Source organism: Rhododendron vialii, chromosome 10a, assembly GCF_030253575.1.
Source record: "Rhododendron vialii isolate Sample 1 chromosome 10a, ASM3025357v1".
Taxonomy (NCBI): domain Eukaryota; kingdom Viridiplantae; phylum Streptophyta; class Magnoliopsida; order Ericales; family Ericaceae; genus Rhododendron; species Rhododendron vialii.
The window spans coordinates 37,437,811-37,501,113 of NC_080566.1; the positions used below are offsets into that span (position 1 = coordinate 37,437,811).

At 38.5% G+C, this 63,303-nt stretch overlaps 6 protein-coding genes across 10 annotated transcripts in view; 4 read left to right on the forward strand and 2 right to left on the reverse strand.

The window, feature by feature from the left end:
• The window catches only part of LOC131303553 (ubiquitin domain-containing protein DSK2b-like), a 9,266-nt gene extending 471 nt beyond the window's left edge, over window positions 1-8,795 (reverse strand). The window contains exons 1-8 of one of the 2 annotated variants that reach the window (XM_058330477.1): window positions 8,218-8,795; window positions 3,977-4,723; window positions 3,106-3,287; window positions 2,902-3,015; window positions 2,022-2,080; window positions 1,826-1,854; window positions 121-213; window positions 1-24 (exon numbers count right to left, since the gene is read on the reverse strand). The exon at window positions 1-24 is cut by the window's left edge and continues 471 nt beyond it. In XM_058330477.1, the coding sequence (XP_058186460.1) occupies window positions 1-24; window positions 121-213; window positions 1,826-1,854; window positions 2,022-2,080; window positions 2,902-3,015; window positions 3,106-3,287; window positions 3,977-4,723; window positions 8,218-8,458 (1,489 nt within the window). In that variant the 5' untranslated portion in view covers window positions 8,459-8,795. The remainder of the gene's footprint in view (window positions 25-120; window positions 214-1,825; window positions 1,855-2,021; window positions 2,081-2,901; window positions 3,016-3,105; window positions 3,288-3,976; window positions 4,724-8,217) is intronic. The other variant, XM_058330478.1, reaches the window with a different exon arrangement.
• Window positions 8,796-21,565: 12,770 nt separating this feature from the next.
• LOC131304175 (uncharacterized) lies at window positions 21,566-30,153 on the forward strand. Of its 3 annotated transcripts, none has more exons than XM_058331309.1 (14): window positions 21,566-21,820; window positions 21,951-22,032; window positions 24,068-24,206; window positions 25,302-25,399; window positions 25,510-25,593; window positions 25,739-25,875; window positions 26,105-26,177; window positions 26,292-26,337; window positions 26,451-26,560; window positions 26,800-26,907; window positions 27,002-27,061; window positions 27,229-27,290; window positions 27,613-27,925; window positions 29,210-30,153. In XM_058331309.1, the coding sequence occupies exons 2-14, from the start codon at window positions 21,997-21,999 to the stop codon at window positions 29,957-29,959; spliced, it is 2,016 nt and encodes a 671-aa protein (XP_058187292.1). In that variant the 5' UTR covers window positions 21,566-21,820; window positions 21,951-21,996; the 3' UTR covers window positions 29,960-30,153. The 3 variants fall into 3 exon arrangements, with proteins under 3 accessions (XP_058187292.1, XP_058187291.1, XP_058187293.1); XM_058331308.1 differs by having other exon boundaries at window positions 24,096-24,206; XM_058331310.1 differs by lacking the exons at window positions 26,800-26,907; window positions 27,002-27,061 and having other exon boundaries at window positions 24,096-24,206.
• A 1,500-nt stretch (window positions 30,154-31,653) lies between these two features.
• On the forward strand, window positions 31,654-36,528 carry LOC131303870 (G-type lectin S-receptor-like serine/threonine-protein kinase LECRK3). Of its 2 annotated transcripts, none has more exons than XM_058330932.1 (2): window positions 31,654-31,823; window positions 33,625-36,528. In XM_058330932.1, exon 2 carries the CDS (start codon window positions 33,890-33,892, stop codon window positions 36,095-36,097), a length of 2,208 nt encoding a protein of 735 aa, XP_058186915.1. In that variant the 5' UTR covers window positions 31,654-31,823; window positions 33,625-33,889; the 3' UTR covers window positions 36,098-36,528. The 2 variants fall into 2 exon arrangements, with proteins under 2 accessions (XP_058186915.1, XP_058186914.1); XM_058330931.1 differs by having other exon boundaries at window positions 33,638-36,528.
• A 1,322-nt stretch (window positions 36,529-37,850) lies between these two features.
• LOC131303764 (G-type lectin S-receptor-like serine/threonine-protein kinase LECRK3) lies at window positions 37,851-41,886 on the forward strand. The gene is made up of 2 exons (XM_058330755.1): window positions 37,851-38,013; window positions 39,178-41,886. The coding sequence occupies exons 1-2, from the start codon at window positions 37,998-38,000 to the stop codon at window positions 41,631-41,633; spliced, it is 2,472 nt and encodes an 823-aa protein (XP_058186738.1). The 5' UTR covers window positions 37,851-37,997; the 3' UTR covers window positions 41,634-41,886.
• Window positions 41,887-44,768: 2,882 nt separating this feature from the next.
• On the forward strand, window positions 44,769-46,483 carry LOC131303658 (phosphoserine aminotransferase 2, chloroplastic-like). Its single transcript, XM_058330621.1, has one exon. The coding sequence runs from the start codon at window positions 44,940-44,942 to the stop codon at window positions 46,239-46,241; it is 1,302 nt and encodes a 433-aa protein (XP_058186604.1). The 5' UTR covers window positions 44,769-44,939; the 3' UTR covers window positions 46,242-46,483.
• A 1,751-nt stretch (window positions 46,484-48,234) lies between these two features.
• LOC131303667 (protein GRIP) lies at window positions 48,235-60,087 on the reverse strand. The gene is made up of 22 exons (XM_058330642.1): window positions 59,863-60,087; window positions 58,611-59,136; window positions 58,277-58,392; window positions 57,485-57,654; window positions 56,458-56,551; window positions 55,653-55,739; window positions 55,467-55,547; window positions 55,114-55,239; window positions 53,747-53,855; window positions 53,587-53,666; window positions 53,288-53,416; window positions 53,057-53,157; window positions 52,547-52,680; window positions 52,329-52,426; window positions 52,132-52,251; window positions 51,965-51,992; window positions 51,813-51,871; window positions 51,093-51,164; window positions 50,960-51,007; window positions 49,966-50,071; window positions 49,757-49,815; window positions 48,235-48,769 (listed from the first exon to the last, which is right to left on the reverse strand). Exons 2-22 carry the CDS (start codon window positions 59,065-59,067, stop codon window positions 48,659-48,661), a joined length of 2,385 nt encoding a protein of 794 aa, XP_058186625.1. The 5' UTR covers window positions 59,068-59,136; window positions 59,863-60,087; the 3' UTR covers window positions 48,235-48,658.
• Between the last annotated feature and the right edge of the window lie 3,216 nt (window positions 60,088-63,303).

Sequence of the window (63,303 nt, forward strand, 5' to 3'; positions counted from 1 at the left end):
TGGCATACAGTTCTTCTGGGGGCTCTACAAAGTGGGGAAACAAAAACAGAAAACGGTTATAAGTGAGTAAACGGCAACACATGAACCAGAAGGCACAATGAAAATGGAAATAATAGTCACCATCCGATCTGGTAGCAACGGTGGGGCTTCCAGTCCCAAGTCCCCCAAACATGTTCATCAACATCTCCAACCCCATAGGATCAAGTGATCCTGCTATTGGAAGAACAGTGACACCCATTGTGAGATGAAGTAACAAAACAAAAACAAAAAGTTTTCAAGCTCTATACAAAAGAGGCTTGTTAGCCCAAATAGGCAGCCATACAAATTTTTGGGTCTCCAACACCAACTTCAAAGGACTAGGCGAAACCCTCCTCTCAACCTCACTCGCTACACATAGCCACCCTTTTAAGGCTGGTAAAATGGAACGATCTAAGTGTTTACAGCTATACTCTCTTCCCGGCCTGCCTTGCTTGTCAGACCAAGATGAGTTTCAGTGCGAAATGGGTATGGTACTATGGTAGTGGATTTTTGAAATTCATGCGATAATGGAGCAGATTTCAGCCAAGGGGAAGGCAATGTAGGGCTGCAATGGGGCTGTGAGTGGATTTCATTGGTGTTGCCGCTAGATTGCCTGGCAGCAATGGGTTGCAGTGTGGGCCGTGGGTGGTTTCAGTGGTCTGTAGTGGTTTTGAGGTGGGGTCCAATGTTGCTGGGAGGGCCCAGGTGGGTTTCAGTGGACTTTACCCAGTGATGCCGTTTACCGGATGGCTAGGAGAAGGTGGGGTGGCTCAGAAAACCCAAACGTTCCTCCCTTTACCAACCATATGCTAATTGCCATTTTAATAGCAAGTTTACAGCTGAAACAAATTTGTTGGGTTGTACCAAATAGGAAGAAGAAACTTAAAGATCTTCAGAAGATTCCTCGTGGGATACAGGATTAGTTGACAATCCTGGAAAAGTTTTCCAGAAAGTCTCGGGACTCTAATAGAAACATTAGAGTATGCCCAATTGATCAGCGGAATCAGAATTTTGATTACGCTCTATGTCATTACATGGATCCGTCAAAATGTATGAAATACCCTTGTCGGACACTCGGATAAGAATGTAGATCCGTGTCGGACATGTTTAGTTGGAAAATAATTTAGCAAACATATTACCAATTCAAATTTATCACGAGCAATGCTTAGAACTCCTTCAATATGCATGGAAAGGTCTAAAAATTCTATTCCACACCACTTAAACCAGAACATAAAGATTACATATTGAGGATTTCACACACTCCCGGGCATGTACCCCCATCCTTGAAGTGAAAACTAGACAAACTTGGCACTTAGAAACGTATCCGCACCCAACATCCATACAAGAGTCCAAAACAGTAAACTTAATATCTTGTACAAGATGCTATTCTCTTTTAAAAAACCTGTCAGCTACTTTCGATGGATCGCAAAAGTAGAGAATGCGGCCGGAATTCATATATGAAAAAGTGGATAGCCGAAATAAAGTGGTTACTTTTTTTGTGTTGGCTGAGAATATTAAATAGGGATGCAGTACTGCCATTGACAAATTTCCCCAATTGTTGCAAAGGATTTTAAACTTCAGTTAAACGTGGCAACTGGCAAGAGTCAAGTCAAGGTGCCATTCTAAATGATGAGCTCCAAAATACCTGATCAAATTGAAGATATACAACGAACCAAATACATGATGTCTATCTATTAGATTTAGAGGCATCTCAGTCGCGACAAATGAATAGACGGTCATTTGAGACAGTTGAGCATAGTATTAAAAGATACACTATAGAAAATTTTCAAGTTCCAGAGATAAGTACCTGTCCCACCAACAGTTTGACCTGATTCCCTGCACGAGTGCAATTCATTCAAACAAATCAACAAAAGGACGGCAGTTGAGATGGTTATTTGAAAGGTATATTGAGCCGGAAAAACACATAGGTTTAAATGACAGTAACATGGACATATTAATTGAGCTTCTATTACAGAGAAATTTAGAAGTGAAGTACTACTCACCGGGTTGAAGGCTGCTGACCAAGAAGAGGCATCAGGGTTTGCCGCAAAGTCAAGAGTTGCTAAAACAAGGAAAAGCAGAAGTTAAGGAGCAGAGGCAATTAAGAAACAAATAAATAAGAAGAGTAAAAAAGAAGACAGAAGGCTGAAATGCACCTACATATATACCCCTAAGTGAATCATCTCCTATGTAGTGCGTGCGCAGAATGCAGATGCATTCTCATGCACCTTTCTAGAAGAGAGGAAGGGCGGCTGCAACCTTTCATTTGTGCATGTGGATGCATAATTTTCTTCCTTTTCTTGGGGCGAAAAGGGAATTGGAAGCAGGAACTTCCGTTCTACAATTACGGAAGCTCCCTCTGTCACTCTAATTGACTTAATTCAACATGTTTGCATGCCAAGCTGTTCTTGTCTTTGTTTCTTTGTCCAGTAAAGGTACATAAATATAAAAGAATCAAGGGCATGCGTCTATATAAAACCTATGAAGCCGCTAAAATGACACTATCCATGAAGAGCTGATAACAAAAAAGCCCTCAACTGTACAAAGTCCATCAGACGTGTCTCTCTCCCATAGAAAAGCATCAAATAAAGACACTAGAAGGGGCATACACAAAGGGGTCTAACCATCTACACAAGAAGTATAGGAAAGGTCACTAATCTAGGAGCTAAACCTGAAAGAAAGAGCTATACCAAATACCGTATGTATCCACGGGAACATGCAAATCCAAAAATATCAACATAAGAATCCATAAGGCCCAACAAGTTCAACGGTGATATAAACGTTGGGGATGCCATTGTTAATCTATGATTATAAGTTAAATGTTTCCATAGATCCCCCTTTATTAAAAGCTCCAGTACCCCGGCAGATTTTCAAGCAATGTACCTGCATTGTTTCAGGCGAAGTCAACTGACGTATGAAGTCTGGATTTTGCATCATCTCTCTAAGTTGGGAATTGGAATCTACCATATTACGCATCTGGGGATTCAGCCCAAGAACCTAACAGTTGAAATTACTTTAGATACTAAGACAATGCACAGTAAGATCACAGATAATGAAATATATTACACCATAGAGAGCAGTACTAACCTGTTCCATGTACTGAGGGTTCGAGAGTAGACTTTGCATCATCTGTGATACAGCTGGGTTTTGCATAAACTGATTGAATGAAGCAGGATCCTGCGCGGAACCAAACATGCGCTCAAAATCCGGCAGCCTAGCATCCCCAGCAGGATTTGATCTTGGAGTGGAGTTAGCTTGGGCGCCTCCAGCTGTCAGATTCACAATAAGTTACAAAATATTCGTAACAATTCAGTACAACTTTCCTAAGTGAACTTCAGACCCTAAGTATCAGCAGAACTAAGGTGACCCCGTCAAAAATTTATCAGGGATGAAAAACGTTGGAGAGAGAAGTATCTAACCGTAAAGAAAGACGAATATTAGCATTCAGTATAACTTTCCTAAGGGAGCTTCAGAACCTAAGTATCAGCAGAACCAAGGTGACCCCTTTAAAAATTTATCAGGGATCAAAAATGTGGGAGAGAAGTATCTTACCAGAAAGAAAGACGAACATTAACATAAAACATGCCATAGTTAGGGTGCATAGAGAGCACAATGACTCTAACTTCAGTATTCTATACCCCTGAGGACTTCAAGATATTGACCCCTTACTACCATGACAAGCTTTATGAGCAAAATACACCAACGACCTAGACCGATAGAACCCTGAGGAAGAACAGATTGTGCTGACTGCAGGGGTTAAGGCAACTCCTTTGGAATAAAGTGCAAAATAATTAACAAAATCACTTCCCATCTTTTGATTCTGATGTCTCTCTTTATAAAGCCTCAGTAGTACAAAAGAACCAATCAGAATAGCAAAATAAGGATAAGTAGATGCTCAATTTCCGGCTGCTCAGAACCAAGACATCCACAATCCACACACACACACACACAGACTTACCCCCACCAGAGGCCCATGGGTTGGGAAGTGGATTAGTGTTTGGAGCAGGAGAATTGGTTGTAGCTTCAGAACCAGTACTTGTAGGCCCACCACCTTGCGTGCCCAGAAGAGCTGCAAATGGGTTCGAGCCTGCATCATTTCTAGCATCTCCGGCCATAGTTGTTGCATTAAGAAATGGCTCTTGGACATTTTCATACATGCGTCTTAGCATATTAAATCCCTCAGGAGACGCTTCAATATTGCTCATTGCTCTGTCAGTATTGCGCATCATCTCACGCATAAGTTCAGGGTTTCTTGCTGCCTCCAACGTCTGACGGAGAGTGCTAGGGTCATTGAGGATGTGAGCAAGCTCTGGGTTACGATCAATGAGTTCATTCATCTGAGGATTATTCATTATCATATTCCGCATAATTTCTGGGTTATTCATTAGATTCTGAACAGCAGGCATGTTCATTAATTCTCTGACCAGATTAGGGTTCTGAGTCAACTGTTGCTGCATTTGTTCAAATTCTGGAAATCCAGCTCCAAATAATCCACTGTTGCCGCCTAATCCATTAAAACCAAGTCCAGGAAAAAGGGAAGTGTCCAAACCAGAACCTCCAAATGCCCCACCATTGTCAGAGCTAACAGAGGTCACGCCACTAGGAGTAGAATTTGCAACTCCAGTGTTGGTTGCACCTGTAGCGTTAGCTGATGCAGTTGGTGCAAAACCTCGAACCAAGTGTACTGTGTGATCAGCTTCCAATCCTGTCAAGAATATACACACAAAGATAGTTCAAGCTTAAGTAGTGTATTTCTACAATTCCTAATGGTTCTGCTTACATGATTACATCCATGAGTTTGACCTAGAAGAAGAAAAGATGCATCTACATGTAAATGGACATCGTTGTTAGAATTGTGGCATTCTACGATGCCATACGAGTTTCAACCACTTCGATTCAAATGGTTGTTCAATTGGAAATTAAGGGAATCTTGTGACTCACTGTGATTTATGCAATTCACTGCAGTACAGCATGATGCCCAATGATTCCTTGTTTTTACTTCTGTTTGCATAACGCACAAAGATTGACCATTCATTACTTCATCACGACGACTCACGATGCAATTCACGATAAGACATCTATGTATACGGTAAAACCCGATCAGGGCAATATTGAAATGGAAAAGGACAACCAGTTTGCGGACTAACAAGATGAAAATGTACGGCATATGGTGTTCAAGAGTGTTAATGAGCAGTGTAGAAGGATCTTAAGGAACTACTGGACCATATAACATCAAAGAGTTCCACGTCCAAAAAGCAGCATTAGCCATCTTGTTTAAGATTTTCATTCTTCGCAAAGGCAACAAATTGCACGCTAACTACTGCGAAGAAGAAGGGAGCAACTTACATGTAGGGGTAGACATAAAAATAAGAAGGGCTACAATAAGACAAAAGCATGAAGAAAAACACAACCAGTTTGTCAATTGAGATACTGAAACAGTGAAACTAAACACTTGCTTTTTTGTAAGATAAATTCTGAACAGATTGACTATTCAACGGTGCAAAAGGTCTTCAAATCATATGAGCAAAGGACTCCATATGAACCTCGTCCGTCGATAACTATTTATCTAGAGATTGAGATTGTTCTTTCTCATAATAACAAGTGGTGATATATAACATAAAAATCAGTGCCGCATCCTTACTTCCAAGAGTTTACTCAACAGTCAAAGGAGATCATCAAGTGAAAACGCTTTGCAGAAGTTCTTCAAATTTTACTCATAAATAGAAGTTAGAACATATCGTAAATGGAGCACCAATGGGGTCCAAAATGCGTCAAGGTGAAACCCGCATACACAACAGTTCGGCAAACATCATTTCCCCTTAGGAAAGAGGATAATTATTTTACCGCTTAGCAACAATGGCTCTTTCCACTACCCGGATGGTGAAGCTCTTTCCATAATGTATGAACAGAAAAGTGGATATATTTTTACTTAGTAAGCCACAAAACCACGTGCTTTAGCATTAAATTTGCCGACTTCAACTTTTGTAACATGGATATACCACGCTTTTCTCCCAATTAGTCCCGAAAACATGTCATTCCTGTCCCATACATAAGGGGTAAGTTTGCTTCAAAAATTCTTTATTTCCGTTCATATGTACTCGGGTGGGATGCCATATTTTGCACTACTAAGGAAAGAAAGAAAGTGATACATCCACAGGTTGCAAATACAATCTGACACCAAGAACAGTATATTCAGCCAATTCCATATTTAATACCCATAATGACATATACAGATCTTATGCCTGCACCATGTTTATGTTTTTCATTTTTGGCAAGTAGCACAAACCCATATACAGAACTATCCCCATCTACATACAGAAATTTAGTTGTAATGAGAATCAATTAAGGCATACCGTAGCTTCTCTCCCAAATAATCCCAACAACATGCCGTTCCCGGCCCATATGTATGGGATAAGTTTGTTTCACAAGTTCTTTATCTTTGTTTCCAGGTACACGGGGCAGCATTCCCATATGTTTTTTCCCCACAAATTTAGCATTACTAGGATGAAAAGAAGAGATGTATCCACACATTCCAAATACAATCCGACACCAAGATCAGTATATTCAGCCAATTCCATATCTGATACCCAAAGGCCAAATCCATACTCACGTATAGAGATATTATATCTACAGAATGTTTATTTGAAGCATTCTCTGCAAGTACACATGCACACGCCCATAGTTAAAACTATCTCCATCCAAATACAGAAATTTGATTATAATAACAATCGATTAAGGCATCATTTATTTTAAGATTGGGGTCGGTCGTTCTTATAGTAAGCAATTGGTTATTGACATAAAAATAAGTGCTTTATCCTTATCTCCAAGGGTTTACTCCAAAGTCCAAGGCAATAATCAAGTGAAAACGCTATGTGCAGAATCTTCAAAAACAAAAATTGTAGACCGAAGATATTGTAAAAGGAGCACCAACATCAGGTGTAAAACCACGTATACAACAGTTTTGCAAACATCAATTCCCCTGCTGAAAGGGACTTAACATTTTTCCCCGTTCCAGAGGGTGGCAAAGTTCTTTGCTTAATTGTACAAAAAAAGGAGAACTTGGATGTATTTTTCAATTTTACTTAATAAGCCATAAAACCGTGAGCTTTAGCATTAAATTTGAGTGTCAATGCCCCTTTTCTTTTTCGCCACATTGGTATCTGAAGCTTGTCCTAAATACTCCCGAGAACTCCCCATTCTCCTCCAGCACGTACCAGGTAATTTTCACAAATCCTTTATCTTTGTTTACGGCTATGCAGGTAGCATTCCCCGATGCTTTTTCCCCCACAAAATTTCCATTAATATAAAAAACAATTTGGTAATTGATATTGGGGAGTCATTTTCGCACTCCCCAAATTGTTAACCGCACTCCCAAGGGAAGTGCGAAAATCAACCCTATATTGATTTTCGCGGTTAACAATTTGGGGAGTGCGAAAATCATTTCCCTTGATACTTCCACATGTGGCAAATACCTACTACGCATGCCAAGTTGAGTATATCCGTATCTGCATTACCCAAATACATCATCACTTATACTCCCTCTTTCCCGTTTCGTTTGCTTGCTACGAGAAAGCTACGAGAACCGGGTCATTTTGACCTCCAAAAATAAACTGCTTCTGGATACAACTTTTCGCACCGTATGCGGTGCGAAAAAAAGTTCGAAAAATCATTCTCCGAAGCACTTTTTCCCGAGGTCACATCGGCACTGTAATTTTACGTGCGAAGCAAACAAAATGGGACAGACAGAGTATTACGTTAATGTGTTTTGTTTTAGCCAAGTACACATGCCAACACAAATAAACAAAACATTTTCTTTGTTTTTTATTAAATCAAGTGTCCGGGCTAGCTTACGACTGCTCAAGCATTCCAAAGAAAGAAGATTGAATATCAAGTGAAAGTTATGCCTACGGCAGTCTTGCCCTTAGTGCAAACGGATAGATAGCAAACTCTCCTTCTTCACTCTTCCTTCTGGTTCATAGAGAATCAAAGTGCATTACAAAATATGATCTCAGTAAACAGGAAGGACAGATCGCTTTGCTTGTTGGGCCGAGCTGGAGTTGAACCAGCGTAAACATGTAAACATATCGCGCACCTCGAACTAATCCTTGGTGCCCAACCCCAACAAAAAAACGAAAACAAAACTACCTACATCTATATCCAGAAATCCGATTACCATGAGAAACGAAATTAAAACCGTACCGTAGCTGTCCAGGGTTTGATCGTCCTTCAAAATCCTGCCTTTGTAAATCAACCTCTGTTGCTCAGCAGGAATATCGCAGTTCTGAGCCAGAACAGACTTAAACGATCCCACGCTGGATTCTAGCCCGATCTGCACGGAGAACTTTGACCCGTTCGAGCACCGCACGTGTACCGTCACGTCACCGCCGCCGTCCACGGCGGTTTTCGCCTCCCCCGCCGCACCACCGCCGTAGCCGCCCATCCTCAAAAACCTCCCTTTTTCTCGGAACGGCTCGCGTCCTTCTCGATCAGTTAAAGTTCTAGGAAAGCTCAAAAAAAAAAGTGATCGAATTTGGGGAAAATGAGGAGAAGAAAAAAAAACCCCTAGAATTATGAGAGAGAATTGGGGGTTTTCTCTGGTGCAATTATAGTGGGGACGAAGGGGCCTAGGACGAGGAGGAGGAGAAGTTAATTGAGATGTTTAATAATTTTTTTAATTTGTGAATGTGATCTGTTTTCTTGTTGGACAAATAAATTGGAAAATAAGCGAAAAAGTGAAAGGGACGGCAGAATCGGAGGTGCCTTAGCGTGGAGGATTTTGGACTCGGCTCATTTCTAAAAGTTTGGAATTGAATAGTAGTTTCGACCAATTTTTTTTTGAAGGATTTGGACTCGTCTCGGACTCATAACGATGATTGGGATGGCCGTTCGAAGCTCTTCTAGAATGCAAAACGCAAAATTGATCGAGCATGAGAACAAGTAAAATTGATTGAGGGTCGGTGAGCAGAAAAAAAGATCATATATTTAATGATTGATTTGAATTGATCGTGTATCGGTAAATGCAGATAGACGAGTTGACCGGTCTTGATCATTATTGTAGATTGGAAATGCGTTCTCAATTCTTTTAAATTGGACATAATGCGACGATAGGCGAGTCTTGATATATCGTACAACAAATGAACATCATAATTTTTGTTGGAGCATTGCGAGCTAACATATAGTAATTGTTCATGAATTTAAAGCGGTTGTTTAATTAATCCTTGTAAACAATATGGCTAAGTAGATAACTATATTACAATTTTTAATATTAGCGATTTCTCAAGTTATCGTCAAATCATATGACTCGCAATATCGTGTCATTAAATCTTTGTGTTTATAAATATCGGTCGGTCAACTTGATTTATGACATGATTCATTTGCTTCGGCCATTCCCAAAATCAACGGTTTAGATTATATTATGGAGCCTTACGGTATTGTGCGTTAACCGCACAACAACAGACCCCTGTTCCCCGGCCAAAGGAAACCGGAAAGTACGACTATGTGTTGGGTTAATTACTTCGAGGTCCCTCAACAATCATCCAAGTATCACTTGATCCTCATAATTTGAGAAATACAGATTGAACCTCTTAACTTTCTGTTAGCTTGTTCCACTTTCACCCATTTTATTAGGTTGTCTCATATAGGCTATCGAAAAGAGGTTGCGCTTACAAAAAAATTTAAGAAAAATTGCTCATTCGTCTTTGGTATTTAGAAGGGGAATAATAATACAATAACAGTGACCGAGTAATTTGTTGTTAACATAGCCAGGTGAATTGCTTCAATTGAAACATTATGGCAAGGAACACGAAGACATCAAATTGTTGATTCTTTTTTATCTAATTTACACTCCAAAAATGGGTATCGAAATGCTTAGTTGAATGCATGGGGCGGGATAATTCAATATAGGTTATATGATGTGGGTATAAATTATTGGATAAAATTAAATTAAATATTTAACGTAATCTCGTGCGACATGCTTCATTTTACCAGTGCAATCTTTTTCATTAAAACCACGCACGCAACCTTTTCATTAATGCTTGTAAAATCGTTCTATACAGCAATAACTTATTTATTTAATGTGCAATTGTTCTTATTTAATTCATTTTTTGTATTGTCGAGAATGTGTAAGATTTCTCGAAAAGGCTATAGTACCATATTTGGTTGAGATTTCACAAAACAATTTGAATGTTTCGCAATAAGTAGAAAAGAATGAAAATATTGGACAATAATAGATGGGAAATTTGTATAAAAGGTCCTCCTAGTTTCATCAGTTAGGGCTTGTATAGAAGAATGAATCATACTTCGATTGTATTTTGTTGCCTGACTTTTTTTTCTCTAGCAAAGGGAACATGAAGTCTTAATGTAGTAGACCCAGTTGAGAGACTTGAAATTTTGCTTCTTAAAAACTTTTTCTTTTAAAATTTTTTTTTAAAGTAAACATAGTTTGTTAGTGTTATTAGGTGTATCAATTTTTTAATTATATATTAATTATGATTTACGTTATTATTAGGTGTATCAACTTTTTAATTGTATATTAATTATGATTAATGTTGTTGAAGCATAAGCTAAATTTAGTAATTTGTCACAACAAAGTTAAGTCCAAACAAGTCCAATTGACAAAATCCAAAGATGGAATATATTATTGAAGAAGATATCAATATCTAGTTTTTAGAAACACAAAAATATCTATCTCTAGAAACTCTAGAATATCTTTGCGAAATATCTAAAGTTTTTTGTGAGAATTAGTCAAATGTGTAATTTTAGAATTACCTTCAAGGATCTTGTATAAAAATATCTTTGTACTAGAGTCTGATAAAGTTTGAGTTCAACTGTAATATAAATAGTCTCATTCTCCACTATTGTCTTGTCTTTAGTGTTCTTCTATTCCAAAAATCTTGTCCAACTAAACAATAGAAACATCTACTCTTCCAAACGGATCTTAAGATACATGATACGTATCTCGATATGATGTATACAACTAAAAAAATGATACAAGATACGTATTATGATTTGAAAACATTGTGCAAAACAAAAATCAACGATATAAACTTCAAATCAGTAAAATACACAGCAACTTCAAGATGATCGGTTAAGATATCCCCAATTTCAATGAACAAGTAAAAGTTGCCAAGTGCGACATAACAAAATCGGACAGCAAAGCTCGGAAAACAAAGGCTTGGAGATCAGGTCGTCATTTGCGCTCCAAAACATCGGTTGCTATCGCGGCGACTAAACCGCAGAGGTTCTTACATGCTTCCAAGTCCTCTTCCTGGTCGAGGTGGCAGATGGCAATGGATTTGAGTTGGTTGAAAGAGATAAAGGGTGATTTGGTGGGGGATTGTATAGGACTTGATGAGGAGGAGGAGGGAAAAGAGGCGGCGGGTGGGGGATTGGGGGAAGCGTGAGAGGCGGAGGGTGAGGGAGTTGAGGTATTGGGAGTAAAGGGTGGAGTAGAGGGTTGTGGCGGAGGAGCGGAGGACGGGGTCGGGGGAGGAGAGGTTGAAGAGGAATGCAACGAAGAGAGTGGCTCCGCGCGCACATGTGACCAAGTTGAGCCAGTTTTTAATGTCCAAAATTTCATTTCAATGCAGATAAGTCTTGGAGTAACAAAAGTTTGTTGATTTTGGTAGTTTAAATAATTTTTGAATTCTAGAAATTACGTACAACCTCACAAAGGTTTTGGAATGCGAATAAAAATTTTAGCCTAAATTTGGTTCACGGTTATAACCTCGGACTATATGTAAATTTATGACCGTGCGTCACCATTTAAAAGAAAAATTAGACCAGCTAGTAGTGCACTAGGGCTCCATTAAGAGGAATCAAAAAATTATAAAAAACATGGGCCAATATTGAAAAAAGCTCATATAAGATGACATTTTAGACAAAAAAAATAGTTGTTTGGTATTTTTCATCTTTAGTGATTTTTTATAACTTTTCATCATGATTTTATATTTTTTAAACTTCTCTAGTCAAGGTGGATAATTTTTGAGACTGGTCTCCCTGATTCGTTGAGATGCGCGTAAGTTAGCCTGAACACTTAGTTTAAGGGGAAAAAAAAAGTTCTCCGAAAATTACGGTGGATTTGCAATACTAACTTCTCTACTTTAAATTGAAGGAGAAAAAGAAAGCAGAGAGTATGTAGAAAATTTTGAAATTGATTAGGTAAGCATTACGTTAAGCCGCAATCTTAACACTCTTCCATCTTTTCGGAATTTGTTCTACTATTAGAGTATTCACAGTGGCGTAATCAAAAGTGATAGATTTTTTAAATTAATAATATTGGTGCAAAATTGTTCTTTTTTCGAAAACTTGTTTTGTATAAGAAAATATATTTTTTCAAAACCTTTTCTTATATAAAAACTATTTTTTTCAAAAATCGTAGTTACACTAAAGTTGTTTTTCAAAAAAATTTTTAAATTCAAAAAAATTTCAAAATTTATTTTCTATTTCTAATAAATAGTTTTTATTAGTCTCAAAATTATTTTTACAAAAAATTATTTCTATGTTCACAATTATTAGTTTTTTTTGTAATTTAAAAAGGTGATGTCGCAACTTTTGATTATTCAATTTTGATTATACCATTGTGGACGTTTACATTGCTAACCTTAGAATCTCTTAAATGTATAATCAAAAGATGATGTGGCAACTTTTGGTTATTCATTTTTCATTATAACATTGTGGATATCCTTACATGAACGCGTTGAATTTTGTAGTTTTGTTTATGGTGATCAACTTTGCTTCTTGAAGTTTTACAAAAGGAGGCATTAATGTATTAACTAAACCAATCTAGTATAACTATGAGTGTTAAATTTCATTTTTTCTTTCTTCACTACTGGTAGAAAAAGTGAATTATTGTGCTGGAAAATAGCAGGTTGTGTGAAAATGTGCGCACAGCAAATGCATAAAAAGTTGAAAGCCATACACACCTCACACTTTTCTTTCCTGCTAGTGTCGACGCAGCGTGCGTTGCACGTAACCACGTGCTCGTTGTTTTGGATGTTCCGGTGATGATAGATAGATATTGTTTGAGTGGATCTGAATTTGAATTTGAATTTGGAAGCTATGAATCTTTGGTTGGATGTCTCTTATTCACCCATATCAACTACTACCCAAACCAAGCATTAGCAAGATGAAACTGGCGATTAAATACACTAACATTTTTTAGAAAATTGTGTGGCGAATAAGTTCTCAAGGATCTTTTTGGATGGATGCCTTTTTTTTTTTGAAGATATATAGAGTTGATTGTCGTTCAGAGATAAGCCAAATCATAATACCGACTTGAATAGATACTTTATTCTTTCGGACAAAGCTATGGTACACAGGGTATACCGTATGTCTAAATTATAACAATTTGTGATTTCTATTATGACGATTTTTGGTTTTTTAATGCATATTTTTTATACTAGTTACGACTTCTACTTTAAAATTTACTTGTTGAACAGGTCATTATCAGGTTACCCATAGTTAAAAAATATTGTTATTATGTAACCATAATTATTCGTACCAGAAACCATAATACTTGTACCTTAGCCAAATATATGTGTACAATATCACAAATTAAATAATGCTACCCATAAATGTTATGACAATACCATAAATTGGCATTATCTTACCACAATCAGTCGTGCCAAAAATTCTTTGACACGTATGATATTCCGTAACAAAATCAAAATATGTCGTACCAGAATCAACAATTATTATACCCAACAAAATACATGTGTAAAATACCACAAATTCAGTAAAATAACCAAATTTGTTACGACAACATCTGAAATTGTCATTTTCTTATCACAATGTGTCGTATCAAAAGAAAACATATTTAAATACTACAAATTATATAACAAACCATAATTTTTATGACAACACCATAATTTGGCATTTTAATGCCCATAACTGTCATAGCAAAGGAAATTGATTAAAATATTCCGTAATAAGACCAAAATGCCACAAATTCAGTAATATAACCAAATTTGTTATGACAACACTATAAATTGATGTTTTCATACCCACAACGTGTCATAAAAAAATTCAATCGAAATGTTCAATTAACGATAGTTATAATTAACAAAATACTATACCACAAATTCAGTAATATAACCAAATTTGTTATGACAACACCATAAATTAACGTTTTCATACCTACAACATGTCGTATAAAAACATTCAATCAGAATATTTAGTTAACGATAGTTATAATCGGCAAAATACCATACCACATAACTAAACGTCGTTAGTGTAACGCCCCGATTTTCCAAGGAATTTTGGACGTATTAACCCAAAAATACACTAAATTTTACAAACTATTAGGCCCCTGTTTATCCTTATACAAAAATTACAATTTCAAAATAATACAAAAATCTATGTACATTTATTTAACAAAAGTAACTCCAGAGCGACTCTAGTTTTGACACGAAATTCCAAGCAATGTTGGCCCAGACTCCGTTTCAGGGGTCCCACCTGTATCAACTGCTCCACTGTGGAATCCTGCACACTCTGGCAAATTGAACGCCGAAGCAAACGATTTGCCAGGATACAAACGTATCCTGAGTGATAATTCACTAAGTAGAAATCCTAAAACCCAATACCACAATATGCAGATCAACAATATAATAATTCATAATACACCGAAGGTACAAAATAATAACACATCGTTTTTTTCTTTACTATCCATCATCTTACATGTAATCTAAGGATTCTCTCCGCGAGATCCTTTCCTCCCACATCCACTAACTACAATCGTCTCATGGGTCCACCCTTCCTCTTGCTTATCCTGCACCAGGGTCCTAGGTGAGCGCATCTAAGTTATGTACCGAGTATGTTCTCACTTAAGACCATAACAGGAGGATCGAGTCATCCCATGACGTATCGTACATTAGGGTCGGACATCCACTACCCCACGCTAACTATAACCGTCTCATGGGACCCATTCTCTTTCTCCAAGAGAAACTTTCCATGACGTATCATACATTAACGTCTCACTAACTATAACCGTCTCATGGGACCCATTCTCTTCCTCGAAGAGAAACTTCCCATGACGTATCATACGTTAGCGTCACAACACCGGGCCCCTCAGGCAACCCATTTCAACACAGGGCCCCATAGGTTACCCTTGCCATCGCCATGGCTCAAATCACAATCCACACAATCACACTTCCAACACTTTATCAATTTCCATTTACTTAATATCGTCTACATGAGTCACTACTCGTAACCACCCAGGGAACCTATTTGTCCAATCTACAGCCACAACAAAATATCACACGGTTCAACATTTCAACTAAAAGTACTAACAACACATAACCATGCGATAAAATTAATCCTGTCATAGAATTAATCATGCGAGTAACAAAATAATATTCAGTCAAACAATTAATTACTACACTTAAAATTAAGTCTGTTTCTCTCATTTAGAAATTTTATAAAACATTTCTACTATTTATACATTTTTCTTTAACTATCGTATTATTCATAGATTTTACAAACAAATTTTTATTGGAAAATACTTATTGCTAAATTTAGTATTTATTAACTATATTAAATATTAATATGAGATTTTTATAACAATAAAATTATGCGAGGCTATTCTAGTTAATATTTATTAAAGTTAAAGATTAACTAATATATAATCTAAAATATTTCTTGTTTACAATCTAAATAAATTTTTACTAGTAAAATATTCTTGTTAATATTTCATAAACATTTATCTACCCCAATAATTTATTAAACACGTAAACGTCCACTCAAATACAAATTTACAATGCAACATCAATAATAATTTCACAATCAAACATTTGTTAAACGATCATAAATTTTCACAAGATATAACACTAATCATTCCAGCACAACCAGATTAAATTTTAATATAAACAGGACTAAAAATAAATTAACAATTTAACAGCAGATCATCATCTTCAATAAACTTTAAATCTAAGTAACTCCATTAAAATGCAGATAAAGGTTTTGAGTTTCCGGAAAACTATCTCAAACGCGATTCTAAGTTCGGATAAGTGTTATACGGTGTCCGTAGATCGCTGTGGTGGTTTTGAAATCTCGAGGCAGCGTCCGGCGGCACTCTGATAGGGCCCGCAGCAGCGGTATGCCCACGAAACTCACGGCATGCACACACCTACGGTCACAACTCTCTCTCTCTCTCTCTCTCTGTTCTAGACTCAACAATAGAATTGGGAGTGAAATAATCTACTGGTGTTCAATTTTCGGATTATGTGGGTATGTATAATGAGAGAGAATAAGATAGTAAGAAGGTGAGAGGATAAGTGTAAAAGTGGTGGAATGAGGAAGGAGAGTGATACTGATAACGATAAAAAGATAGGGGACAAGTGCCACATTTAGGGGGGTTTCAATTCTAATGTATGTGGACGCATGTATGTACGGGGTGAGAATGTATCTGGACGCTTTTATGTATAGGATGAGAGATAGAGAAGTGGAGAGTTAGTTTGAATAGAGTTCTACTTAGGGTTTAGATAGGAAAGATAAGAGATGAATATGAATCACTGATTTCTTGTATATCTAAAGTTTAAATACATATTTTATACAATAATGCAAATAATATCAATTGCACACATAATAATATATTTTAATTATTCAATCTAATTAATTATTGAATTAGGAATTTAAAAATATAAATTTGTATTAAAAAAAATTGGGTCAAAAATCCGGGTCGTTACAGTTAGTGAGTATATTTTTAGAATGATCGATCATAACTGTTAGAATATCAAGTCATACGATATTCAGCATTGTCACTGAAATTAGATATCGACAACTGCGTAATCGAAAAAATTTAATGTATCCAGATACAAGAATGAAGTTGATCATTTATCATTAGACCCTTAATCAGACAAAAAAAATCCTTTTACTATTGAATTCGGGTGCCGATGAAATGACTTTCTAAACCCTATCGAGCCAAAAAATTACGTGGATTATTTAATCAACAAATATAACAAAATCAATGGTTTTGATCGTCATTATTGTGTCGCAGTTGCAAGTCAACCGTACATTCAGTTACAACAGAGAAATTGGTTTTATATCAAGTATATGATTATGTTGTATAATTTGCAGTATTTTACAAATGAGGGAGAGAGAGAGGGAGAGAGAGTCAAGGAAGGGAGAATAACCTATTACCTGCTAAGTCATTTTTTTATTTTATTAATTGATTTAATAAAATGAGTGGTTCGGATTATTCACTTTTAAATTCAAGAGTTTAAAATCAAAGTGCGTATGGTACACCACCTAATAAGGGGTATGTACCATGGACTACCCTATTCTTTCTCTACTTTTCTAATAATAAATCACCATTAATCTGCTTTTACAGTATTTCACACACACACAAAGGCTAAAAGAAAAATAAAAGTATGAACCATTAGTAGACCGCCGACCGTATTCATCGTGGCAAACTTATGTCATTAATTTAAGTTAATTAGAAATCTGCTCAAATACTAATTAGAATAAAATCACATCATAATACAGTTATCTGCATACGTGTAAATTGGTGAAGACAAAAAAGTCCGCTTGAATTGTGAGGCGCCCGAGTCTGGAGCCACCCGAGGCCCCGTTTCAGAACTCAAAAAAAGCATTTATTTTTTAAGAAGGTAATTTCAAGCTCAAAAATGAGGGGCTTATTGAAATCTAAAAATATACACTATGGATCTTGTTTGATCTTTTATACGATGCAAAAAAAATTAAAAAATTATTTTTTATTTACATTATTTTTGAGTTTGAAAATGTAAAATAAGCTGCTTATTTTTTAAGAAGATTTCTGGAACGGAGCCAGGCCATTAAGGCCATGTGGCCTAGGCCTCCACTTTGGGTAGGCCTTGGCTCGGATTTTAGTCCACAAAACTTTTGCATCTACCTTGTTAGTTAAGTATTAATTAATTAATTAATGTAATAATTCCAAAATATATCTTGACTGTGGAAGCAGAAGCTTTTAATTGAATTCACCTACTAGTAAATTTCGGAGCCTCACTCGACATCACAACCAAAATTAAGTACTTAATTGGTCGATTGATAGAAGAGAACATTTTCATCATGTATGAATTACAAATTGCAAACCATGGGATACTAGATCAATTGTGTGAGAGTTTCCGAGATAACCGAACCTAACAACTTAATAGAAATAAGCCCATCAAAAAGAAGAAACAAAGAAATAAAGAAAGAGTCCCTTAGAAGGAAAAATTATCGGTTCTTGCTATCAATGCACATCGTTGCATGCATAAACTACTTAAATGTACATCATGGCTCCTTCTTCTTTGTTTTGTCGAAAGGAATATAAGCGTTGGTTAAAATTAGAGGTGTCAAATGGGCGGGTTTGGGCCAAATTGGGTAAGTCATAAGTGGGTTGGGTCTTTAATGGGTCATTGACCCATTTAGACCCAATTAGTTAGGAGTCCAATTACCCATACCCAACCCAACCCAACCCATTTAGTTAGGAGCCGTCGGATGCATGATTCGACGGCAAGCAGGCCTTAAGTCCGTCGTGATTTGGAAAGGATCTGCCACCACAATTATATGAGACACATGCATTTAGACCTCCTATAATAAAATGAGGTTATTAAATCTCGTTGTGCACTCGATGCTGTTATTCAATCATCTCTAACCTTGATTTTTTATAAAGTGTTCTTTTGTGTAGAAGAACATTTAAGTCAATGAACATTTAAACTCCCATTATAAAGCATGATTACACCATACAACTTGTGCAGCACTTAATAGAACATGAAGTAACTACTAAGTACTCTGGCCCAAACTGTTCGGCTAAATAAGCCAATTGGTTTTTTTTGTTTTTATTCAAATTTTTTTCATATTTGTTTTTTGTTAATTTTTTTAGGATTATTACATTGTCATGACAAGAGAAATTTAAAAAAGTAAAAAATTACGATCGAAATTTAATTTTTTTGAATAAAGACAAAAATAAGTCAATAAGTCAATTTTTTTGTCTTTATTTAAAAAAAAAGGATTTTGATCATAATTTTTTACTTTTTAGATTCCTCTTATCATGACGATGTAATAATCCCAAAAAAATTAAAGAAAAATTAACAAATACGAAAAAAATTGAATAAGAACAAAAAAAAAGAAAAAGAAAAAGAAAGTAGGGGAAACTGCCACACATCCCACGATTCCCTCGAAGTTAGATAGAAATTAAAAACACGTCCGTACTTTTCCTTCCACTTGCTGATCTCCGCACCTCATTTCCCTCTTTGTAGATTACAGTTGTTTGATGCTTAATCAGGGTGAGGTCATCCGATTTTTTGGTGAATTGTAATTGAACCAAATGAGTCGAGCTCAAAACTCTAAATTCTCGGCTCGTTTTTTATAAGCTCGGCTCGAATCGAACTCTGCTCGTTAACAAACAAATGAAGTTTGAGTTCGAATTTTTGGTTTGTTAGTGTACGAGTTCACTATAAAACTTGGCTTGACTCGGCTTGTACTGTAACTGAAATTCGTAACATGAAACCATTCAAATCGAGTCACCAGTTCCCGATTTGACCAAGAAAAAGGTTCACTTCACGTAACATGTTTAATTTTGTTTTTTTCATTTTTGTGGTAGTTCTATTTTTTTGTTGGGTAATGTGCATGACCCATTGGGCATTTAAATTGACCCAATTAAGACCCAATAATAAATGGGTTAGATGAGTTTAGACCTATTCTAACCCAATTAATAAATGGGTTGGGTTGGATCTTTTTTTTAATCGGTGGGTTTGGGTTCAATTTGCTACCCCTAGTTAAAACTTCTCGCCTTTCGGAAGCAAGACAGGAGGTTGTTGCAATTGCAAATTATGTAGCTCCATGGATGAAAAACATGGGAGCTCAACAAACATATATAGGGGTTTGGTCTTGAATTTATGTCCTAAAGATCTAATGGGATTTTTCAGGTGATGGTTAAAAAAAAATTCATGTCAATTTTTTTGTTTTCGCTCTCACGAGTTCGTGTCTTGTAGTTTGACATGCATTTGAAAATTTGTTTCACGCTTTCGCTCTTGATTCCATTTTCGTTTACGCTCAGGCACGCGCATCATCTGATTTGGCGTGAGTCGTGAGACTCGGTTAGAGTTTTGAGTAGGGAAAGAAACGGGTTGATTTGGCCCAAGTTTTTGCCAAACTGGATCCAATTTGCAACCGAATCCGAACCCAAAACCTATGGGCCAAAGTTTTCGCCAAATTTGATCCAATTTGCAACTGAATCCGAACCCAAAACCTTTGGGCCCAAGTTTTCGTGAAATTAGATCCAATTTGCAACCAAATCCAAACCCAAAACCTATGGGCTTCCTTTCACCTGGATCGTAAACTTACCAGACGGGATTGATTAGAGTTTTCCTCGAGCCAAACTAGTTATTATATCTTTAAATGGATAATGAATTTTATAATAGCTAATATGGATCTTATTATTGTCAAAAAAAAAATAAAAATCTTATTAGATAGATCTCGATTAGTTTGCACGACATCTCAAAATAGATTATTAAATTGGGACGGAGGGAGTATATATATATGTACTAGGGTTTGCCTGTGCTTGAAGACACGACGCAACGTATTTTGAACACAACTAAAATGAATTATAAAACTATTGAAATGATAGAGAGATAGGATATTAATTGGATTCGTGACCAAAACTAATCTAGAGGGGAGTTCGTTCTCAAAAAAAATCACAGGGGTAGCGTCGCCTTTAGGAGTGGAGAGCTAGAAGTAGGGGTGAGAGAGAGAGAGAGAGAGAGAGAGAGAGAGAGAGAGAGAGGAGGAGGAGGAGGAGGAGGAGGAGGAAGAGAAAAGAGTGAGAAATGAATTTTGAATGTGAGATCTAATTAATTGCTATTGTTTGAGAGAGAGAGAGAGAGAGAGAGAGAGAGAAGTAGGTTTATTGAGAAAACAAATGTTTATGATTTATAGAGAGATAAGATTCAAAAATCATTTTCCCTTATTATATATATATATATATACACACACACAAAACTTCCAATAAGGGCGTACTTAACTTATTAAGTTAAGGAAGTCCCTTTCCCGACCAATTTGCGATGATCCGAGCTGCTCAATATGTTCAGAACGTGATTTTAAAGGTATTTATGGAAATCAGCAAAAAAAAAAAAGACCGAAAAGGGTTTAATTCGAGCAGTTTTTATTTGTATTTTATCGAACGGTTCAAATAAAAACTGCTCAAATCAAGCTCTTCCCAATCATTTTTTTTGCTAATTTCTCATGAGTACCCTTAAAATTACGTTATGAATATATTGAGCGACTCGGATTATCGAAATTTGATCGAAAAAATGAGAAAAAAGGACGTCCGTATTTTATTTAAAATGAGTACGTCCTCATATGAAGGGAACTCATATATACTCAGGTTTGGGTTCGATAAGTGTACTTTATATAACTAAACTCGAGCCAAAACTCAGCCTTTGAAAGTAGAAACTCTTGGTTACATAATCTTTCAAAATAACTTTTACTCCCGTACTTAATTTTTTTTTTTTACGCTTGTGTTTTTAGTTCTCATGCTCATGAATTTTAATTGTTTGGTGGAATTTTAAAAGACGGCTCGGGGATACATACATCCCTAGAACTTTTGGGTCGTGAGCCCTGAACCCGTGGAAACCAAGTCGAACGAAACGAACGAACGTATCTCAAATAGAAACAAATACTCAGAAACGCAGCGCGGGTAGCCCCCAAACGACTTCGATCATTCTTCGAGAAATGGCGACCCTCTCAACCCTGCTGCGGCCACGCCTATAACTCTACTGTGCACATGGCGACCTCTTTCAGAAGAAATCCCCTCTCTTCTCGCATCAAAGCCTTGCTCACCCCACAGGTCTCTCTCTCTCTCTCTCTCTCTCTCTCTCTCTCTCTCTCTCTCTCTCTCTCTCTCTCTCTCTGAGGCATTTGCTCGAACACGTTTGATGCGAATTCCTGTTTTCTTGAATTTCAATGTTGTTTGACAGAGATTGGACCGTACATTGGCCGAAAGTTGGGCTCAAACTCAGTTTCATGCTAGCATGGGGTCTGCTTCAGCGCTGGAGCGAGGTAACACATATATTTAGTTGAATTTCTGAGAATTTATGACAATTTTATGTCCTAGTTGCTTCTACTTAGATAAATAATGTAAGGGCTGTTTGCGAGCAGCTCTATGCGCGGCTCATTATGGGATCTTCTAGCTCGTTGATAAACGAGTCGAGCTCGAGCTTGAGTTTTAAGCTTGTTTAGTAAACGAGTTGAGCTCAAGTTAGTTGTAGTTCGGCTTGATTATAAAAGGTTGGCGTTTTTGTAGAGGCTCAGCTCGTTAATAAAGGCTCGTGTAGTAAATCATTCGAACTCGAACACCTCGATAATGAAACACGCCGGGCTCGAGCTCGATTATTTGGGCTAGACTCAGTCACCCCTCCCAGAAGCCAAACCAGAGCTCAAGCAGATCTCAACCTAGACTAGTTTTGATCAAACCGAGCTCAAACACGTCAAAGCTCGGCTCGGCTTGTTTGTAGCCCAATGGGTTTTGTGCTGTTAAGGTTTAGAAATTGTGCTCCAATGGGTTGCTATTTGGCTTGCTATTTTTAACAATATGTCAAATTCAGCTAAAAATGTGCCATTTCTAAGATACATGCTTGAATTTATGTCCTAGTTGCTTTTGTTGGATGTATTACGTGGCAACCCACTATTTGGGTTTTTTCTGTTGGTACAATTTAGTGAGAAGGTTTAAACATGGTGCTCCATTGGTTTGCTCTCTGGCATGCTTTGTCAAGCAATTGCTGAACTTGATGTCAAATTCAGCTAAAAATGTGCTATTTTTAACTTGTATATACTCGAATTTCCGAGAACTTGTGTCCTAGTTGCTTCTGTTAGATGTATAATGTAAAGGCTTGCTCAAGTGGCAATCCTCTATTTGGCTTTTTGCTGTTGCTAAAATTTAGTTAGAAGGTTTAAAACAGGAAAAATTTAGTTAGAAGGTTTAAAACAGGAAAAATTTAGTTAGAAGGTTTAAAAAGGTGATCCGTTGGTTTTCCTTTTGGCCTGCTAGTTCTAGCAATTGCTGAGCTTTATGTCAAACTCAGCCATAAATGTGTCATTTCTAACATAAATACTTGAATTTTTGTGAGTTTATGTGCTAGTTGCTTTGGTAGATGTATTATGTAAGTTCTTGTTCCAGTGGCAACCAACTATTTGGATTTTTTTCTGTTGCTAAAATCTAGTAAGCAGATTTAAAAATGGTGGTCCAATGGTTTGCTATTTTGCCTGCTGTTTCTAGCCATTGCTGAACATGACGTTATTCAGTTCAAATCTGCTAGTGGTGGTTTGCTGCTTCACCATCAAAAGGTGGTTATGGCAATAAATAGCTAGTCCACTGGTAGCAACAATGCAATAATTCATCAAAATTTTTTTTTGCTCGGCAAAAGAAAATCATTATCTTTGAAAAGGAATACAAGGATTAGATGGACCAAGGGCGCAATGGCATACACCACCCGAGACCCGAAACACCAAGGAAGGCAAGATGCCAACCAAAAACGACAAGGACCAAAATATAAGAAAAAACACCCTAACCGCAAAACCCAAACACGACTGAACCTCGAAGCCCGACCAAAGAAACACCTACACTTGAAGAAACAACCAGACCAAACAGATGCAAGGCAAGGCACAAAAACACAGCCAAAAACCCATGTAGAATTAGCTAGCTAAATAGCAAGTCCACCAGTGGAGATGCTTTAATGGATATATGTTGAAAATTGAAATATTTTCTTCTTCTCTATTGGGTACAACTTTTACAACCCTATTCTCCATATCCAATGCTTTTCTTTTAATTAGCCAAGTGAAAGATAAATAGCAAATGTGCTTTGAGAAAAGAAATTTCCATCCGCTACCTTTTTCTTTTTTCAGTGTACACGATCTCTTGTCCTCTGTTCATATTACATGTAGTATAGATATGTGCAGAGAAATCCCGTTTCCTTTATTTCTTTCTTTTTTCAGCTTACAAAATAGTTTTTTTTCCTTTCCATACATATGTAGGACTGGTATGGGGTTTCCATTCAGATTATAAGTGAAATAATATATGTTCGTTACCATGTGAAAGTTGATTTCTGAAAGCGACGATGGTGTAGGGAAAGTTGATATGTCAAATTGGAGAAAGCTGGATTCAAGGATCTTGGGTTTGACCCAATCTATGATATCTTCATCCTCGTTGATTGTTCTGAAGATTCTACAGGGCGCAGGTGATGTTTTGTTCCCTTTTTTTTTTTGGGCACATTTTCATAATTTTGCCCACATCTTCAGCACACATGCTGTTTTAGATGCATTTACATTGAAAATGTTCATTAAGATTAGCTACTCTACATCGTCATATGATACATTTGTATTGAGCAACCAAGCATGGTTCTTCCCCACTCCCTCTTTCTTTTTCCTTTCAAATACGTACTGTTTAGTCTGTTTGAGACTTTGAGTACAAGTTGCGGGATTTAATGTCTAACTAATTATGGACATACCCTCATTTTCTCTATCTCCAAAATAACCAATTAGCAGACGCTCCCTCATTTCAGATCAATGGTAAGCTACTAAGCTTATCTAGTGCACATGGGTGTGAACTTTTGTTGACCAAGTACGGTTTTCACATTTTTCTTTTCCATTGTACAGGAAAAATGTCTGTTTGATTTGGTCTTGTAGCATTGGCATGAGACTTAAGGCATCTCTATGGGGAAGTCATCCATTCATCCATTTCTTTTGCCACTTGGTTGAAGAGCTTTGACATATAAACATTTTTTGCAGTCTTAAGTAACCTTTTCATTGTTTACTCCTTTTGAGATTCTGAATTATATTTGATTTGGAGAGAGTAGAACAAATTCCTTCAAGGAGAGTTCAGTTTTAAAGTTTGCAAGCCTATATTGGAAGTTGGCCTTGTTGCCTGAACTTCTTTTTCTAGACTAGTTTGTTGTGTTTTCCTTGTGCAGAGGAGATTTCGGCATGTAGTACTGAGATTCAAACCTTCGTAAGGTGTAGTAATTTGAAATGACAAGGAATGGAGATAATAGTGAGGCTCTCGAGTCTATACCACTCTTTGCACATTGGAGGGGCTTTCCCCTTTACAATCAAATGTTGCACCATGGGGAATGCTGCCCCTCAATAACACCATTAGAATAATAGCAGATCCATTTTGCTCAGGAGTAGAGGGAAACATAAGGAGTTATTTCTATCTTGAATTTCCTCTACAGTGCTTTTACACGTGCGCTTGCTGTCATTATGGGTCCCTTGTTTGCAGTGCTTTCACCCCTTTTTCTGTAAATTTTTGTTCTTAAAGAGTCTTCAATATGCAGGGTTTGATGCCTACTTAGTAGGTGGATGTGTGAGAGATTTACTATTAAATAAAGTGCCAAAGGATTTTGATGTGGTCACCACAGCTACGCTTAAACAGGTATTTTAGGTTGTATTTTATAATATTGGAAACGCCAGAGACTAGTAAGTATGTTTGGATCGTAAAGTTCAAACAGTAAATATTGACTTGTATTTTCTTTTTGGTTTCAGATAAAAAAGGAGTTTAATCGGTGTTTAATTGTCGGACAGCGTTTTCCTATATGTCATGTGCATGTCAGAGGTTCTGTTGTTGAGGTCGGTGGTGCATTTAGTATTTTAAAAGCTACTGCAAAACTATTTCTTTGAGTTGATTATTAGTCCAGTCTTTCTTTAGTATCATATCTTGCATTGGTACTTTCCATCATATGATCCTTGTTGTCAATCTGTTATTTTGAACCAGGTATCCAGTTTTGAAACAGCAGCAAAAAATGGTAAAGAAAAACAAAAAACTATTTTTTCTCAAATGCCCCCAGGCTGTGACAAAAAGGATTTTGTTCGCTGGAGGGACAGCATGCGTCGGGACTTCACGATTAACAGGTTGCTCCTTATTTTCTGTGCATATAATGTCCTATGCTATGGGGAAAAGTTATGGTGAATTGGGTTATGAAGTTCTGGGTTTCGAATTATGAGGAATTTATTTTCCCCCCATGCCGCTGATGTATCAATTTCATTTGAATGAATACTCATTTATGTTATCTGAACCCTTTTGAGCTTCTTTGGTTCCACATGACTAATGAAGATTATTTTTCTGAAATTGTTGAAGCAGTTTATTCTTTGACCCCTTTGTGAATAAGATTTATGATTATACCGGTGGAATGATGGATTTAAGGACATTAAAGGTGATTCTCATTACCTTTTGGTGGAAGAACCCTGCATTTATGCAATTGCATTTAGTCTATAATTTTGAAGCTTAACGAGTTTATATTTTTTTATCCCTGTTGATTTGCATTCAGCTGCAAACGTTAATCCCTGCTCAGCTGTCCTTTAAAGAGGATTGTGGTTAGTTTATCCATCTTCAATCTACAAATTCATTTAGAAACATGACTTGTGGAGCCAGTGGGGGAATGTGGTATAAAAACTACAATGATGTTTACATATTGTCCTTCATCCAGCGAGAATCCTGCGGGGCTTGAGAATTGCAGCTCGTCTTGGTTTGTCTTTGTCGAAGGAAACTGAGATTGCTATACATAAACTCTCGTCCTCCATTGCAAAATTATCCAAGGTATTTGAAACGTTTGAATACTATGCTACACTGCATTTTGGTATTCCTCTATTTTTGTGACCTTTGTTCAACAGATTATTCTATCGGTAATCTATCAAAGTACCTTTCTTTTGTCTCCGGATTCTCTTTTGTGTTAATATTTTTACTAACCTATGTAAGGGATTGTTCAGTAGCTTTCTCTTGGGATCACTCTCATCATCCACCTTTTGGTGATTAAACTCACATCCTTGTTTATTCAGACTAGAATAATGTTAGAGCTGAATTATATGCTGTCTTACGGAGCTGCTGAGCCTTCTCTCTGTCTACTGCAGAGGTTCAACCTGCTTGACATTTTGCTACCATTTCATGTAAATTTTTTTCATTTGCTCCTCAACTGTCTATCCCTACGCATTTTAATTAGAAAGAAAAGCTTATATATTGAAAGATCTTCTTTAATTACAGGCAGCATACCTTGCTCAACAGGACAGTAATCACTCCTGTCAAAGTGCTGTGATGTTGATGGTAACCTTTAGTTCTAGTGTGTTCCATGGCTAATTGGGCTGTAAATTCATCCAACATGTCATTACATATTTTTTCGCTGCTTATAATCTTCCATTGATTAAAGCTTCTTTGTCAATCCCCCATGTTTAGTTTAAGTGATGATCTCTATTATCTCCTTTCTTGCACAGAAATTGTTCTTCAATTTGGATAAGTTGGTTACTTGTGATCGACCTTCAGATTGCAGATTGTGGTGAGTTGATATTTCTGTTCAATGAAAGAGTTATTTTCTCATGTCATCATTGTTGCTGCCTTATCATTGTAGTAGTGATAATTTATACACATAAAAGTCAACTTTTCATTTGTAGAAGCTGTCTAGAATAATGGACTTCCTTGTGGTAACTTTCTTATAGAGCATCGTAAATGGTGCTTCTACCATGCATATTAATTAATTGCCTTTGTGTCTTTTTTCTGTTTTGTTAATTGCCAAATTTTTGGAACTTGCACACTTTTTCTCTCCCAAAATTTCTCCTGTTTGAGGAGCTTATAGCTGAACTTTTATGTGCGTGAGACAGGGTTGGACTTTTGGCATTTCACCTTGCATTAGTAAATCATCCCCAAGATGCTCTTGCAGTTTGGACTTTTGCTTCTGTTTTGTATCATGGGACATGGAAGGAAGGTGTTAAATTTGCAATAGAGCATGCTCAAGCACTGACTAGTTTTATACCTGAGATCTCAGAGGTCCATCACAACAGGACAGAAGATGAACTTGCACAAAGAGTTACTCAATTAGCATCGTTAGTGCAAGACTCTATAGGTGCTTTGACTGAGACTGACATCCTTGTTGATAAGATGTCCAGATTCCCAGACTTCCCGTGCTCTGATGTGGTATGTAAACTCTTCTCACTTCTGAAAATCTTTGTTGTCAGAAAGTAAAAACATGTGGAAGTCATATTGATTCGCTGAGGTGGTCTGACTGACCATTGTAGTCTGAGTGGCATCTTTGTGCCCTTTCTAGGTTTCTTGCATAATTAGATTACATAAACATCCCCTCCTTGGGCTTTTCATTCTCCTTTTCACCTGTTAAGATTATAGTCTTGGAGTCTGTCTTAGTGGACGAATCTGTTTACTACACAACTTGATTTGTACTAGTTTTTTCCAACCATAAATAAATTAGTTGCGGACGCATATGTTTCTATGTGCAGGCAAACACGACTCGTGTATCAGTGCCATGAGCAAAACTCATGGAACTAATCCTATGGCTGAAAATAGAATGCTTTTGGAGGGAGGGATGCATTTCAGTGCAAGCAAAATACTAAGTACTAGTATTATTAAAGATGACTGATTCTTAGATTATGGAGCTATTTTATCTGAAGCCAAAGTTGTTACCATTTCCTATCATGCACGCTGTATATATAGTTTAGTTATTTCAAATATTTAAGTGTATGCGAATAGTACTACATTTACCACGTGACACATGAGGTGAATATAGTTTGTTTAATACGTGTACACTTGGCAAGTTGACCCTTGAGTTTTCTTCTAAACAACTAGTTTGGATTCTGTCTTTGATCAACATATTTTAAGAGCGCACTAGGAGAATTTGATGAAGGAAGTTAGTGAACTTACTCAACGAAATTTGTAACCAAAAAGATGAATCAACAATGTACATGTTATTTGCAATGGTGTTGTAATGGAGACCTGTCAAGCATGTATTCTGTCAAAAGTGACGCATTTGAAAGTTCACTTCTTAGCTGAGTTCTACATCTGTCCTAAATCCTAATGGTTGGAATATGATAATATTTTGCCACCTATGCTGATGCATTGATCAACGTTTTTTTCGTTTTGCGTATATATCTGAGCTAAACTTTAGCCTGGAGTACTAGATATCAAACCAAAGTACCGTTTATGAATTATGATAAACTTGGACATCATGAGCAAACTGTTTCTATGAAGTTGTTATGTATGAGTTGTTTTTGGAGAAACATGACGTGCCAACAAGGTTGGATCTCTAGGTCCTAACTCCTACCTATCTGGTTCCTCTTTTATAGCCATATCCTCCGCATCTAGTTATGATGGGCTTCCATGGTTTGTTGGGCTTTAGTCCTAGTATTCACCCTGACCCTTCATTTATATGGTTTAGATAATGCCCTCGGTCATTTGTTTCTTCTCCAGGTATTTGTACCCCATAAAACAGCGAAAGACACCGCCCGACTTTTTAGCATGCTGGTGCATGATGTTGAACACTACGATAGTGGAAGGAGTAGTTTTAATATTGATTATGAGCTGCTTAGAAAGGGGGATGAGCAGGAAACAAGATTCGTTCTTGGAAGAATTGTTATGGACACCATGAGCAGTGGTGTTGTCCAAGAGAGTAAGTTTGTGGAGGCGGAAGAAAAACACAAGGACTGGGCTTTAACTGGCGGGACTGTCCAAACAAGGCTCAATGTGGGTAAGGAGGACAGAAAACATAGCTTATCACTGCGTAATGCATACTTACAGCAAGATAGCGTAGTCAAAAGGCACAAGTTAATCAATGAGAAGTGCAATCTTTCAGAGAATGAAATAGTTAAGATGAAAAATTCAGCGGCCACCGAAGAGTGGAAGAAAAAAAATAAGCAGATGATCGAGGAAAGTGAATTCCCACGGGTGGCTAAGAAGCACGAGAAAATAGTTAAGAAGGAAAGCAGATGCACATCACCGAAGGAAATGACTCAGAAGAAGCAAAATATGGGCAATTTACTATCGGAGGAGATTGACCAGAATCAATTACCCCCGGACAGCATTAAGCAGCAGGAAGTTGTTTCAAAAAAGAAGAAATTTCATTTTCTTCCGGAAGAGGGTTTTACAGAGAACGGAAAACATAAACAGGATGTAGCCAAGAAAAAACCCAAGAGCCTAGTTCTGTCTCGTCTCTTTATATGAGTTTATTTTGTCTGTTGTAAATTACGTGCCATTTTTGTACTGATAGGCAAAACGTAGCTTATTTATTAATACTTCCTTTTCTGAGCTATACTAGTTGAGTGAAATGTGGACTTTTTCCGCAGGTAATGAGACCAAGCCAGATGGTAGAATCGCATGATTTTGCAGGTTTCATTTGTTGTAGCATTCTTTCTTTCCTTTTTAACTGTTGAATTCTTTGAGAATTTATGAGTGATGCAAGTGTTCAGTGTATTGAATTGAAGCCAATAGGTTGCTCTTGCTCAATACTTTCTTGGTTTGCAAGGAATAATTTGTGAGGTGCACCTGGTTCAGAGTTGCAGTCTCAAGGTTTTTGGGTCTTTGAGTTTGGAAGTGGGTTTATGTTCTGAAGATCAAAAAAAAAAAGAAAAAGAAAAAAAGAAAAATGGAACTGGGTGCTACTAAAAGAAATTTGATTTTGAATGTTAATACCAATAGTACCTAGGAAACTAAAAGCAAAAAGTTACGAACTCGTGACTTGCACATAACAGGGCGTCTGATGGGCGCCCTACAAAGCCAATCTGTGGTCATGAATGTGTCAGCGGTATTGGATCCACTGAAACAACGGTCTAATTGGTGAAAAAAAATTGGGGGTCCTAAGCAGTGACCTGATAGCCCTATGACCAGGGCGGCACAAAGCCAAGCTGTGGTCATGAATGTGTCAACGGTATTGCATCCACTGAAACAACGGTCTAATTGGTGAAAAAAAATTGGGAGTCCTAAGCAGTGACCTGATAGCCCAATGACCAAGGCGGCCCAAAAATTGGGGACCCTAAGCGTTGGTCCTGATAGGCTTATGACCAGGGCCATGTCTGAGTTGGGTTGGAGATTGATGCCCATGCAAAGGGTGGTGCAAATCCTTTGAGCTTTTGAACCCCTCCCTTCAAAAACGAAAAACACCTGGTTTGTGTGCAGTTGGAAAAGAGTGTAGTCTTTGAATGTGGGTTTTCTTATCATAGGTCGCTAGTCAAAGATAGGACTTATTTGCCTAAAGAGCTCGTCAATAAGATCATCCATATGAAAAAATCGAATTGATCTAATATCGGTAGCCATGCGATCAAAATCACTGTAGGTAAAATAACTATCTTTCGATCTCGTGGCTACTGATATTCAATTTATTAGATTTTTTGCAGAAGAATTTTCCTGGCGATTCCGTTGAAATGAATGACTCAAACAAGACTTATGGGGTGGCACCCATGACCCATTTGAAGCTACATACACTGCTGCAGTTGGATTTCCATAGACTTGGTCCTAGAACTTTATTTTTTCCCCAATACGCCTATGCCTCTAAATGGTACATGTTATGTTTTTCAATGGTTAAGGGTGCATAGGTATATACTATTTTGTCTATTTTGGATAGAATGTTACCCCAATGTTACATGTGTCGTAAAATGTTCCGCCAATATTACACCTATCAGTGGTAAATGTTATGCTTACGGGTGCATATCTTATGCAAGTGTGGACAGTAGGGCTTACGATCTTCAAAGTCTTCTTTCCAAACTCGTCGGACTTCAAGGGCTTACTTCGAAGTCTTCTGCCCCAACACTTACGGAATGTAGCAAGCGAAGAAACTCCAAGAATGCCTGCTAGCTCCCCTCTATATATCTAACAAAACTTGTTTCGTGCCCTCTCCCACTTTCATCCCTCCATCACGAAATACTCGAGAGCATTTGAGCATTGTGAGGATTGAGAGCGGAAGCACATAGCATTTTGAAAGATTATGTGACTAAGAATCTGGGTATTAATCCGATGCAAGCAAATAAACATTTCAGAAAACGGTGAAAAGAGATTTTCAGCTTGTTTTTCACTTGAATGGCTACATGCAAAGGTGAGTTCCTACATGTTATGTTTGGATGACCGACATCTTGAATAGGAACAGGAAACTGATTACTAGGGAATCAAATTCCTAGAAAAAGAATTCTGGAGTAATTTCACTCTCGTGTTTGAATTAATTCAGTAACTTACACGGAAAACAATTAGTTTGAAAATTTATCGAAGTCAACATTTTTTTTTAGATCGAGCCATGAATCTATCTAAGATTTCCATAGGGTAAGGGAGAGATCAGATTTTGGGAATGTGATTCCTGGTTGGATGTGTCATCAAAAATCACATTCATATTCTTGTTTCTTCAAAGCGTGGAAATCATGGAAGTATGGCATCAAATTCCTATTGCTGCCGGTTACAGACGTCGGAATCATGAAAGTATGACATCACAATCCCATTCTTCCTCAAGATTTCTGCCATCCAAACTGAGCCTTGATTGTATTTCCTTTATGTGTTTCTTCTTTTAATTTTAGTGTGTTGATCATCACAATACAAATATGTATTATAGTATTTCATAACACGTTGGATAAGTTCTATCAGATAAGGCAAGGTGATAATAACATTTTTCGGATATTATCTTTTTGAAATCTAGTTCTTGCATCTGAGTAATCAAAACAAGTTCCGTTCATACTTATAAACCCGATTTTGATTTGATTATCTTGTATGAAATACTACAACTAAACACAATCAAGCAGAATCCGATTTTAATTGAACCAACCAACGGGTGATAATTGGGATCGTGCTCTAAAAGTTGCGCATTGCTTGCCGTTATTTCTACCAGTACAATGTTTAAAACAGTATCCATCCCAAAGTATTAGGATTATAATAAGCCACAATGCTGAATGTTGATCGTTACGAAGTATTAGGATTGCGCAGCGCTGGTCTTCTCCTTGTACGATACTAGGAAAGATATAGGCTCTATTCATGGCCCAGTACGTGCTTAAATCGAACACGAGGAGAGGGAGGGATAAAGGAAGAGGCAGGAAGAGGGAAAATAGCTGTCTCTTGATTTAACTCTTCTCCTTGTACGATACTAGGAAAGATATAGGCTCTATTCATGGCCCAGTACGTGCTTAAATCGAACACGAGGAGAGGGAAGGGATAAAGGAAGAGGCAGGAAGAGGGAAAATAGCTGTCTCTTGATTTAACTGAGTCATATTTGGTTCATGCACTTCACAAAACTACACACATCGACTTACACAATCTCACATCAAATCAAAAGCATGGCCAACTTTTTTTTTTTTTTTTTTTGTAACGTTTTGGTACAGATTGTTTTAGTTGTTTTCTCTCAATTTTTAAAGATTCGGATCAAAATATTACATCACATTGTTTGTCTCGACGAGAGGAATCAAAAAAGTATAAAAATGGATGAACATAGGAAAAAATTCTAACCAAAGGCCCCTAACTTAATTCGCTCGTACCCATTTGAGTAGGGCTGCTAAACCAATCAAGCTACTCAAATATGAGTTCGTGTTCGTTTGTTAAAAGCTTGTTTAAGATCAGCTTGTTACATAATCAAACCAACATTGAACATATTTTTGAAGCTCGTAATGATTTCAAGGCTCATTCGACTTATTATGTATAAAAAAACTCAAGCGACTTGAGATTGACTCATCTCATAAACAAGCTAAGCATGAACAAAATTTGAAGCTCGTTAAGTTATCAAACCAAGCTTGATCAGCTACCTACTTGGCTCGTTTAGCACCCCTACATCTGAGTTTCGGATTTTTTTTGATCGTCTCTGAGCTTTTGATTGTAAATAGTAGTAATTTCCAAGTATGATGTATTGTAATTTCAACTTGTAGACCTTCTTTGCAGTTGGAGCAGCAACTTCAATACCATCTTCTGTCATCTACTATCTTCTCCTGATATTCCTCTCCCTTCTGCCTTTTCTACCCGCATCCGGTGCTTCCAACATAAACTTTGAGCTCGTCACTTACCGCCCCTACTGGTGAAAACTCCCCATGGATTTCGCCTTCCGGGGATTTCGCCTTTGGATTCCGCCAAGTTTACAATGCAAGCATCTTCTTGCTTGCTGTCTGGTATGACAAATTGCCCGACAGAACCGTCATGTGGCATGCAAATACATCAACTCTGGTTCAAACCGGATCAAAGATTGATCTCTCAGTAGATGGGCTCACTCTAGCTGGTCCTCAAGGTCAAACACTATGGAAGGCACAACCCAGCACCACTGCCGCAATTTCCCATGCTAGCATGCTTGATACCGGCAATTTTGTGCTTTTTTCAACTGGTGCTAGTAATGCTGTTTACGCGTGGCAGAGTTTCAACTACCCCACAGACACCATCCTGCCAACTCAAATACTGCCAAGGGGTGGCATGTTGTATTCTAGACTGACTGATACCAACTACTCAAGAGGAAGGTTTGAGCTTCGTTTCACCACTGATGGGAACCTTGAGCTCAATCCTATCGCCTGGCCAAGTGAATACCGTTATACGTCTTATTACAGTAGTGGAACAGCTTCCACTACTGGTAATACTTCTGAATCTGGGCTTCTACTGGTTTTCCGTCAATCAGATATTTATTTAGAGAAAGAGAATGGAGATACTGTGCAACTATGGAACGACATTCTTGCTCCGAATTACCTCTCCAACTATCACCGCGCAACACTGGGTAATGATGGCGTTTTCCAGCAATATACTTTTCCCAGGAGTTCTGATGGCGACCGGTTTTGGTCCATTGTTAGAAGGATCCCTAATAACATATGTGAGCTATCAAACGAAGTTGGCAGTGGTGCATGTGGGTTCAATAGCTACTGCTTGGGTGATTCTGGCAATCCTAATTGCCATTGCCCGGAGGGGTATTCTCTAATGGATCCGGAAAACAAATATGGTGGTTGCAAACCGAATCTCCCTCTAGGTTGTGGAGTAGACGATGGTGGTGGGTCTAGAAACCAAGAAGACTTGTATGAACTAAGGAGAATGGTCAACGTGGATTGGCCACGGGGAGAATACGAAACTTTGGAACCGTACACTCAAACTCAGTGCGAACAGTCTTGTTTGCACGATTGTTCGTGTGCTGTTGCCATATGTTCCGGGGGCAACACATGTAAGAAGAAGAGGTTACCGCTGAGTAATGGGAGGTTGAGCGAAGGAGTAGCTACCATCAAAGTGAGGAAAAGTGCTGCTATCACTCCTCCATTCACTTCTGGCTCTGATGATGATCCCAAGCCCAACTCAAAGAGAGAGAATAAAATTCTCATGTGGACACTTTTTTCTGGCGGCTCTGGGCTATTCAACATGGCATTGCTAGCTGCAGTAATTTCTCTAGTGGTACTCTTGAGGCATAGGAAAAAATATAATAAGCTGGTGGTACATGATTCTGATTTCCCAAATACAAATTTGCGGATTTTCACTTTCAATCAACTCAAAGAAGCGACAGACGGGTTCAAGGAAGGCTTGGGAAGCGGCTCTTTCGGCACAGTTTACAAAGGTGTGTTGACAAACGGTTCGAAGAACCAAGTTGCAGTGAAGGTGTTGGAGAAGCTGATTAAGGATGGAGAGAGGGAATTCAACGCTGAAGTGAGTGCGATTGGAAAAACCCACCATAGGAACTTAGTCCAATTGCTTGGATACTGTAACGAGGGGCCTAACCGACTTCTTGTTTATGAGTTCATGAGCAATGGCAGTTTAGCCGATTTTCTTTTTGGCCAAACTCCAAGACCCGATTGGTATCGAAGGACTCAACTAGCCTTGGGGATTGCAAGAGGCTTAGTGTACTTGCATGAGGAATGCAGCACCCCAATCATCCACTGTGACATAAAGCCTCAAAACATTCTCCTCGATGAACATTTAACTGCCCGAATCTCTGACTTTGGATTGGCAAAGTCATTAGCGCTTGATCAGACTCGAACTCGTACTGGAATAAGAGGAACAAGAGGATACGTGGCTCCTGAATGGTTCAAAAGTGCACCAGTGACGGTTAAAGTGGACATCTACAGTTTTGGTGTCATGTTGCTAGAGATCATTTGCTGTAGAAAGAGCGTGGAAATCGATTTTGAGGATGAAAGAGTGATACTAACTGAATGGGCTTATGACTGCTACAAGGAAAGGAGACTAGATGCATTGGTGGACAATGAAGAGGCGGCGATGAGAGATATTGCAATGCTGCGCAGATGGGTCAAGACAGCTCTCTGTTGTGTACAAAAGAGTCCTTCAAAGAGGCCTACAATGAAGATGGTCATACAAATGCTGGAAGGATATGTCGAAGTTCCTATTCCCACTTGCGCTTCTTCTTCCTTTTGCTCAGGCTTAGATTAACTCATGAGACTTGAAGCCCCAAGCAATTCAACTAAGCATGCAAGTCCTTTCTTAGGTTCTCTCTTCTTCTTCTTCTTTCCGGTAATAATGCAGGGTGTCACGAGCCAGTTTGCGCTCACATCGGACACTCTTTTGTTTGTATGTGTTTCTCTCTCTCTCTTTCTCTCTCTCTCTCTCTCTCTCTCTCGTTGTTTTAATGTCTCGGTTGATGTTATGTGATGTGCACGTTGTGTCAATTTGTTCCATGTAAGTTTGTAACTTAATGACACACTTTAGGTAATGAATAAAAGATTAAAGAAGTGTTTGGCTGGTAAAGTGGAAATGATGGAATCAAAAAGATGAGTGCAGTACTGTGAATTCATGAGTGATGCAAATGTCCAGTGTATTGAAGCCAATATGCAGGTTGTTCTTGCTCAATACTTTCTTGGTTTGCAGGGAATAGACTGTGAGGTACTGCACCCTCCTGAACTACGATTTGGTTGATTCATTGTGGTCAGTTTCAGTCGCTTGTGGTTCCGATCACATTGTGCACTCCATTGATGTGGTCGGAACCGCATATAAGCAATCTTAATTGACCACATTACCACAATACAGAATTCCTCCGACCATGTGTTGAGTTTACAGTCTTTTGAGAAGCCAGTTTGCAAGCTGGTTAAATGAGCTGCTCAGATTAGATTTATCATGGTTTTGTTTTGAGCCCTTAGATTGAAGCAAGACAGGATGCATTTCCTTCTCTCTCTCTCTCTCTCTCTCTCTCTCTCTGTTGTGGAAAACCGAAAGCAGTAAATATGACCACATCACTCTTTGGCTTGTTTTTGTACTTGCATTTCAAATATTTGTGGTTAGCCCTGCAAACAACAGAATTGCTCGAGACTCAGCTTGACTTGTTTAATAATCAAGTCGAGCTTGAGCTCGAGTTTTGGGGTCGTTAAATAAACTAGTTGGGCTTAACACTCCAAAACTCGGCTTGACCGGAAAAAATAGGCCCGACTCTTTTATAGAGGTTCATTTAATAAATGAATTAGGCTCGGCTCGTTAAGGGCTCGACCCTTTTACAGCCAAGTCGAGTTTGAGCTCAAGTTTTTAACCCGTTTAGTAAATTAGCCGAACTCGATTGAACACAACAAAGCACGGCTCTACTTGTTTGCAGCCCTATTTGCGGTTTGAAACCAGAACTTTGGGTGCTTCTGCAAGTTAACTCACCAAAATCGGACGAAGGAACTCAATTTTTAGCAAAATAATGATTACTCCAAATCAAAATGATTCATTTGTTAAATACTAATCTCCCGAACATTTATTTGGTTTGTAGATAAATTACGCGAATCAAATCCGGGCCAGTGGGGCCCATAACTCGGCCCGAAATTGGATCTCAATTGGAATATACTCATAACTCGGCCATTTGATTTGTCTTTCCGCCCCCCTTATTTCACCTCTTTTCTTTTCCTGAAACTTACGCGGTGGGTCAAATAAGACTTACGCGGTGGCACCCATGACCCATTTGTCTGACTTGGACCTAAAACTTTATTAAGGACTTACCCTTCAAAGTCTTCTTTTGAAGTTTTCTTCCCAAGCGCTGAATGTAGCAAAAGAAATTTCAAGAATACCAGGCTACCAGCTATAGCTCACCTCTATATCTAACAAAACTTGTTTTCGTGCGTCTCCCACTTTTCATCCCTCACCATCACGAAATACCTGAGAGGGTAAGCGCAGTGCGAGAATTGAGAGCAGAAGCATATAGCATTTTTTGATTGAGAGCGGAAGCATGTAGCATTTTTTTGAAGGATTACGTGACTAAGAATCTGCATTCATGCGATGGGTGATGGGTATTAGTCCGATGGACGCGCACAAACATTTCAGAAAACGGTGAAAAGAGATTGATTTCAGCTTGTTTTCCACTTGAATGGCTACATACAAAGGTAAGTTCCTACACGTTACATTGAGATATGATTGTATTTCGTTGGGCAAAGTCTATTTTCACCCCCATGTGGTTGGAGTTATATGCGGATATACCCTCTATGGTTTAAAAGAGAGCACATAATCCTGTGTTTTGTTAAAACATGCAGATGCACCCCATTCTGTCCATGCCCTCATCTTCTTTCTTCATTTCTTATACTTCGTCATTCTTCAACTTTTTTGAATCTAACCGATCCATCCCATGTACCAAAATTCGAATATGAAGAGGTGATATTGTAGAGTTCGACGAATACTACATCGATACCAAAATTTAAGTAGATCGGAAAATGGAAACCTCAAGATCGAATAGAATTCATTATGAATTAGATTTTTAAATTACAATTTACCTTTCAGTTTAACAAATTTCAATTTACCTTTCGTTTTAACAAAAACAAGATCACGGATAGAGTTTTTGATTTCTGATCGACATGATTTTTTTTACTGGATGCTCTATTATTTGATTAATATATTATAAATGGCTCAGATTAAATTTTAGTAAGATTTAAGAGGCGTGTAAGAAACACATCCGTTAACATGGACGGAATAGGGTGCATCTGCATGTTTGAACAAACCACATGGTGGTTATGTGCTTACTTTTGAACCACAGGGATGTATCCGCACATGGCCCAAACCACAAGAGGTCAAAGTGGACTTTGCCCCATTTCCTATGTTTGTCACATCCTTCTAGTTAGGGTTACCATCTGATTAGGGCGGCTAAACGAACCAAGCTACTCAAATATGAGCTCGTGTTTGTTCGTTAAAAGCTTATTTAAGATCAGCTTGTTACATAATCAAACCCCAAGCTTGAACATACTTTTGAAACTCGTTAAGATTTCCAGGCTCGTTCGGTTTATTATTATGCATAAAAAAACTCAAGCTACTTGAGATTGGCTCGTGTTTGGCTTGATTAAAGTTCGTTCGTCTCATAAATAAGCTAAGCTTGAACATAATTTTGAAGCTCGTTAAGTTATCAAACCAAACTTGATCAGCTACCTACTTGGCTTGTTTAGCACCCCTACATCTGAGTTTCGGATTTTTTTTTGATCATCTCTGAGCTTTTGATTGTAAATAGTAGTAATTTCCAAGTATGATGTATTGTAATTTCAACTTGTAGACCTTCTTTGCAGTTGGAGCAGCAACTTCAATAGCATCTTCTGTCATCTACCATCTTCTCCTGATATTCCTCTCCCTTTTGCCTTTTCTGCCCGTATCCGGTGCTTCCAACGTAAATTTGAGCTCGTCACTTACTGCCACTACTGGTGAAAACTCCCCATGGATTTCGCCTTCCGGGGATTTCGCCTTTGGATTCCGCCAAGTTTACGATGCAAGCATCTTCTTGCTTGCTGTTTGGTATGACAAATTGCCCGACAGAACCATCGTGTGGCATGCAAATACATCAACTCCAGTTCAAACCGGATCAAAGATTGATCTCTCAGTAGATGGGCTCACTCTAGCTGGTCCTCAAGGCCAAACACTATGGAAGGCCGAACCCAGCACCACCGCTGCTATTTCCTACGCTAGCATGCTTGATACCGGCAATTTTGTGCTTTTTTCAACTGGTGCTAGCAATGCTGTTTACGCATGGGAGAGTTTCAACTACCCCACAGACACCATCCTGCCAACTCAAATACTGCCAAGGGGAGGCATGTTGTATTCTAGACTGACTGAAACCAACTACTCAAGAGGAAGGTTTGAGCTTCGTTTCACCACCGATGGGAACCTTGAGCTCAATCCTATCGCCTGGCCAAGTGAATTCCGTTATACCTCTTATTGGAGCAGTAGTGGAACAGTTTCCACTACCGGTAATACTTCTGAATCTGGGTTTCAACTGGTTTTCAATCAATCAGATATTTATATCGAGAAAGGGAATGGAGATACTGTGCAACTGTTTAACAGCGTTCCTGCTCCGAATTACCCCTCCAACTACCATCGCGCAACACTGGGTTATGATGGTGTTTTCCGTCAATATACTTTTCCCAGGAGTTCTGATGGCGACCGGTTTTGGTCCATTGTTAGAGGGATCCCTAGAAACATATGTGAGCTATTAAATGAAGTTGGCAGTGGTGCATGTGGGTTCAATAGCTACTGCATGACAAATGATGGCACTCCGAATTGCCAATGCCCGGAGGGGTATTCTCTAACGGATCCGAATAACAAACCTGGTGGCTGCAAACCGAATTTCCCTCTAGGTTGTGGAGTAGACGGGTCTAGAAACCAAGAAGACTTGTATGAACTAAAGAGAATGGGCGACGTGGATTGGCCACTGGGAGAATACGAAACTTTGCAACCGTACAATCAAACTCAGTGTGAAGAGTCTTGTTTGCACGATTGTTCATGTGCGGTTGCCATATTTTCCGCGGGCAACACATGCAAGAAGAAGAGGCTACCGCTGACTAATGGGAGGTTAAACTATGGAGTAGCTATCATCAAAGTGAGGAAAGGTTCTGCTGCTCTCCCTCCTCCATTCACTTCTGGCTCTGATGATGATATCAAGCCCAAATCAAAGAGAGAAAATCAAATTCTCACGTGGACACTTTTTTCTGGCGGCTCTGGGCTATTCAACATTCTATTGCTAGCTGCAGTAATTTCTCTAGTGGTACTCTTGAGGCATAGGAAAAAATATAATAAGCTGGTGGTACATGATTCTGATTTCCCGGATACAAATTTGCGGATTTTCACTTTCAAACAACTCAAAGAAGCGACAGACGGGTTCAAGGAAGGCTTGGGAAGCGGCTCTTTCGGCACAGTTTACAAAGGTGTATTGACAAACGGTTCAAAGAACCAAGTTGCAGTCAAGGTGTTGGAGAAGCTGATTAAGGACGGAGAGAGGGAATTCAATGCTGAAGTGAGTGCGATTGGAAAAACCCATCATAGGAACTTAGTCAAATTGCTTGGATACTGTAACGAGGGGCCTAACCGACTTCTTGTTTATGAGTTCATGAGCAATGGTAGTTTAGCCGATTTTCTTTTCGGCCAAACTCCAAGACCTGATTGGTATCGAAGGACTCAACTAGCCTTGGGGATTGCAAGAGGCTTAGTGTACTTGCATGAGGAATGCAGCACCCCAATCATCCACTGTGACATAAAGCCTCAAAACATTCTCCTCGATGAACATTTAACTGCCCGAATCTCTGACTTTGGATTGGCAAAATCATTAGCGCTTGATCAGACTCGAACTCGTACTGGAATAAGAGGAACAAGAGGATACGTGGCTCCTGAATGGTTCAAAAGTGCACCTGTGACAGTTAAAGTGGACGTCTACAGTTTTGGTGTCATGTTGCTGGAGATCATTTGCTGTAGAAAGAGCGTGGAAATCGATTTCGAGGATGAAAGAGTGATACTAACCGAATGGGCTTATGACTGCTACAAGGAAAGGAGACTAGATGCATTGGTGGACAATGAAGAGGCGGTGATGAGAGATATTGCGATGCTGCGCAGATGGGTCAAGACAGCTCTCTGTTGTGTACAAGAGAGTCCTTCAAAGAGGCCTACAATGAAGATGGTCATACAAATGCTGGAAGGATATGTCGAAGTTCCTATTCCCACTTGCGCTTCTTCTTCCTTTTGCTCAGGCTTAGATTAACTCATGAGACTTGAAGCCCCAAGCAATTCAACTAAGCATGCAAGTCCTTTCCTAAGTTCTCTCTTCTTCTTCTTCTTTCCGGTAATAATGCAAGGTGTCCCGGGCCAGCTTGCGCTCACATCGGACACTCTTTTGTTTGTATGTGTTTCTCTCTCTCTCTCTCTCTCTCTCGCGTTGTTTGCTGTCTCGGTTGATATTATGTGATGTGCACGTTGTGTCAATTTGTTCCATGCAAGTTTGTAACTTTTTGACACACTTTAGGTAATGAATAGAAGATTAAAGAAGTGTTTGGCTGGTAAAGTGGAAATGATGGAATCAAAAAGATGAGTGCAGTACTGTGAATTCATGAGTGATGCAAATGTCCAGTGTATTGAAGCCAATATGCAGGTTGTTCTTGCTCAATACTTTCTTGGTTTGCAGGGAATAGACTGTGAGGTACTGCACACTCCTGAACTACGATTTGGTTCAGAGTGTGATTCATTGTGGTCGGTTTCAGTCGCTTGTGGTTCCGATCACATTGTGCACTCTATTGATGTGGTCGGAACCGCATATAAGCAATCTTAATTGACCACAATACAGAATTCCTCCGACCATGTGTTGAGTTTACAGTCCTTTGAGAAGCCAGTTTGCAAGCTGGTTAAATGAGCTGCTCAGATTAGATTTATCATTGTTTTGTTTTGAGCTCTTAGATTGAAGCAAGACAGGATGCATTTCCTTCTCTCTCTCTGTTGCGGAAAACCGAAAGCAGTAAATATGACCACATCACTCTTTGGCTTGTTTTTGTACTTGCATTTCAAATATTTGTGGTTAGCCCTGCAAACAACAAAATTGCTCGAGACTCAGCTTGACTTGTTTAATAATCAAGTCGAGCTTGAGCTCGAGTTTTGGGGTCGTTAAATAAACGAGTTGGGCTTAACACTCCAAAACTCGGCTTGACCGGAAAAAATAGGCCCGACTCTTTTATAGAGGTTCGTTTAATAAATGAATTAGGCTCGGCTCGTTAAGGACTCGATCCTTTTGCAGCCAAGCCGAGTTTGAGCTCAAGTTTTTAACCCGTTTAGTAAATTAGCCGAACTCGATTGAACACAACAAAGCACGGCTCTACTTGTTTGCAGCCCTATTTGCGGTTTGAAACCAGAACTTTGGGTGCTTCTGCAAGTTAACTCACCAAAATCGGACGAAGGAACTCAATTTTTAGCAAAATAATGATTACTCCAAATCGAAATGATTCATTTGTTAAAGCAAATCTCTTTGCGCGCCCCCCGACACACCCCCGACCAAACTACCCCCGGCAATAATTCACTCAACCCACGCCATTTTCTTATTTTTTATTTATTTACTTAATAACTTTTATATCTTTTTTTATTAATATTATTTAAGTGTTCCAATTTTCAATCCGGTTGAATCGATGCAAAGATCTTATTTTTTTTTTTATCATTTTGTCTTCAATGATCATAATGAATTTTTGACTCGAAGGCCTTTCAACAAGTACCTTAAGACTTATTATTTAGTTTCAGGTCTCTCTTAGGGTGCTCATTGAAAGGCCTTAGAGCCAAAAATTCATTACGACCATTTATGATGAAATGATAAGAAAAATAAGATCTTCACACTGGTTCGAACGAATTAAAAATCGGAAGACTTATTTTTTTTACTCTTTATATGTATTTTTAAATTATTTAATATTATATGCGTGAATAAATTTTTTTATGTTATTGCAATTTTACTCTTATTTTTTTACTCTTATTCAAATTTTATAATTCTTTTATGTTATTGAATTCATTAATTTTGTTTTTATTTATTTATTTTATCTATTTTATTTCTAACCACTTGTTTAGATTTCTTTTATCTTTTTATCTTCAACTATAATCACTCATTTAAATTTTCTTTTTATCTTCAATTACAACCACACATTCAGTAAAACAAAAAACTACTAAAAGTAAAACAAAAAAATAGTAAAAGTTAAAAGTTAAAAAAAAACAAAAACAGTAATTAAATCTTTTAAAAGAAAAAAAACTAGTAAAAGTTAAAAAAAAACTAAAATGGTAATTAAAGTATTTTAAAAGTAAAAAAAATTAGTAAAAGTAAAAAAAAACAGTAATTATTTACTTTTAAAAAACAAAAAAAAAACTAATCAAAGTAAAAAGAAAAAAAAAACCGAAAAAGGAGGAAAGGAGGGGCAAAGGGGGGAAAGGTAGTGGGGCCGGGGGGAGGGGGTGTGTGAGGGGTGCGAGAAGAGGCTCTCCCCGAACATTTATTTGGTTTGTAGATAAATTACGTGAATCAAATCCGGGCCAGTGGGGCCCATAACTCGGCCCGAAATTGGATCTCAATTGGAATATACTCATAACTCGGCCTTTTGATTTGTCTTTCCGCCGCCCTTATTTCACCTCTTTTCTTTTCCTGAAACTTTTATGAACGTAGTTTAATGTAGGGAACTGATTTTCGCGCTTCAAGATTTACTGCAGGCGTTTCACCTTTTTTTTTTTTATAATGTGATATTGCTGGCAACATCAGTGTATATTTTGTTTTTACACTGTAATGTTGCTAGGGAACTGATTTTCGCGCTCCAAGATTTACTGCAGGCGCTCCACCTTTTTGTTTTTATACTGTGATGTTGCTGGCAACATCAGTGTATATTTTGTTTTTACACTGACAACATCACAGTGTAAAAACAAAAAGGTGGAGCGCCTGCAGTAAATCTTGGAGCGCGAATATCAATTTCCTTAATGTATACACAGATCTATTTAGTCTGTAGGTTTTCCATCTACTATGTAGACCCACGTGGATCGAACTATTTCAAATATTCTGTATCTGGTTATCGCACACTCGAACTTGGGATGCTGTCAAGCACTCTAGTGCCAAGCGGGTATCGGGTGACGTCCGGCTGTTCATCTCGACATGGACGACTCAGATGAAATCTAAGCGCATATATAAATTTAAATCGTTCATTACTCGATTAAGATCCAAACCGTCGATTGTTGAGATGAACGGCCGGAGTGACCACTCGAGTAGTTGGTAGCATCCCGCATTCCTACATTGCTCTCATTTTTCCCACTTTTGGTCATCACCAACCACCAAACGACATCGTTCCCCCAATCCCTTTAAACCACTATTTCCCTCTTTTCCCTTTCCACCTATAAATTCCCTACATATGCTCTCCGCCACTACAGTCTCCAAAATTGCAGATCTCTTCACTTCCAAACCCAGAACTTTCAACCCATTCTAGACAGAGAAAGTGAGAGAGAGAGAGAGAGAGAGAGAGAGAGAGAGAGATCCCCCTTTTCCACACCCAGAAAACCCACCACCATGGCCATGTCAACAACTTCCCCTAATTCCCTCCACCTAAAAAACCCTAATCGCCACCTCATCAACCCCCCAACCAAAACTTCATTCCCAATCAAAACCCAAATCAATTCATTCCCAATCAACAACTCTTCGGGACCCAAAAAACCCATCTCAATCACCTGCGCCGCATCGCCCCAAGTCCAAGATCGCGCCTCCGCCGCCGCCGCGGGCTCCGAGCGGGTCTTCAACTTCGCCGCCGGCCCGGCAATCTTGCCGGAAAACGTGCTCAGGAGGGCTGAATCGGAGCTCTACAACTGGCGCGGATCGGGCATGAGCGTCATGGAAATGAGCCACAGAGGTAAAGAATTCCGTTCCATTATTGAAAAAGCTGAATCAGATCTACGTACCCTGTTAAACATTTCTTCAGACTACGCCGTCTTGTTCTTGCAAGGCGGCGCCACCACCCAATTCGCCGCCGTGCCATTAAATCTGTGCACCCCAAGCGACACCGTTGATTTCGTTGTTACTGGGTCTTGGGGTGATAAGGCTTTTAAGGAAGCCGTTAAGTATTGTAAGCCCAATGTGATTTGGTCTGGGAAATCCGAGAAGTACACAAAGGTTCCATCTTTTGATGGTTTGGAACAGAACCCAGATGCTAAATACTTGCATATATGCGCGAACGAGACGATTCACGGGGTGGAATTTAAGGACTACCCGACGCCGAGAAATAGGGCTGGTCTGCTGGTGGCTGATATGTCATCCAATTTCTGTTCGAAGCCGGTAGATGTGACCAAGTTCGGATTGATCTACGCGGGTGCCCAGAAGAATGTTGGTCCTTCTGGGGTGACAATTGTGATAGTTAGGAAAGACTTGATTGGGAATGCTCAGGAGATCACTCCTGTGATGCTGGATTACAAGATCCATGCTGATAACAATTCTTTGTATAATACTCCACCTTGTTTTGGGATTTACGTGTGTGGATTGGTGTTTGAGGATTTGCTGGCTCAGGGGGGTTTGGTTGAGGTTGAGAAGAAGAATATTAAGAAGGGTCAGATGCTTTACAATGCGATTGATGAGAGTAAGGGGTTTTATAGGTGCCCGGTTGAGAAATCCGTTAGGTCATTGATGAATGTTCCGTTTACGCTGGAGAAGTCTGAATTGGAGGAAGAATTTGTCAAGGAGGCGGCAAAGGAGAAGATGCTGCAGCTCAAGGGGCACAGGTCGGTTGGGGGGATTCGAGCTTCGATTTACAATGCTATGCCTTTGGCTGGGGTTGAGAAGCTAGTTGCCTTCATGAAGGACTTCCAAGCAAGGCATGGTTGATCTTCTGCTAGAACCTGTAGCATTTTGTTTTCGTTTGTTTCCATTTCATGTTTGTTGTTCTAGTTTGGTTACCTTTTTTGATTGTTTTTGTGCTTATATTGGAATACTAAGGTTAAGATCTCCTGTGAGAAGAATTTAGTATGATGTTGGGGTAGCAAATGGGTCTAGCTCATTGTGATTCTCTTGTATGAGCTAATATCAGCTTTATATCCAATAACAGCATGATGCAAGCCTTTTTGTTTTGTTTGGTTGAGTTTTTATTCATTGTTTTTATGCTATATTGATACCCTCTGTGATTGTTTTTGGGCTTGTATGGCAGTACTAATGATGTTAGCTCCAGTGGGAAGAATATATGCATTAATTTTTACTGGATGTTTCTGGTTAATATCAAAGCAGATGGGTCCTAGCTCATTGTTATTTTCTTGTTTGAAGTTTATTTTGTCGAATAATAGGTTTTGAAGAGAGACTTTATTGAAGTTTTTGGCATTTGCAAAAGTTGGTGTACTAGCCCCAGCAAGTGGGAAGTCAAATTATTCAATGCTCTCGCAACACAGCCACATAGTGCTCCAGGACGCTCCAGCACCATATATTCTTGTGGGATTCACGACTAAGTGATTGGATTCCACATAAATGTATGGTGCTGGAATGATCCGGAGTACCCGTGGCTGTGCTCCGAGACTACTAAATAAATAGTCAAGATGGGAAACAATTGTTGAAATGGATGGTTGGGATACTACACTACAGGATCCCGGATCCGTCAATAACTAGGTTTAGGGCTAGCACATTTGGTCATTACTGTACACACTCCATTTATAGATCAATAGGTTAAATTTGTTGAAGTAAGCTGAATTATTAGCTCTCAGGCATAGACTAGTATCGGAGCCTTTCATTGTTAGTTTATTTTTATTCTTCCTGTGGGAATTATTTCGTAAGTTTAACCTCACATGATGATGTAGTGTTTAATTGTCGTGACTCCGTTGAGTATAACTTTCCTACTGCTTGATATGAAAATAATAATAACAATATTTAAAGGAAAAGAAGGAGAAGAACTCTTTGCTACCAAAACTTCCCCATCATCAACCAACCCACCAACTCTCTTGTCGAGTTATGAGCATGACAAAAGCAATTAAACGTGTTATATGAGGTTGGCTTATTCACCGACGCAAAGTTACGCGATCTCGGCCGTTCATTTTCACTTTAGACGGTCCGGATTTAAATGAAACTTTAACTCTCCTCCAGAAAAGTTTCATTAATATCCGTCCAAAACACTTGTGGACGGTCGCGATTCACCTCCGTAAATAATTGTTCACGAAACCCTCCGTTAAAAAAAAATTTCTCTAGAAAAACTCTTTTGGATCTGAAACTTGGTGTGCAAGTTGTCTCTTTATTGTATCCTTCTCTCAATCTTCTGTTCTGATTTAGTAGTAGTACTACTTTTTTGTTTGTTTAAGACTACGACCTTCTGCCCCTTTGACTATTGAGATTAAATAAATTTGTTAGATGTATAATTTGCTTGTTTAAATGGCATGGAAAATAGTTTTCAGTGATGAAAAGGGTACGTAAAGGAGGGTGGTTTCCCCGTTAGCTCGTCTAGACATCTGAGTTATAAAAAAAAGATAGTGGTTTCAGCTTTGGCCTTATAGGTCAAAGTTTTTCATTACTAGGTGAAACCACCAAACAAGAAAACCCAGATAGGTTAAAGGGGGTGTGTTAAGAATAGGGTAGTAATTTTCATACTTTCCCTTATAAATATCGCACACCTATCTTTCTCTTTATTTAAGTAAAATGACTCTTTTATTTGCTTAATTTTTTTATACAAAAAGATATTATTATAAGTTCGCATCACACTACGTGCACTTTCACGTGTAATGTACAACCATTTTAAGCATGCGTTGGTGCTCTTAACAAACGCTTTTATGAAAATACGAATAATCATCCAAGCCATAAAGCTTCTTCCCAGTCTAACAATATCAATATGCACATTGGCAAAAAATTACAAGAAACTTCAAAAAGATATTTATTAATTCTATAATCTATTGCAGATACTTTATCCTTTTCCTCTATTTCCCATAAATAAAGCATGGGTAAAAAAACTCAAAAAAAAAAGAAAAGAAAAGAAAAAGAAGAGCAAAAACCTCTGGGGCCATTACAGTACACCCAAAAGCAAATAAACAAAAAAAATCCTGAGGTGTTTGTCTCAATTGCAGTTGTGTTTTTCCTCCTATCGCATCAGTTCTTTACAATATCTCAACGATGGTAACAGAGTGTGAATATTGATACAAAAAGAATATAAGAATCACAGCAACTCCCACCTCTGCTTCCGAGTCTGTCAGAGAAGAGCCCAACATAGTCGCCGTTACTAAAGTGCAGATTGTACTACCCAGAAGGGAAGAATTTCCTTCACCATTTTTCTGCGGTCAAGAAAATGAAAATCTAGGGAAAAGAGAGAGGCCGGAACTTGAAGTGTCACTTGCTGGGCTTGGGGGGACCTCCCTTGAACTGCGATATGCTTGTTGACATTTCTGGATCTGCATTCCCAAATACAGTGCAGGTGCTTTAGTGGCTAGTTGAAACCTTAATGAGGTTGTTAAAAGTACTTGTTACCTCTAATTCAACATAGAACAATATCTGAAAAGCGTGATTCTCCCTCTATTGGCGACAGTGTTCTAAATGGCGGCCGCCTAGGCCGCCTAGGCACTTGGAGGTACCTTGCCGCCACGCCAATAGCCCTTGGCGTTTGATTTGGCGCCCAGGGAGGTTTGGCGGTGGCGGCCGCCTTGGCGTCTTGGCAGCCTTGGCGGCGGCGGTGGCGTCTTTGGAGGCCTTTGGCAGCCTAAAAAATATATATATATAAAAAATAATACGAGGGAGGTGAGCGAAGCCCGGCTACTTATTGTCTTATTCAACTTATTTGCTAGTTGCTACTACTTAATTTCATTTGGGTTTGTACTTTGAAGTTTGAACTTGCATTATGGATACATAGAATATAGTTTGATTGGATAATGGTTTGTTAAAAAAAATAAAAAATAAAAAAATCCGCCGAATTGCTTGGCGCCGCCTAGGTGGCTTGGCGCTTGGAGGTGGGTCTCCGCCCTACTACCGCCAAGCGCCATTTAGAACATTGATTGGAGAGGAATGGTGGTAAAGAAACACCTAGACCTTAGAACAATTTGTTAAGATCATGAAAGTTTCTGGTATCCACCCTGGTGTCATACCTATGATCAAGTGCTTAATCCTTGAAAAATTAGTCCCAAGCATGATGTTTAAGACGTAAACATATAGCCAGTATTTACGTTTGCATGAAGGTAAAACAAGGACCTAAGTTCGTGAGCAAAATCTGGGATGATTAAAAAATGGGCCATTTTAGTGCTCCATATGATCAGAAACCTTTCCCTATGCACTATTTAGTCGCCTCATCATGATGTTTATTCTTGATCTTGCCTTATCATGGTTAACCAATCATACGTCCAGATTGGCGACAGAATTGGAGCATCCACAGAATATAGGAAACATACCTCTTCAGGACTAAATTGAAGTAGCATTCCAACCACAGGTAGCAAAGCCTCCACTTCACCTGTACAAGAATTGCCATTAGCATAAACATATTCGAAGAACAGGGAAAGTTCTTCAATTCCTAATGCAAAACAACATTTCCTTGAGAAAGGGTGAAGTGAAAATGAAGATGTTAAGCTTCTAATTCACAGCCATACATTTCACAATATACCTGTTTGAAGAAGCTTTAAGATTACATTTTTAAGATATGTCATATCTACTCCTTCCCTCCTTTTCATTCTTTCCATGTTCCGGAGCTCTTCCTTGAGCAGCGCTTCCTACAGCCATGATGCTTATAAGTGAAGTTAACAAGTTAAAAATAAGCACAACAGGAGAAAATGAAGTGCACTCGGATCCTATCCTCCCTCAAAATACGCAATGAGACACACACATACATTAACACAGGAAACAGTAACTAGAAGAAAACATATAATAGGTTAGGATTCCACTCTCCCGTGAAAAGGACAAAACCACGAGATTTCTTCTATTTTACTGCCTCTCATTGTGTTCAGTGTGCTTTTTTTCCCTGGTTCCCTTCATGATTGAAGGCATGCAAACGATGAAGCGTTCCAAATTGAGACGTCTACGCGAAACGAAATATAACTATGGTGTCATTCAATGCTTCGTGTTAGGACGAATGTTTTTTGTGAGTCCTACGACTACCTCGTCATGTACTTTTAAACCCTTCTTGATCTTTCTTTTGATGGGAAGAAGATTAAGTGTAGTTTCAAGAGAAGTAGAGTCCCCTGGTGTACTCGCCAACGGAGCAGGAACACGAACAGTACCTGAGGATCGTAATGCAAGTGCTTCGGGACAACCAACTGTACGCGAAGGCCAGTAAGTGTGAATTCTGGATGAAAGAAGTCACAATTGGGAGCATGATTGCAATGTGAAACAAAAAGGAATATAGTTTGCATGCAAGCAACATGCTTTATGACTAGTATAATGCCCAATGCTCGTGATAAGAGTTAAATGCGACTAGATAAAAACACACTCAAACTTTGGACAGCAGGCACCCCTCCTGACGGATATTCACCATATCCCTTCTACTATGTGCATACAGCTTAAAATTTGAAAATCCTAAGGCACATCCATGATTGAATTAAGTTCCACTTGCCTCGCATAAAAAGCAAGTAAAATGTAAAGAAACTCAGATTCCCACATACCTGTTGGCTGTGGAGACGGTTTTCACGTTCAAGCTCCTCAATTTCCTCCTGCACTCAAATACATCAAATCTGCTCTCTGGAAAATTTAAAAAGAAAAAAAACAAAAACAAAACTGAATATGCAAGTAACTTACTTGAAGTGCAAGGATGTGCCGCTGCGATTGTGCTAGCTCTTCCTCCCTTTGAGCTTGTTGCCTTGCCAAAACCTGAAAACCAGTAAGGTGAAATGAGTAAAAAAACCATACAACTATTTGGTGTCTTCTTGCCCAAAAGAGTAAATATGCAGCTCGATCAAATATTAATATACATTTGCAACTTTAATGGCTCTTTTATAGTCCAAAAAACGAGTTGCTCTTCAGATCGTCTTGTGCATAGACCACATTTCACTAAATTGTTTCCCCTTAGGATTTTCTGTTCCTTCTTATCCCAAATATCTCTTTAGAATCCTTCTCCATTTCTTTCTCCACAGAGTCTTATCATAGAAATACTTCCTGTGCCATTTGCTAAACTGAGCAGGCATTCCCCTCCCTTATCTGTTATGACGACCGACCATGGTCCTAAGACACTGATCGATCAGGAAAAAGATTTTTTGGGCAATTTTTAACTTCACAGGGAAAAAAATCCCGGGTTTAGACAAACTGGAAGCTGGAAACTACCGACTGAACAGAACATTGGCCTGACTTCAGCAAGAAACCAAGAAACGGTCCACTAATATTATTTTTCAGTAAAAGGAGAAGACAGAAGTAGAAATGTCAAGAAGTTGAACTGTGAACCTCATCATATACATCCTATAATAAAGTTCAACAAATTAACAGTGGCAAAAACATGAGATCTATAGGAAAATTTCCGAATACCAAAATCTGCTGTTCCGCTGCTGAGGTGCTTGAATCCGCTGCATCCTGTTTCTGGAAGGCTGTATACAAATATTAACATGAGACCCTCAACATCCATATTGACAATATAATTCCAATGGATACTGCAAATATGACTGCAAGAGATCTTGTACCTGCGGTGTAGCTGTAATCCCGCTCGGCCTGAGATTATTTACGACATTGATCCATGACAAAGAATAATAATTAATTCCATTGAATTGCCACGCTTTATGACATTGATCAATGCCACACTTTACATAACTAGCTGTGTTGTAGATGAAGAAGAAAGAGGGCATCATACCAGTGGTCTCAATTGAACTGGTTTATGAAGATTCTTATTGTCGTCCATAAGTCTAGAGATCTCTCTATCCTTCTCCTCAATCAATTTATCAGCAAGATCGCGAAATGAGTTGTGTTCTTCCTACAAGGAAGAGAATTACTAAACACAAAACGCATGTTCTTATTAACAAAACTAACAAAAGCTAACATTAATTATACCTTCAATTTTTTGTACCGTTGCTTGAGGTCTTCTAATTCTATTTGCATGTCAGGGTCAGGAATCACTTCCTTTTGGGCCTTGAGTGCTTCACATCTCACTGTATGATTAAGATTCAAACATATTCTGATGTCAAACCGCAGCCGTTGCGAAAGCAACTGGAAGAAACCAAGAAAACAGGAAAGTAACACAGAGAAAAAAACTTTGCATGATTCAATACATCGCCAAGTTTCTTCCAAATTCTGAAGGTTTATTTCCCATGACTTTTTCTCTGAGTGGTATTGAGCATTAGCAGAATTCAGCTTCATTTCCATGCTCTTTATTTGCTGCTCTGCAGTGCTAAGAGCATCATCTCTGAAACGAATATTACATTGTAAGAAGTTAAAAAACTATTGCTTTCCACCACTTCAACAATCTTTTTCGACACAAAAGAACAGCAGATTAATGTACGAAAGAAAGCCAGGACTTGTGAACAATCCAAATAGACTAGATATGTTAAGTACAAAATTAGACAGCTACATGACTGTTGTTTAATACCTGTCTATTAACCTAAAAGATTCTATCTACTGTCATACAAACTTACCAGTGAGTAGTTGAAGGGATCCATTCAAACTGTCAAAATAAAAATTGAGGATATTTCCTAGAAGAAAGAAGGCTATAGGAAAAAATTGATAGATTTTAGTTAATGTGGACGATAAACATTTGGAGGCACTATCATCAACAATGTTACCTGTCAGCTAGTTCTTTATCATGATTAGCAAGAGCATCCTGAAGCTCTTGAAGGGCCCTATCCCTTTCGGAAGATATCAACAATACTTCTTTCTCGGCCTCCTAAATAAAAAAAAGAAAGAAAAAAAGAAGCATCGTAAATAAGTAGCCAGAAAGCTCGATGCACTTAAGAATCAGAACAAGACAACAAGTCATTTTCTTATGTAAAACATGGGCAACAACAAGCATTTACTTTTAGTGCTTCCTCCTGCGCTTTGAGTAGCTCATTGTCCCTAGCGGCAGCTAGTTCTGAATCCTTTTTCTGTAAAAGTGAATGAGCTCGAACCTTGTAAGAAGCAAATTCAGTTTCAAGACGGTTGATCTGCATGTAATGAATTGGGAGGAGGATATGTAAGGAGAGATAAGAGATTAATATACATGGGATGGGGACTAGGGATATAACGTTAATCACAATGCAACTGCAAACAATGTTAAATCCCCTGTTTCTATTTTCTGCTGCTAATGAGAGCAGCAGTGAGAATGATTGAATACCTCCTCTTTTGCAGCCTTAAGTTCAGCATCTCTTGTACTTAGCATCTGAGCTTGCACAGTCAATTCTAGCTCCAGCTGACCTGTAAGTAACTAATTTGTAAAACCTTATTTCCATAAAATGAGTCGCCAAAAATACGTTCAGCAAAAGATGTCAAAATACTTCTCAGCTTAGCTGCTTCAATTTCAGCACGTATGCAGTTACTCTCAGCAACCTCCAACTTTGTTTTGAGCGCCTGAGTTGTACCTCGCCAACTCTCCTTTTCTTTCTCCTGAATGCATCAAAAGCTTAAAGGAAACTACAAATGAAGACTTGCTAAATACCTGGAAAAACTATAGTATTTTTTTTTTCTTTTGAAGTTTAGAGTCATGTACCATTACAAACCAAAATGTTAATGTTAACAATTATGCAAGTTATGATACATAAAAACTGAAGAGAAGCAAGGCAAACCTTATCTTGGAGGTGAAGAAGCAACCCCTCTTTGAAGAGGAATGTTGCGAATGCAGGTTGAATCATACAAATACAGCAAAAAAGTAGAAAAGGAAGGGGGTGTTGAATCCTAACTAAAAAACCTCTGGAGTTTAGCACAATACCTTTCAAAGATACCACTCCCCTCTATGACAAATAGGCAAACGGAATGAAAATATGAACAGGACAGGCCATGAGGCAGTGCTATCAAAGCCAGCGTGGATGAGTAGAGGGTGGATCAGAAAGAGGGCTCGTTGGTAATATATGCACACTGCCGCAGCCAGCATGGATGAATACAGGGTGGATCAGAAAGGGGCTCGTTGGTGTTATTTGCAAAAGGAACAAAAGAAACAGAAAAAAAATTCATGCATAGAATCTGTAAGGATCTTAAGGGAAAAAACAGCTCTATTTCACAGTTTTTTTAGTATAAGATAACTAATATCAAAAGGGACAGAAAGTTCTCTCTATTTTTCACTAATAACAAAGGACTGAAATCTCAACTTCCTAAAAGTACGCATAGAAAATAACATAGAAGTTCCAATGTTCAAGGCTCCAAAGCTTCATGTCAAAGAAACCAGTGGCAACTAGTAAGACAAATGTTAAAAGCACACCAAGCCTTCTTCCAGTCTGAGTGAGCAACAGAGATTGAAAAAACCCTTTCGTATGGTTCCTTCGGAAAATTGTAATGGCAGCTAAAAGATTCTAAACTGGGAAAGTGAAGACATGGATACCTAATAAAAAGACCATAGCTCCTACTTTTATATCTAGATATTTATGTAATCGAAATAACAAGATGAGTTAAATTTTGAACGAATAGAACAGAGTTATTGCTGAAATTGAGTCCCCCGCTTCATGGACATGGAGAACATGAGATTGGCACGCAAAGAAATATTTCCCTAAGCTGCTGGAACTAAAATCTTTCAACTAATCAAATTTCTTAAGTGAGACAGCTGACAGCATACTCAAACATGGTCTACCACCAGAATCAGTAGTATAACGTTAAGGGAAATCTGACTAGGCCAGTTATATAGTCACTTGAGCCAGAAAAGACAAACTCATACATGCTCTTGCTTCAGGTGAATAAGTTCTCCTTTTACATTTTCCATAGCAGCTCTAAACCGCGCTGCTTCACCGCTTGAAGCTGCATCCATCTCTGCAATCTTGGACTCTTTCTCAGCAATCAGGCCCTGCAAAAATTTTCCTTCAATTGCACTTGTTTTCAAGTAATCATCTGGAAACCTTGGACATGACTACAAGACAAAGAAGGAATGAAACATCGCAAAGAGAGAGTATATGTGTGACAGTGACAAAAGGAGCAAAACACCAAGTATCATTTTGTGCAATAAGATCCCGGATTGAAGAGATGTAATTCATTACACTGCTCGTTATATATTCCTGCTTACACTGCTCTTACCTGCAAAGAGGAAATTGTTTCGGCTGCTTTGCTTCTATCTGCTAATGCATCAGCTAGTTGGGCTTCGAAACTCTCAATTTGCTGGAAAAAAACAAAAACAAAAACAAAATACAGGACGTTAATTTCTTTTTGTGTGTGTGTACAGCAGAAAAAAGGAATAGAGGAGGCATCTTTGCGCATTTTTACCTTCTGCTGCTTAGCAGAGAGCTCAGCTATCGCAACTTGCTTTTTTTCATCTGCTGTTTGCAGCAACCCTCGCATGTCTTCCAACATCTGTAATATACAAGTTATGTACACCCATAGAGAAAGATTTCACAGATCTCTTACATTCTCTTCAAGTACCAGAACGAGAAAATCTGCTTAACTGCAAATGTTTTGATGTATGTTTCAACTCAATGCATGACATAAAAAACATGAGGCAAAGCAATGCAAGAACATATATCATATGGAAGGTGTTAGAGCTTTTCCCACATCGGTTCTTTATCACCTTTGAATCTAGCATATGAGCCTGGGCGACTCTGTTGACTGTTGAGTTAGATGTTTTAAAACTAGGTATAAAAGCAGTTCATAAACATTATCTATATAGACAGTAAAATCTATCAACGAGGGAAAAAAGCAGTTCATATGCCTGCCCTGTGACTTCCAGTGCTTAATAGTTTATCTTCTCACAAGCACGTTTAGTGCTTAAATCCTATATACACAAAAAACATGCGAAGTTCTTACTAGATAAGAAGAGCAAACACACATGAACAAAAGACAGGTTTTTCTAGTATGCGTAGAAGCACAAACACAGATAATGTTCCCTTCAGCATTGTTATGGCAAAAGGTTCCCCACATTGATCCCAAGGAATGACGAAGAATTAGAAACTCAGTCATAAACTGAAAGAACAAACAAGGCTTTTGCGAAATAAGCATGCATATAGTGACATACAGTGCTACTTATCGGAAAAGAACAAAAACTAGTCGGAAAATGTTCAGAGTTCTATTTTACCTGGTCTTTCTCCAAAAGCGACTGTTGTAGCGCCTCAAGAGCATTTTCCTTCGGTTCCAAAGAACGGCGCAATTCTTCAATGTTGTCTCTAAGTCTGCATAACAGTGGTGTTGCCACAATGAAGATGAGAAATTGCTCTTGATATGCAAAAAGGTGATGACAAAAATTTAAGACAAGCAGAAAGATGGTAAGTAAGACATGATAGCCAAGGGAGAGCAGATAACTTTACTTCCTCAATCATTTTGAGTTTGAATAGTAATTTTCTCATCAGGTTTCTGTTGGATTGTGTCCCACATTGCCTAGACATGCCCCCTCTATGCTGGTTATAAGGCCCCAGCTTCCCTCTCCTTAATACTTGGGTTTTAAGAAGACTTTGGGGGCTGAGCTTTTCTATCAGAGCTTTGGTTGGGCCTTTCCATGGTGGACCGTTGTCCGGTTGCCATGCTTTGTGGGCCAGGAGGGTGTGTTAGATTGTGTCCCACATCGCCTGGACATGCCCCCTCTATGCTGGTTATAAGGCCCTAGCTTCGCTCTCCTTAATACCTGGGTTTTAAGGAGACTTTGTGGGCTGAGCTTTTCTAACAGTTTCTTTGATGATTCTTTTGCTTAAGTCCAGGAAATTTTAGACACAACACATTTGGGCATTTGGCATATTTGATTCTTTACCGCAATGGAGAAGATAATAACAGAGAGGTAGGCAGTTGGTACAAGACCAAGACATTATTAAGAGGAAATACAAGATACACATGCCGAAACACAAACTTTAGATAAACTGTATCATGAATCACGATTCACATTCTTGAGCTAGAGTAGGGTGGAAAAGTTGATTGGGACTAGCAGATGAGAGGAAGACGTTGTATGCAAGTCAACAGATACATTGCAAACAAGCGGAATCCACTGAAAAGCATAACGACTCAATTGCTAGAATTAACAAGTGTAAACTTTTAAAAAAAACCTACATGATTGGTGAATACAGTGTCTTAGTTTATGTAAATAGGTAGTAGTAACTTGCTATTTGGAGATGTACTTATTATTCGCACTCCTTAGTTGTTGCCTGTCCACGTCTATAGCTTTCAGTGCATCATTTGCTTGTTGCCGAGTGCGCTCCAGCTCTTGCTGCAATGATGATTGTTGAGTTGATGCTCGATCGGCTTTTTCCTTCAGATCTTGAAACTGGGCCTCAAGATCATCTTTTTCCTGAACATTACCTCAAAACAGGATATGGAATCAACACTCAAAACAAAATCCTATCTTTCTCCTAATGTTGAACCAAACGATCTAATTTAAAGAATGATCTTAGAAACTTCGATATAAAATTTTATTTTTTTGGATAACTTGGTATCAGACCAATGGACCCACTAATCCAGGGACCAGTCCCATAGTCCACTAGCTGGGGGCCCAATTAAATACGGAGCAAAGCCCCATATGGACTGACTCAACACAGGAGTTGATGGCATGAAGGTGGGAGTCAACCCCTAGACCAAACACTTCACAAGGCCCCTTGTTGCCTGATAACTACAGCTGCACCAACCCCTGGGAGTTAACTTTAAGGCACAATTCACTCAAGCATTTTAAAATCTAGGAATTTCAAAAGTGAAGATTGTAGATTGCATATCTGAGTCCAGGATGCCAAACCCAATTTAAGGGGTGTAACCAGAAATAAAAACTAAAGAAGCACATAAAGTTTAAAAATCAGAAGTTGCATCCTAAAAAAATGTTCTTTATACACGCTGACCCATACTATGTGCAAGCTATAAGGGAGAACACTTTAGTTTGCATCACAAAGTGCTAATCCCACAAACCCAGAAATTATATTTACCTTCTGAACTTCTTGAATGCGCTGTTTTGCTCGTTTGTGAAGCCTGTTGAACTTGGAGTCAAGTTCTGAATACTTCTCATCACGCTCTTTTGTTTCTTCTTCCAGCTTTTGTTGAGCTACAATAACAAATGACCACATACATCCCCCTAAGAAACTGGAATTTTGTTAAAAGAATTTATGATCTCAGTAGGTGTAACAATTCTGGTGCACGACCACAATCCTTATAGTTTGGTAAGACGCACAAGTGCCCAACATGCAAAGCAGGAAGTTGCAACTAGAAAGTAATTATCTACACATCTACCAAAAGATAGACAGGAAAAGAACGAACTCTAACCTTCAACGAGCTTGGCAGAAAGCTCTTGGGATTTTGCATCTGCTTCTGAATATACAGCTCGAAGATGCTTTAAAGCCTCTTCTGCAGCACCTCGTGTTTGTTTTTCTTCCAGAAGTTCTCTACTCAAAGATTCTATCTTTTCACGGAGCTCTTTCACATCTTCAAGTACCCCACCATCTCGCTCAATTGCCATTTTTTGTTGGTTAGACTCACTAGATGCTGAATGGAGATTTTTCAAGACCTCAAACTGAGACTTCAAGTACTCATTCTGGAAATTGAGATCTACAACCATTTGTACGAGATGATCTTGAGTATCACTAGTAGATGGATGGCCATTCTCTTTGGCGGTACTTTCACCACTTTCCTGGCTCATGCCATTCAGCTGCTCATCAGGTTTTACACCATCTTCTGCATTATTTTCCAGCATCCCACCAACATCCACTCCCTCCACTGACATTGGTTCAAGATGTTTCCAGCATACCACTGTGGGTTTTCATATAAGAAGTTGACGTGATGTTTCCGTCAACTAGAAAACGAGGATAACACAGGAGGGGTAGAGAAACAGAAACAATGAAATTAGTAGACAAAAGAAATCCTCCCAAAACATTGCCATTCGTCGTATATCAAGCTTCAAAGATTCCAATTTATCAATAATTAACCATTGTTATTTGCTTAAAGCCTTAAACAATAAACTAGTAACAACATAAACTAAAATAACCAAACTTCTCCTCATAGAAACAACCGAAACAAATTTTATGGTGTAATATCAGGCTTCTGGGGAATTTACAATTTGAATTGTCAAACTCAATCCTAAGCAATCATATAACGAAGCGACATTCTCCATAAATCCCTTGTTCAAAAAGGCAGCAGGCGGCTAGCAATGCCAACTCCTACTGAAAGTTAAGCATTAGTACACCTGACCCTGCTAACTCATACGGAAGAGTGAAGACCATATCATTTTGACCTCCAAATATCGCAATACTGTTTTGAATTTGCACCCTTCAAAAGATTTTCTTATTCCACGCGAACCAAACAAAATGGGACAGAGGGAGTAGCTGCTCACTGCATCAATCAGATCCCAGACCTAACTTATTCCAAAGTCCTCAATTATTCAACACCGTATAAAAATTTACTACGCAAAAAACTAATGAAAATTCCAATCAAATAATTCAAAATGTACGTATACCAAAGTGCACAGTGCAAGTGCATTTAGGCATATAGAACTACGAATTCTGGGAGGTTTGAGGTGAACCTTAGTGGTTGACGGACGCGATGAAATAGTCGTTGTGAGAGATCAATGGACTCTGATGAGTAGATAAATTACGGTGAATTGAGTTGGTCGAATCAAACCCTAAATTCGTCAATTCAAGAGAGAGAGAGAGAGTATTATGGAGAAGTCAGCTCCGATCTCATGGTGACCATGAGGGAGAAGGGCCAAAGACGTTCCCAGATCTCTGTTTGGATTTCAATTAGAGAAAGGAATCATAGTTATCAATCCCGTTCCGTACCGGCCGGTACCGGCCGGTACGTACCGGAATCGAAGAAAACCGGTAACCTAACACCCCAATACCGTTCCGGGCCAAATACCGGTCGGTACCGCTCGGTACCGGCCGTTTCGGGAAATACCGGCCGGAAAACAAATACCGGGAATTCCGTCCGGAATGTTGCAGTTTTTTTTTTTTTTTTCCTGTGTTTTCTGGAACGTTAAAAAGGGCAAAAAAAAATTTGGTTTTGTTTTTTTTTTTTCTGGAACGTCAATTAAAAAAGGTTTCAGAATTTTAGCAAAACATGGGTTTGTCTATAGTACGTGCGCGAGACTCAAAATCCCGGATTTGCACCCCCCCTGCGCGCGAATAACCCGTGACGCGCACCCGGTTAATTGGTTTCCGAATCAATTTTTTCAAATTGCATTCGGCCATGGTCTGTTTTCCCGAGCGCGCGAGACTTCTCCTTGGATTTTCATTCACAAGCTCACTAGTGTGCAAAGTCTTTTAAGGTGGAAAAGAGTTTTGTAACTAAGCAATGTGGGACAAAAAGGCAAACACAATGTTTTGTGACTTCACACCAAAATCCCAACAACAACAATTTATTTATTATGATCGTGAATCAGTAACAACGTCTTATGACAAGTATTATTGTTAATAGAATTTTTCTGCGCGATTTATACACTTGCAATGTTTGATTTTGGACTCCAAATGGTGAATTTTGTTGTCTTAATATAGATATTTTATGATGAATTTCATGATATGGGGAATTTTTTTGAATTATAATTATATATAATTATTATATATATTGTACTTGCGGTAAATCCGAAACGGTACCCGGTACCTGACCGGTACCGGTACGTACCGTACCAGTAGAAAAACCGGTACCCTGTCCGAAACGGTATTCAGAACTATGAAAGGAATGGAAGTGAGGAGAAAATAATTAAACAAATAATTAAGCAAATAATTAAGCAAATCTTTTTTTTTTCTTTTTTTTTTTAAATCTTGATATTTACACTAGTAGTACAATACTATTTCGTTTTGCTATTTTCTCAAGCTACGTAAATTTTTTATTTTTTATTATTTTTTATTATTACTTTCATTTCTCTTAGTACTATACGAATAAAGGAAAAACTAAACAAAAAAATCCCGTTGGTTTGGGGGCAACAAAAGTGAAATAAAGAAATAGTAAAAGTGAAGAGCAACTTTTATTTTTATCTTAGTACTTTATGTAATTATTTATTTCCACTTTTTTAAACCGAAAGAGGGAAAAAAATATTTTTATTAGAATTTATTCTCTACTTCTGCTTTCCCACCTTTATTTTCTCTTCTCCTCGCTCTCCTTTTTATACTAAAATAAAATGACCTCAAACAAGTTTTTAAAAAGATTAACAATAATGCTAAAGAGTTCCTAAATGATTTTTTCGTAGTTAGAAATTGAGTAACTTATTACTTCATAAAATCTAAGTTGGTTAGTTTAGTAACCAACGGAGTGAAAAGAGAAGTTCCGGAATGAACAGGGAAAAAAAATGGAGAGGAATTTTTTGGGAAAATTAATCATGCAACTATTATATGTTATATTTAATCGCATCTTATTTTTCAAGCCGAAAGGAGAGAATTTCGAATAACATCAAACCCATAAACCGTGGCTCAAAATTAATCGAAGTATGAAAATACTCCATTCGGTATTGGGCGAAAACAAGAATCGGGCACTCTTTTTTTGTATAACTCATGCGTCTAGTTTAGTTTACACGCATCTCAACTAATCGTGAGAGATCGATCCCCCAAGGAAATGGGTACTCTCTTAAAGGCCTAATTCCTTCCACAACTTCATGAACCTACATTTTTTTTTTTTACATATGGATATTTGTATCTAACGTGCTCGATATGCCAAGAGTATATATTTTCCCCCACTTAAGCAAGTGGAGAATGTGTTCGCAAACGAACATCCTCAACTTCATGAATGGCCCGTCATTTCATTCTAGTCCCATGCACCTGAAATAATGCGACAGAATAAGGAATTATAACTGAACTTCAGGGAGGCAGACACACTTAAGAGAGAAAATCAGCTTGAAAAAAATCGCACCTGAAGTGCTCCGGGATGAAAGATCGCATGAAATGAGGTTTTTTTCGCAAACTATACGCATCCACAAGAATTGACCACATCTCGAAATCGAACATAGCAAAGGTGTAAAACGACAACCGGACTGATTTTGAGCTAGTAGCTAGTCCTAAAAGGATCGAAAGAAGGGCAATGGGCATCCGGCTATAATCAGAAAGTGGATACTGTTACTTAGCATGGCATAAAGTGATAAACCCTCATCTCCTCGAGAGCTTCAGTTGAAAGGCCTCCAAGAAATGTCTCCTGTTACTGTGGAGATCCCCTGGCTCATCCACGAGTTGAGTTTTGTTCATCTTCCACTTAAGAGGGTGAACATTACCCTCCTTCCTATTGGTTGAAATGGTATGGATCCCACCACAAAGTGATATCATGCTCACAACATAAAACCGAGTAAACAAGGCTTTTCACCATAATATTTATCCGAGGGGGTTGGAGCACAAACCGAGTCGATCGGAAGAGTGGGGAATTAATGTATGCTTTCATGAATTCGAGGTTAGTGGTGGATTGGGCGAAGTTCACATTCAATCAGTTGGTCGATTTCAAGAATGACACGATTTCATCGGCCCGGATGCCATTTCCTTGCATGATAACTACTTTGTGCAAGCAACAGGGTGTGAAAGGCAATGACTACAAGAAGATGGAACGACTTGACCTGGGGCCGATCATTGGTGCTTTCTTGAAGAAGAGCAAGCCGCGGTCTAGCACTCCCCGAGAAGGCTCAAAGGCCTTTTTAACTACCAAGCCCGGCCCGAAGGAGAAGAAAGATAGCATGTTGAATAAACTCTTCTGTCAGAATGTGGCCATTTTGAAATGTTTGTGGAAGAGTGAGGAGAAGAGGAAGAAAAATAAGCGGGAGAGGAGGCAGCTGGCCAGAGAAGTTGGGAAGCTTAGGCACAAGCTACATTGGCATATGCAACACAATGAGGATGATGAGGTGAGTTACGAAGCACCTCCGGAAGAGGAGGTGGTTGATAGTAGTGTAGATGAGGAAGAAGAGGAGGATGAGTCCGATGAGGATAGTGAGGAAGATGATGAGAAGGGTGATGACGGTGATGAGGACGAGGACTAGTGTTGGTGGTTTTTAGAG

Coding starts and splice junctions, on each gene's coding strand:
- LOC131304175 (XM_058331308.1), top strand. CDS start 21,758: ATGGCGACCTCTTTCAGAAGAAATCCCCTCTCTTCTCGCATCAAAGCC. Junction 25,876..26,104: donor CGGGACTTCACGATTAACAG/GTTGCTCCTTAT, acceptor TTGTTGAAGCAG/TTTATTCTTTGACCCCTTTG. Junction 27,291..27,612: donor CCTTCAGATTGCAGATTGTG/GTGAGTTGATAT, acceptor TGCGTGAGACAG/GGTTGGACTTTTGGCATTTC.
- LOC131303870 (XM_058330932.1), top strand. CDS start 33,890: ATGTGGCATGCAAATACATCAACTCTGGTTCAAACCGGATCAAAGATT.
- LOC131303658 (XM_058330621.1), top strand. CDS start 44,940: ATGGCCATGTCAACAACTTCCCCTAATTCCCTCCACCTAAAAAACCCT.
- LOC131303667 (XM_058330642.1), bottom strand. CDS start 59,067: ATGTCAGTGGAGGGAGTGGATGTTGGTGGGATGCTGGAAAATAATGCA. Junction 55,240..55,466: donor AAACAATTTCCTCTTTGCAG/GTAAGAGCAGTG, acceptor AAATTTTTGCAG/GGCCTGATTGCTGAGAAAGA. Junction 51,872..51,964: donor GGATTACAGCTACACCGCAG/GTACAAGATCTC, acceptor ATTTGTATACAG/CCTTCCAGAAACAGGATGCA.